This window comes from Thermobia domestica, chromosome 9, assembly GCF_964235325.1.
Source record: "Thermobia domestica chromosome 9, izTheDome1.hap1.1, whole genome shotgun sequence".
Lineage (NCBI taxonomy): Eukaryota > Metazoa > Arthropoda > Insecta > Zygentoma > Lepismatidae > Thermobia > Thermobia domestica.
In genome coordinates this window covers 95,595,340-95,667,428 of record NC_137462.1, presented here as the reverse complement: position 1 = coordinate 95,667,428, position 72,089 = coordinate 95,595,340, and the positions used below count along the sequence as shown (strand labels likewise).

Genomic DNA, 72,089 nt, shown 5'->3' with positions numbered 1-72,089 from the left:
GCATGCAGAATATAAAACGAAATGAAATCTTTGATTTTTACGTCCCACGGTTGTGCTGGCTAGGCTAAAGAAGACAGGGATGATGATAAATAAAAGAAATGATGGGATGGAGAAAGTGGGAGGAAACAGGAAATCCCGAGGAAACCCACGCACGGGGTGTTTGTCCAACATGAAGTTCACTTGGTGCGAGCTGGGATCGAACCAGGGACCCCATGCACCACAGATGAAGCCCCAGGTGTGCAAGATAGTCTAATGTTGTAACAAGGGTTGAGTAGTGTATAAGAAAGAGTAATGATAAATACGAGTTCGTTCAATTATACAAAAATAACGAACGTTATGGCTTAAAGAGCCCAAATTCTCATCGCAGCAGAAAACAACTTTTACATTAGATTTTAACCTGTAAAAATTCAATGTACCATGTTTGTTATCAACCATCCTTCAAAGATTCTGCTTTACATGGTCCGGAAGCCTTTTCTTTCGCCCAGCTAATAGTCTCTTCCTCCTAGGCTTTTTGAATAGGACTTGGTGACTTAGTGCGTATTTCTCACACAAGCAACGTGACATGCTTATCTTATACGTATTAACTTTAGGGGAAGGCGTTGTACCTATAAAACAATGTACCTTTGAACACCTGTGCTTTTCTCGAATTCAGAGCTATCTAGGTGTAGTGATTAAAATTCATTTGAAAGATTAAATTAAAAAAAGCACTACAAACGCGTTTGGCTGTTGTTTACTGAGTGTTGTGTCGAGAAATGTTCCTTTCAATTTTTTCACCCCCAAAATGCAGATTTTTTGTAATTACCTTTTGAGTTTTGTGCTCTTCGGTTTTTGCAACTTGTGATATTTATTTGTCCAAACTTGGGGCAGGATCATTGGTGAATACAGTAATATTTTTAGTTTTAACTTCTGTTCAATATTTAAGCTAGTGGAGAACTTTTTTCGTAATGGTGACCCTCTTGTACCTATGAGCATTAATGCATCGTGTACCTTTGAACGATAAATAATACTGTTTAAAGCTACACAATGTAAGTAGTTAAAACAATTGATATATTTTATGTAGGTTAGGTTAGGATATAAAGTTATTAATTATTATTTTAATTAGTTTCTATATATTCGCTTATTATATGACATAATATTAAGAGCTGTAGTATATATTGCTCAACTTTATTGTTCACAAGTTTTTGTTAGAACTTCTCTTCAATTTTTAATTTAATTGATAACATTTTAATTCTGGGGAGCTTTTTATAGCTAAACCTTTTATTGCAATTTATAACTGTTAATATTTGTGGCTTCTTTTTATATTATTGCCGCAGAAAGATTGTAATTATCATTGTTCAAAGGTACAAGAGGGTCTGTTCAATGGTACATGACCATAATGTACCTGTGAACAAAACGGATTTGTTCTTATTTTATCTTACAAAAGCTATTGTAATTATGTAACGCGTTTAAAAATCATCCTATCTGATAGCAAAGAGATGACAGTTCAAATGTGCGACAAAAATTGCGGGAAAAGTGCTGAATATTAGCACCAAAATTTCGAAGACTCTAAAATTGTTCACAGGTACAACGCCTTCCTCTACTATTTCTATAGTACTTGGTTACCTGTAGTTGCTGTGAAATAAAAGCTTCTATAGCGTCTTAATTTATCTGAGCGTATGTCTCTTTTTCTCCAAATATTTTTATCAACATTTTTGAAATCCCGCAGTTTCCGTTCTTGTATTCGCGTTAGGGATCAACTTCCACATTCATACAAAATTGGGCAGATTGAGCTCTTATTGATTTTAATGTTTTCGATATTTGTTAAGACAATAAAATGTTTTACAGTAGGATAAACTTTAGTACATAAGTAATGAGTAATACTTTTCAACAAGACAAAACTTAAAAACAGTAATCGGGGTTAATAGCTAAAAGGATAAGAAGTGCTTTCTCAACATCAGGTGCGAGCGATTTTATGTACGAATTTAGAGTTTATTCGATTCTGTTTATTAGAAAACCTTCCCTCTCTGTGAAGGTCAGCGACTTGCTTTCCTCTTCTGCAGTACTAAGTGGTGGGAGGTAGGGGAATTTCCTATCAGGTTGTCTGGAAAGACATTAGTACTTTTTTGCAAGTATTTACCTTTCAGGTTATTTTTACAATTAGAAGCATAATCTTTGTTGAAGTCCATCAATATTAAAAATTGATTATTACGTATGAAATCAACCTTCATAAACGGTATTAAATGCGGGGGTGTGCTATGTAGTTACATCCTGCCGTATAACGACGGGTTAGGTATGGAAAATATTTATTTAAATACACACGTTACAGTATAGGTTCATATAGCTTTGATGCTGAAAAGGAATCTAAACTTCCCCAAACAAATGAACTAAGAGAATAGCGTGGCATTGGTATTTTAAAAAAGAGAAAAAGAAAGAAACATGGAAGGTTGAAATAGGAAGCTTTTATATCATTGGAAGCTGTTTTTCTCAGCAACTAAAATATTCCAAGTATATTGGTAAAGGTAACATCATTTCTAATACAAAATAAAAATTTCTTTCCTAGTTGTTCTGAATACTTTCTGTTAATATAATCTGGAAATATTGAAATTTCTGTTATATTCTCATGAGATGGCATGCAAAATATTTTTCGCTATTAATGAAATGTCTTTCCTATAGAATGGATTCAAATGTTGAAACTGCTTCTGTGTTTGCAGAGAAAGAACCACATTGTATTGTTATCTTTCAGAAGAGGACAAGTTTTCACTTGTGCCCACCTCTGCAATTAATTTATCAATATCTTGTAGCTTTCTTGTGGTTGATTCTCTGACAAAATAGTGGATGTTGTTGTTCGACTGTCTTGTCGCTTCATCAGTGTCTGTAGCACTGATTATTACTTTATGGTCTGCAGTGTTTTCTTTTTGGCGAGGTACTAAGGGGGAACCTTATTAACTAACTGATCTTTTCAGCAATTCAACTTGATTGTTATCTCCCATTTAAGAAACTGAAAAAGACACTCGGACCTGCATTCAGAAAAATCTAAATATTATGTGTAATATTTTTCTAGAAAACGACCATTTTCTAGTTTCATCATCGCACCGCAGCTGTCTTGTAAACCGAAACAGAAATCACAGCTTTTATGTTGTTACTTGTATGCAGAAGGAAATAAGAAAATGTGCTGTTGAAGGTCTTCTCTTGCTGTTGAAAATCTTTCTTTCAACACAAAATGAGAAATTGTCGCCAGAATGAGAAAATGCTCTTTCAGGGAGAGATGAATGGGCAAACACTTCACAACTCGTAATCATTGAAACTCATGTTAAAGTGACCAGCTACAAAATAAACCTCGTCTCACTTATTTCGTTCTTGTCGTCGATTTTTTTTAAATGTGTGTGTGTGTCTGAAATTGTTACCTAGCTTTCCCCTTCCTTCTTTTTGTTCTGCAATATGAGACGTTATTCCCCCGAGAAGCTTCAACATACAGTTCGTGGGAATAGAAACGATATTGCGCTATTCTTTTCGTGTCTATTATCAAACCTACAGTATATTCAGAGCGATGATTCTCGTAATGTGGAGATACTAAAGGAACAGTGACTAGACTATTCGATTGGATTAATGCATTGAAATATTGAACACACGTATACAGTAAAATTGAATTGCCGAAAAGATATATATTATCTAATGTTATCAATATTATGCTATACTTACTATTACACTATTATACGAGGTAGTATAATCAGATTTGGCTGCTTTTACCCCTCAAATTTCCTCAGATACTCATTCCACAGTTTCGTCTATCCCCTGGGACAGATTTTGGACGAGCATAAAGACGATGATTAAACTCCTTCTCCGTCGCGGAGATTGAATCTAACTATTTATAGTTGACGAATATTTCATTCATACTGAATTTAATCAATATAGACCCTGTACTGTATCCAGTGGCGTATTTAGGATTTTGTTCTGGGGGGTTGTGCGCAACACGTGAATAAGCACTTTTATTTTTCTTTTTGGGTGCCGGTGAATTTTAATAAAAAATTATTTTCCTTCCTTTATTATTTGTATAATGACACTTTCAGCTATAATGAAATGAACACTTTGAGTGAGAGTGGGGAGGGGAAAGAAGTAATCGAAAGATAAGATAATATCTAAATTATCAAGAAGGAAACGCACAGGTTGAAGTATGAAATTCGGTGGCGGTACACTTTAGAAAAATAAGTAACCTATCGTTGAAAATTAAATACAGAGCCCTCGACAAGGACATGTAAGTCATTTAAAGAAAAAAGGCGAAATTTGAATGAAATACGCAAAGAATAAAACAATTATGAACAATAGAAGGTTATTAGGGTGTAATGTTATTACACTATATTTTATTAAACAACATACAACATTTTGTTCTTACATAATTTGTCACATATCATAAGCCAGCTGCTTGTGAACAGTATGGTGATTAATTCCTATATTAAGGTGAATACTTTCTTAGTTTTGGTATTACTGACGACGGACGACTTGAATTAGAACTTACAACGGTCGGAAGTATGGTATGAGAAACGAAAGAAAGTTACAACTAAGAAAAAGGAACAGAAGAGTAGAATGGATGGGGGAAAAAAGAAAAAAAAGAACGCAGTTTTCACATGGAATGAAATTTGACAAATAATGTATTATTTCTGATCAAAGAGTATAAGAAAATGGAAAATCAATGAAATTCTTAGAAATGGTAATTAGGATTTGCGGATTTGAGCCGGATAGCTTCCTAGATATGCCACTGAGTCTGTCCTATACTTTTCCAGACTAAGAACAGAAAATTGGAACCGCATAAGTAAAAATGGAACTTTGAGTGTACTTTACCCAAAATATATTTCTTAGGGTTCATCGTAATGATAGTAATATTCGTACAACTTGTAGAAACATCTTTGAACATTATTGACGTTGGAACTCTTTGTATATTCACAACTTATGAAACGGAAGTTCTCAAAAGGAGAAAATTAGGAAAATATATGGGGAAGATTATCAAAAGTGATGGTCTGGTGATTTGGCGCACTGTCAATGAAAAGGCACATGTACCGTGTTGTCGGTATTGTGGATAAAGCCATCAAATTTGTGACCATAAATACTACAAGATTTCAAGATAGAACTCCCCTTGACCATCTATATTTTTGGAAAAAATTCTGTATGATTTATACTCATAGAATCAAAGAATGTGAGGAGCAACTACTTGATGTGGGACTTCTGAAGGCGAACTTCGTCGGGTTTAGGGTATTCTTGGCTCTTTTATATCGAATTTTGGCACTTTCTTTAACGCTATACATTGAAATTACCATGTTACATCAAGTGCCAAAATGGGTTCTGGGTTGCAATGTTGCAAAAGTCAGTATTTACATGCTTCTCCTATTTTATTTTGTTTCCAGTTTTGTGACCAAGATTGGTGTCGCTTGTATTAATGTAACTGTTTTAGGGTATCTTTCCTTAGAATTCAAATATTATATGCAAGAGAAAGAAAACATAGGGGTAGTTGGAAAATTATTTTTCCAAATCTTGCAGTAAGTACATGCACTATGACATCAGTTCTTAAAATTATGGGACATCCGCAAACAAATAATAAATCTATATCCAGTGAATGTGGAAAATAAGCTTCACTTATAAGTACAGACATTCAATGTCGTATCAAGCTTTCAGACACACAGATCCATTAGTTTTAAAAAAAATCATGTGTTTGGTCATTATGAACAGAGTGACTGAAAACACAAGGAAAAGTCAATTAGGTATTTTGAGGTATTCGAAATTTGCTTATGCATATATGTGGGCAAATAAATGATGATGGGACTGACGTATACACATGTTTCTCAAACAATTATGTATATTTCTATATATATTTTGTTAACATTTAATAAATATGTTTCTTTATATAGGGTCTAAATTAAGTGACGTTACTGGTGATCAGTGAAAGCTGCTTCACTATTGCATCAACAGTCTTTAAAATGAAAACGAAAGAGGAAAAGAAAGGAGGAAAGTAAAGAAAAAAGGAATATAATAAACGGAAATCGAAGAAAGAATATGAAACAAAAGAAAGAGAGAAGAGTTAAACGAAGAATAAAGAGCAAAAGGAATCAAATGATAGAAAAGGAAAGGAGAGGAGAGAAATGGAATTAAATTATATAACCATATTGCTCAAAGAGCTTCAGAAACAATTGTCAATAGTACTTTATATTCAAGAACATCTAACGTCAGTTCCACAACTTGCTTTCCAAGTAGTGAATAGAAACACTAATACGTGAGTCAATAAACTGAAAATAATCTTAACGCGAATATTTACGAGTATGAATCGAACTGTATGCTGTCGTACCTAATTGAAAAGCTACGTAAGTAAATCTAATAAATAAATAAGATTATCTAAATACAATGTACTATCTGAAACAAATTATGCTTTATACCATAGCTAATTTTTGTGTTTTGTCTTGGGAACCACTGATTTTCATAGCAAAGGGCGTATGTAAAATGACGAAGACTTTCCGCTTTAAATCCAAGACAACATTGTGTTTGTGGTTTCTCTCGGAATTCTTCCTTCTTTTCCTACTCTCTCCACAATATTTTTTACTATCAGTTACTTTTATTAATCATCTCTTTTTCTTAGCGCCATGGGCATAATTCTGTAACTACAGACTAAGCTCCATTCAATTTTACGCTGAATATTATTATGCCTGATGTCTTGAAGTAACTTCTGATGTTCTACCCTGTGAGTAAGAAAAGATTCTTATCTTGTCTTACTTTTCGATTTGCCTTATTTAACATTAATGTTAGTGTAATTCTGTGATTGCTGGTTCTCGGTTGCATATACTTAAGAAGAGTCCGTTATTGTCAGTATTATCTCATCCTCAGTTATATTCTGAAAACGAATTTTATTTATAAATTACGATTATATATTCATTCAGACAAATCATATCCTAATAATTAAATATTTAGACTTAAGTACAAGTGAAGAAAATAACTGAAAGAATGTCATGGAATCTGATGAAGGCAAAGATATTTTCAGGTGGGCCCGACGTATGTAGAACTCATTGAAACCCAAAATGTAAATTTAAAATACCCTGTAAAATTGAATCTATCAATATTGTCAGAATCTTTCTAATATGAATGACACTAACAGCACTGGAATGATCTACTTATATAAAAAATGAATAAATAAACTCTTCCCTGAAGTCTACAATCCTTATTTATAAAGCAAGACACTACTAATCATTACAAACTACGTAACAAAGTAATTTTAGATTTGTCACCAGGAACGCACTCACTTGCTGGGTCAATCGGATCCGAATGACATACTTCACCGACAGAAAAACAAACTTAACACCAGAAAACATTGAAACAATGCTTGTGTGTTATTTACATAAGTAAATTGTGAGCACTAAAGTTATTTTTTCTATTAATATTTTCTCTCTGAGTGTTTAGTTTTTTTTCTTTAAATAGTACTTTTATTCAATGAGAATGAATTATTTTTTAAAACCTCAAATATTGTTTACTATAGTCATACATGAGCTCATGTCATGATGATTGATGAGTGGAAATTAAGGTGAAATAAAAAGTAACTAATTGTAATTGCCAGGGAAAATAGTGTTCTTACATTGAATTTTAATAACCGATTTTATCTCGCTTTACACATATTTTTATAACGAAATTACGAATTCTTATTTACTACTCTTATTTAATTCAAATTCCTCAAATTTCATACTCAAGCTGTTATAGATTACCTTCTTGAAGAGTTTCACATCTTTATCTCATTAAGAAGTACCCCTATGCTCAACATGATGTCTGTCTAATATAAATATCCTCCTGATACCTTTCCGATAAGTGTTCTACAATTTCCTGATAACAACCAGGTGGCTGATAAACCCTATCAGCTAGTTGTTACCTTCACAGGAAGTTCAATTGTCTGTTAAAAGCTAACAGCTACTTGTTAGTTGTCGTGTAATGAATCATGGACGAAATCGAAGGATTGTTGGTGCTGTCAGATGACGATGAGGAGATTGTTCAACATATAGCGAAGCCTAGAAGACCAAAAATCATCAGACAACGGATCGATCCCTTTGATAAAAGGACTGAAGAAGAGTTTTTTGTTCGATTTCGATTGGGAAAAGACAGTTGTCGTCAGCTGCATGTGGAAAATGATGACGAGATAAGAACTTAAACTCATAGGTAAGTTTTAGTTCGATTATATGCCAATTTTAGTATTGCTTCTTAGGTTGTAAGGACGAACAGCAACATTTCTATGTATATGGTACCAATGCATATGTAAGTGTAGCCTAAAGAGTGCTTATTATTTAAGATTGTTTTTGCCTTTAAGATACTGTGCCCCTAGACTATAACGTGGATAACAAAAATAACGGTAGTCCCTTTTCGCATGCCATTACAGTAGTAATCTTTCATCCACCTCCTTCAATTTAAACAAGCACACTGGAAACGTACTTAGCGTTTCAATTGTTTTCAATATCAGCATCAGAAAACCAACCAATCAAATGGTCCCTTATAAACCTTGCTTCGGGTTAACTATCTGACAGAGTATATATCAGGCACAGTACATTGTAGAACGATCTACGTGTTAAAGTAACTGAAAACTTCCTGATATCTAATTCTGATTGATAGTAATCAAAAAGAATATCAGGATATTGTAAGACTGGCCCTTACTGAGATAAAACTGACGTTAACATTTACCATAATTATTTTATATGGCATTATCACGATTACAATATACAATATATAGCACAATTAATGAAATATAACCTTAAAGTTTAGTTCAATCTTTACTTTTCATTTTTGTAAAGTAGAATTGCCCAAATAAATAGTGATAGATCACGTTGAACTGAGCGAAACAGCACGCTTCTTGGAAACAGTCATGCGTAGTTTTCGGGAAAATAAAAACACCTTTATAATGCTAAAATATATGTCCTCCATTACAAACAATATTTGACCATTTCTATTTTATCGGTAGAAATTGTTCTTTATTTAAGAACGGTATATGTTGCGATTTCCATTGTTAGCTCGGAGGGACCACGTGAGATAACGAAAAGACTATAAAAGATAATTTTTAATCGGATATTGATCTCACACACTGCACACCACGAAGGACTCTGCCCTTCAGTTGTTATATAATAGCAAGGTTTAGAACATATTGAGATCAATTGAATCACCCGCCAAGATTAATTCGATTGCTCCATGAGCTTTCTTGAAACTTCACAAATTTCTAGGTACTCAGTAGACAGTTTAAAAACTTTAATCTATGCCTTTCACTAACTTCATGATCCACGGGTCCAGCATGGTTTGTTTAAACTCTTGGCCGCCCTTACCATGTAAGTGATTCTTTAAACTTTCAAGATCATTTGTGTATAGAGCTTCCTTCTGACTAAGCCATTAAAATGCCATTAGAAACTGAGTTTACGAATTCTCTGTAACCACTAATTAGGTTTGAAAGCGTCATTCAATGAAACTTAGAGTCAAACATTGTCCGTTACACGTTCTGGTAACTTGATTACAATGTATTTACGGTATATCTAGAGACCGTAGTTTATTACTCAAATTTTAAGGATAAAATTTGCTATCGTGTACATCTTTCGTAACAATAAATGTAGTATAATATGTCGTCTCAAAAGTATTACGTCTTACGAAAAATAATCAAAGAGTATTCCCTTATACAGTTTTTCCATTCTTTGCTAGGATCGAATGATACGTGAGCTTTTATCGTATAATTCCTCGTTAAAAATGTCTCACCAAGGAAACATATAACATTGTACGACACAACAAATTAGCACAATTTTTAGACGGTAGCATTTTCATTAGTATTATCTCATAGCATGTAAGAAACAAAATACTAGAGGTGAGCCCATCATGACACCGAGATTGAAGAAAGAGGAACCGATGGCTATTGTAACTATTACAATATTGGTAACATTTCTATCTCATGTAGTTTTCCTCCATTCAGTCCGTGTTTTCCGTATAATATATATATATATATATATATATATATATATATATATATATATATGTATATATATATATATATATATATATATATATATATATATATATATATATATATATATATATATATATATATATATATATATTGCCTCCTTTTTACGCACCATGTTACAGCAATGGGGACCTAGAAATGCCATGATAAATATTACATATATTGTACTTATATCAACAAGAAATGTTATAGTGTATACAGAAACATGCTGAATGTTGTAGTATGCTATTTAACAAGTACAATAGCGATGGAAGAATGTTTGCTACGATAAACTGTAAAACACGTTCTTTTGTGTCAAACAGGACTAACAAACGATTACCCGAAACAAATGCCATACCATGATGTTGACCGTCTGACAATTTTCTTCACATTGCGCTGTAATAACATCGACTAATATATGTATGTATATTTACAGACCATTACTCATTATTATAAACATTGTCACATGAATTAAATAGACAAATATGTTTCCCTGGAAACAACAAAATCGATCTATTTCCCAATGAAAATATTAGAGTTTTTTTGTACTGTATTAAATGTGTGCCGCTCACGTAAAGTATCTTTAGATCGAATGATTATGTATCATATATTGTTCTGCTGTATTTGTAACTACTACTCTTTGTTTCTAAGCAACAAGGCTATCTCAATGTCTCGTGGTTATAGATTATTTCTTGTAAAAGTAACGTGTAAGCATATTCTTCACGTAATTTTGCATAGATTTATAACTTTCACAAACAAGTAACTTATTTCCATAGTAAATTTGTAAACAATTAATGCTTACGACTTAATTTAATGTTACCAGCAACACTTATTAGCTCCTGTTACGATACAGCGAATGGCCGATACATACTTGATAGTGCATTAATAATTAAGAAAAAAAACTTATTTTTAAAAAGAGCACTTTAATTAAATGTAATACAAAAACATATTGAAAGGAAACAAAAATCTACGAAAGTTAAGGTAGAGATAGTAAAGATCTAAAAGGACAAATTACAAAATATACAAAACCAAATAACTCATATAATAGGAAAATTTAAGAACACATAATACGATAAAAGTTAATACGAAACACCACGGAACACTCATATTATTTCAATTTCAGATATTGAAATTAGAATGTGGTCACTGCATTATCTTCTAAACTTCAGAGTTGTAGACAATCCTAAACGTTTTCTAAAATTTGATTTTTGTAACTATACTAAAAGGATATGACAGATCCTTAGTGGAATGATATAGTCTTTATAATACGGATAGCTAGTACCACTAAAGAAGAATATGTTAAATAAGAGTTTCCGATGCAAAACCAAGGTAGGATTCTTAAGTCTGGCGGTTTGCAAGCAAAGAATTATGTCAATTTCCAAAATAAGTTTTACTGCCTGATGCTTATTTTCACTTGCTCCTTCTAATCTGTTTGCCAAAGAGAGAGCGCATTCTTGGAACTAATGGCTACTGAGATTGTAACATGGGTGATGGTATTCTAGTAAAACTAACTGTGTCAGCATGTTTCTTTCTCCAAATGCTGAAATGTCATTGCACCAAAAACACAACGATGGCATACCCTGTTATTGTAGCAGACGCAATGTCACCAAAATGCCTTGCATGATGGGGTGTTTGCTAAAGATTTTCTTGAGTGTCTTAATAAAGTTATACTAGTCAATACAGATGAACACACAACGTTATGAAAGGTGAAGCTTATGGTCAAGTGAAAATAATTTTAAAAGAGTTCTGTTAGCTATTTTTGTCTTGTACATATTTTACAAAGTGTTGATAAAATCTGTATTGTCTGTAACATGGAGGACGACACGTTAGTAGAAACTAATGAAATTTAATCTACAAATGGGGAACGATTGTCTAGAAACTCACATAGCGAAGAAACGTGCTACGTATGTATTCTTTTTCACATCGAAATTTTCAGTGTATTCTCTAAGGAACTAGTTTGCCTTTTTTCACTTAAAATTCCTAAACTACAACTAGAATTAATTTTAAAATATGAAAACAAATTTTCTTCAACCAAATTAAAAATGAAGGATTGATAATGTTGGACCAAATCTCAAGTGAACAAAAGCTGAGTATACTTCTACAGGTGAAGACATAACTTTTGAATAATCGAAAGACAGATTGTTGGGGAAGTAATGTTCTAACATTCATAAATTCATAACAGAAGCTTTCATTCTCACTTTATCAAATTTAAACCAGATTCAATTAAATGAATTCAAAGTTGATTTGACATTGCTGGTTTCAAAACACAAGCAAAACTCAAAAAATAAAAGTTTGATAGATACTTAAGTAAAATATTACTGAGACAATAATCTGTCGACAGCCAATCACCAAAGCTCTAACTTCAAGGGAGACAGTCTCTCCTTCACCAAAGAACACGAACGCTATAATGCAGTATTGAACTTTACGTTCTCCTACTTACTTGAAATTCCTATGCTTATGGCTATAGAAGGAAAATAAGGTTTGTATGATATCGAATATGACGTTAAATTTTGTATAAGAATAACACTGATATAGTTTGGAACAAGTATGAGTTTTTCTTTCTTTTTGGAATAGTTTAAAACATTAAAACGAGCAATAAGGAATTTAAGAACTAAGATGATGACCTATGAAAACGTAGGAAACGCCTGTGGAAGAAGAAACAATTGCTATAACAGCTGGGACAAATTTAACAATCTAACTAAAGCTACAAACAAAAGGAAAGAGTTGACTGTTGACCAGCGTTTAACGGGAACAGAAAGCATGTCAAGAAAGAGCAGATCGACCAGGACTCTCTACGATGATATTGATTGGAGATTAAAAATAAGGTTGCATTTTTTATTCAGGTAGTAGAAGTAAAATTTTCTTTTGTGACTAGAAAGAAATCATATTTGTTATATATTTACTTATGTTTCAATATGCTTAAAGCAGTACTTAGACTTAAATCTCGTATAAAATGTTCCTAGTAAGCAAGAATGACAACTAGTCCAGTAAAGAGAGGGTTGAGAAAGAAAAATCAGTAACAAGCTGAAAATTGGTATGGAAATAGGAGAATGTGTTTTAATAACACATTAAGAGTCCCCTAAAATAACACTGTAGCTTTTCCCGCAACTTTGGAAAACGACCGCCATCTTTAGGCGACGAAAAAGAATTTATGGAAACCGTCACCCTTTACATTTATTTCTCTAGTCGTCGTTCTCATTATCACAAAGCCATGAATTAAATATTTCTGGAAAGCTGGAAAGACAGCAAATCTAAGTAAATAACATATACTCCCATCGTGCTAATTGCTAGACGCAGAGGAAGAAGAAAGCAGTTTTTTTATTGTAAAAAAGTATATTTTCAGAAATCATGGGCAGTTTGCAACACTCACAGTTAGTACACATCAACAACACAATGCCAACAGATGTTCTTGATATTTATCTGAAACATAATCAACAATGACACAAATCGCAGCAATACAACCTGAAAAAATGAAAATCGGTATTACTTTCTGATCTCTGTGCACAAAAGTGCATAAGGTGACATTCAATTCTAGTCACTTGTTATTACATAGGACCAAGAGTTATATATCATGGAAACATTAAGAAATGTGAATACGAACGAGGTAACACTTATACTAATTCAGACCAATTTGTGGAAGAAGCACAAAACCCAAATTCCGGAACAAAACGATATTTTGACAATTATCATATGTTAACAAACTTCCTCCACCGTTTTCGCTATTATAATTATTAACTTACTTTAACAATGGTGTACATTTTTCATGACACATAGTCTTACGCCACGTAAATTTAGCACCAAAACTATTTATAATCAGTATTAGAAAGTAGCGAAAATTGGTTGTGCCCTTTGCATAGAAAAATCATAATTCACACACTCAAAATCACTCTCAACTACAATAGCCACTTGAATGTAATTTTGTTTTTAAATGTCTTGTTTGTAACTAGAATGCAATTTTCCTACTACTATCAAACTTAATGTTTATATTAGGCGTTAGTATTCACTTTAAGAACATTTTTGTAACTAATCCGTTCAGACTTGTTTCATTACAAGTCATTGAAATTATCATTGTTGTTTCGTTCATCTCCATAGTCTTCATCATTAGGTTGTTCATTCATACATCTAATTCCTCGACACTGACATAAATTAGAGCAAACAATTTCTACTTTTAGACAACCTCACATACGATCGCAGCAATTTTTACAGTTACAGGATACTAAATGCATGACATTACACGGAGCGGATTCCTTGGCCATTCTTCCTGGTATAAGAATACGTTCTAATGTTTTCCATCCATATTCAATCGCTCGCGTACCATTGAGTAATACCTCGTCTCAAAGAACGTACAGTGTCAAAGAATGATTGGAAGATACCACTCTTAACGTACACACGCAAATGTAATGGCCTTTTGTATTTAATCATTGAAGACATAAGACACCTTCGTGTTCTGAATATCCTAACTCAAGCCCATCTTTTGTACGATGTAACGTGGATGATACTAAATGGTTGAAGACTCCAACTTGCCCGAATTGGTATGGATTCTCGCATCTGATGACAAGGAACAACAGCAACTACGAAACACCTCCAGCAGTGATTCTACCTTTCATTAATTCTCAGAAAACAATGATGGATGTTACATGCTCGGCGCTTATGTTTGCCAGCAAAGAATGTGCATGAAACAAGCAAGAAACATGCTTATTTACGTTCTGTCAACCTTTGTGAGTTAAAGCATTTGATATTGTAGCAGCATGTAGAAATTCTGGTGAATTACCGTTGGTGGTTGTTATACGTGGGTTTTCCACACGTTAATGTCATTATGGAAGCATTTGAATATACATAACGAAAGGTAGTGGCATTGAAGAATTTTGGTCTTCTGAGTATGCAAGTAACTCCATTCCACAGATTATATAAGCCTATTCTTATGCAAGTTCTTTGCGAGCTCATTTTCTTAACACAGATAGCAATATATATATATATATATATATATATATATATATATATATATATATATATATATATTAGACTCCACTGATGAGTTTGTGCGCCGATTGCGAGATGTTTGTACTCCTCTAATGACTGAAGAAAATATCGATGCTGATGTAGTTGTTCAATACTCAAATATAATCAAGATTGCAAATGAGCTGAAGTTATTCATGGACGCTGCTGCAGGGAAAAGCCGTACCGGTAGGTTATTTGCCTGTACTTTCAGGTTGTAGAAATTATGCGTCTTTTCATTCGTGCCAAAAGAACTGGAGATTGGAATCTTCATCTTCACTACAAACAAGAAATGTTACCATACTTATAAGCAACTGAACATATTTTGTATGCCAAATACGCACATCTGTACTTACAAGAAATGTCGCGGTTGGATCCTCATGTGTTCCAGCTATTTACACGAGTCGGTTGCTTCACTATTCGCAGTCAACATATATCTTGGAGTAGTGTATGGTCTGATATGACGATTGATGATGTTTTAATGAGAGTAATGAAGAACAGTAGTGGACTGACCAATGGGAGAGGCATGATTGAAAAGTAAAATGTACGCCATTTTTAAAGTAAATTAATAATTATAATAGCGAAAACGGTGGAGGAAGTTTGTTAACATACGATAATTATCAGTGTTGCAAATTTTAAAGAATTTATATGAAAATATCGTTTTGTTCCGGAATTTGGGTTTTGTGCTTCTTCCACAAATTGGTCTGAATTAGTATAAGTGTTACCTCGTTCGAATTCACATTTATTAATATTTTCATGATATATAACTCTTGGTCCTATGTAATAACAGAAGGTGACTAGAGCCGTGATAGTGAATGTCATCTTATGCACTTTTGTGCACAGAGGTCAGAAAGTAATAGCGATTTTCATTTTTTCAGGTTGTATTGCTGCGATTTGTGTCATTGTTGGTTATGTTTCAGATAAATATCAAGAACATCTGTTGGTATTGTTTCGTTGATGTGCACTAACTGTCAGTGTTGCAAACTGCCTATGGTTTCTGAAAATATACTTTAAAAAAAAATAAAAGCTGTTTTCTTCTTCCTCTTCTTCTAGAAATTTAGTAGAATGGGAGTATATGTTATTCACTTAGATTTGATGTCTTTCAAGCTTTTCAACCATATATAATTCATGGTTTTGTGATAATGAGATCGGCGACTAGAGAAATAAATGTAAAGGGTGACGATTTCCATAAATTTTTTGTCGTCGCCTAAAAATGGGATTTTAGGGGATTGAGGGAAAAGCTACAATTGGGATTTAGGGGATTTTTAATGTTATTCCTGACACATTCCCCTGCTTTCACACCAATTTTCAGCTTGTTACTAATTTGTTCTTTTCTTGGGAGAAAAGTTGCTGTCATTACTGGACTAAACTGGTTCATCCGATCCTTGGTAAATCATTCGTTAATTTAAAGTCCTCCGAGGATTTACTCATCCAGTTCCAAACATTTTTTCAAGTTCACTGTCCCCACACTATCCTTCAGTTCTTCGTGTAGACAAAAACTTTCTTATAATTCAGCTCTCCTCCACAATAAAATCATACGATAATATCACACAGGATATCTAAAAACACTTCTATCCAATGATGCATCTTGAAAGAAAATATTGTCATCAGAACTCTGCAATTTGCTACTCTTATATCTTAATGTCAAGAGTACAATCCTCTCCATTTCCACTAAAATGCTCTAACATTTTTTACTTATATCTAAACAAAACGTATTTTCCTTATACACCTAGTATTTTCTTAATAGAAGCCCCACTTAATAACTCCTTTCAATCTTATTGAAGTTTAAATGAAAAACTCTGTTGTGAAAAGAAATCTATGTTTTTGAAATTTTGAGTGAAGTATTAAATTAAACATTCAGCTCAGCTTATTTGCTGCAAAACGAAAATATAAATTTCCATTCAAAATTGCATAATTAAGGTAATACATTTTTAATGTCACTCATACTATAGATGGAAAGTACCATAAAAATAATTTGAATACACATACACTGTAGGTTTTAAAGTACGATATGCGAAAATTATTTACACGACGTCAGTAAAATCAACTTGTACGAGACAATAGATTTGTCTGGTATAATTGGTTATTTTTCTAGACGAATGTTTATGAAACAGCTGAAGAAAAACTCAAGCTTCATTAATTTAACATATTTTTGAAATTTATTATATGCGTTTCAACATCAGAAACATATATGGAATTATAATAGAAGTAAAATAATTTATGTCACATTATTTTGAGAAGAGATGAATTATGTTTTAAAACTCATAACATTTTAATATTTCTATTGCGAAGATTTTGCCCATCAACCACAAAAAATGTATGAGCTTATATGTTTAAAAAAAACAATATTAACTTTTATTTAAAAGACATTAATGGGTTTCTTAAGCGAGACTACTTAATGACTGACACTAATATGAAAATTATAGGATAAGAATAAGATTAGATTTAACATGCTTAATGTCTTCTTTTCGATATTAAAAATTTAGAAATGCTTCCTAATTGAATTAAAAGGTGAAAGGTATACAGACAAGAGAAAGAAAAGCTTAAAATAGATAATTCAATTTTTATGATGGAACAATGTAAAACATTTTCATGTCTAATTTTTATACGTTTTAGAAACAATCATTTCGAGAAAGTAGGAATGAAAGATAAAGAGTAAAGAAAGGAACAGAATAAACTTTTTTTCTTTTTTCTCATACAAACTACTACTTTCTTGTATTTTGTGACTATTTTAGTAGTACCGGGTGAGAAAAAAAATACAATGAAATCAAGTACACGAAATACTAATTCGTAGCTTATTCACTAAACGTGGTTCAACATTTCTTACGATTGCTTGAATTTGCTTATAATTAATATTATGTACCTTCCCTTGTTACCTCTGCATTCAGTAAAGAGCTGGAAACAAATCAGTACACAACAAATACTAATTACGTGTTACAACCTCGGCAAAGCATAACAAGAATTTTCATAAAAGCCAAAGTTTGTTATGATTATTTGTATACCATGTTGAATCCATGGACTACAGTCAAATTTGCAGGGTAGTTAAAAAAAACAGAGTTAAAAGATTATTCAAGAGATACCTGGACATGTCCTTATTTACTTTGCTCAAAGAGGGATTTTGTAATAAGAGAATACACCGAAATTCTACAGTTAAGAATTTGGTGCCACAAATTGGCATATACAGGGTGTTTCACAACCACACCGATAACGTTTTGGAGGTGATTCCTGAAAAATATAGACCAGCTTGAGTGCACAAATGCTTCCTTTCGGAGTTATAGGTTGTCAAAACCTGAAAAAATAACTTTAAAGGTTCATAACTCCAATACTATGGGGCCTACAATACTCGGGTCAAGACTTCACTTACGAAATACTATGTGTCCTCTCCAAATATCCAAGTTTCAGAATCCTGCGGTACTTCTTCAACAATTTTTATAGAGGTAGTCGGTGAGCACTTCAAATTTAATTGCCTGAAGCCAAACTCCCTCTTTAAAAATTGTTGGGTGAAAACCGCAGGATTCTGAAACATATATTTTTGCATAGCACACATACTAGTTCTTAAGTGAAGTCTTGAACGGACCACGGTAGGTCTCATAGCTTTGGAACTATGGACTTGGAAAGTCCATTTTTTCATGTTTTCGGCAGCATATAAATCCGAAAGGTAGCATATGTGCACCCTGGTTGGTCTATACTTTTTGTCTTATATTGATGTCAGGGATCACCTCCCAAACTTTGTCGTTTTATTTTGAAACACGCTGTATATTAAAGCAATATGGAATACGTTGACTAATTTACGGTAAAAAAACATTTGATAATTTGGAATTCCAGATGTTTGCTTCCTTCTTTAATAAATGCCTACTAGAAAATGAAATTCAAATAAATATTGTCTTCGCTCTGATGTTCTATTTCGTAAAAAAGAAAAGAAATATTAACATTAAATGATCCATTAAGTATTTTCCCGTTTTCTGGGTGATTCCTTCACAGAATAAGGAACAAGAAAGGATGTATAAGTGTTTACTCTTTTCTGCCAGTTATGGTTCAACTATGATATGATCACTTATATTCTCGTACTAATTCGATTTGTTTCAAGTGTAACAAATGTCAACACCATTAGTTCGTAAAATTTAAGGATATAATTGATTTGGTACATAATACAGCAACTGCAATCTTCATTATCTACGTTCTCTTTTGAATTATTTCTTTGTAATCACAAACATTCTCAATTTCAAATGGTAGAGTTTTGTACTTTGATAAGTTGACTTTAATAAATTAAAATTCAGAACAAATTTGTTGAGTGGATCGGATCATTTATCTTGATGCGTCCTTCTAACACTAATTGACAAAACACATGCACTTTTGTATCATGCAAATGTCGGCGTGGAAACGTTTTTTTTAACATACTTTGCGTTAACACTAGGTTAACAGTGCTGCTAAACCAATATAAAGTTATAAATTTTTAAAAAAAGCAATTGCACTACTTCAGCTTATTACACATTTTGAGTCTACATATCAAAAAGCTTAAAATATTATGTTTGTTGTTTATTGTTGCAAACTAAGGGTGTTACATTCAGACATGCATGAAAAATTTGGTGACTACAGCAGTAATAATTTAAATGAGACTTGCTCAGTATTGCACGTTTAAAGTACTTTAATGTCTATTACTATAAGCGTAATACGATGGACTTGAAGTGATTATGAACAATGTTATAAGGACGGATTCAAAATTTGACTTTTTCGAGAGCACTTATTTTTTTTTAAGAAAAGGTGCTTAAATAAGTAACTCATTGAATCACAGAAATGGCTTCCAATGTTTTTTTTTCTTAAAGAAATGTATGGACCTTTGATATCTCAAACCGTTCTGGAGATATGGTGAACATTTGTCCAGTTTGAAACCCTGAAAAAATTATGTAATTTCGAGAACTTGTGATTACACATGGCAAATTCGATTGTTGAAATATTGTAAAACCAAAGGAAGGAACAGTCGTTTTCAAATGTTCCCACACATACGTTATTTGATGAATTTTTACAATTTTCGTTACATTTTCTGAACGGTTTGATATATGAAATATCTATATTCTTTATATCTATTTAAAATCACCTAAGTAATTTGATGTAACAATTACATAACAATTTTACAAAGTAAATTACTTAGAAGAAAGTCACATTTCAATTTCATGTAACTTGGTTCTACTTGCTCAAAATATGTGTTATGATGATTGTAGTATCTGTATGCTGTAATACTGGACACGTTTCCCCATTCTATCACTTGCGTTATAACTGTTGTAGAACTCTTCAAAATTAGGTAGCTATTTTTTATGATTCTGTTACGTCTTAAGTTTGCAACGCTCACAATAAATGTGCTATTGTAGATTGTCATTTCTTGGGGCTCACGTCAAAAAGAAAGAGTCGATCATTAAGAAATAGACAAAAAGAAAATAATAGGAGAAATACTGTTGAGATTGATACACAACTATATAATTAGGCTATTTTTCGACATAGCCACAACGATTCTCCAGATATTTCTAGTATCGTGGCACAGGCTACATATACCCTCTATTTACACCCTCTATCAGGACGTCCTGTCACCTCAGAGCGCAGGACTCTAGAACTGATGACTTGAACAACTTACCGTGGTTGAAATGATTCGATGCAGGCGAAGAAAAAAAAATCGCTGAGGGCAAGTCGATGCTGTAAGAGTGATAATTGAACAGTTCCCATAGACAGTCTTAAATAGTCACACCACTTCGAGTAGCTGGGTGTGGACAAGCGTTGGCACGTATCAGAAGGATACCATTCCTCTCCAACGATTTTGATGCCACGTCACAGATTATTCAGTGTTAATCGATATTCATCTGATGTAATTATTCAGGTTTAGAGAACAGTTGCTATGATTTTGTGAATTGATAATATTTGAATTTCTTCTCTTTAGGAGAATCAGAGTGCTGCTATTACATATTACTTCTACTTCGACTCCCCAATGATGTACAATACCCACGTTTAATAGCGCATCCAGGTTTGTGTAAGGAAAGAGATAATTCTCCCCAGAGCCTCCCCAAAATCACAGGCAGCTGTCATTCTTTGCAGTTTATGAGCGTCTGTCAGAATGTTTGGCACACACGTAATTTGCTTTAACTCAGGTTGTTAGTCACAATTCGATGTAATGCTTTTGCAGACACTTCTGCAAACTCTTTGGCAAATTCATTTATTGTCAACCAACAATTCAATTGGACTTTCTCGTTGACGTACTACACCAGAGCATCAGTCTAAAAATTAGGACTTCTGCTACGCTCAGCGTCATGAACATTTGAACGCCCTTGCTGAAACTCTGTGCAGCATTGTCTGACTTTCCTTTTATTCATTACTGTAATTTCGAGTATGTCACACAATCCCCAATGGATGTAAGCTGCATTGTGTTCTTTGGCGTTCAGAAATCGTATAACAGATCTCAATTCACATTCGGTGGGATTCTGTGTTACGGTAGCCATTTCAGCTAACTGCTACTAGCACGTATCGTGGCGGACATAAGGCTTGGACCTGGCAACTGCTTTGAAACAAATGCAGAATATGAGAATTAAATCTGTCATATCTGTATTTTCTTGTGGAGAAGACTCAAACTTCTGAACCAAACGTCTATACCGAAGATAATTGACATATCATGATAAAAGAAACACGAAAGACGTTTTGAAATAAAGAAAAGTAACATACTACTTTCCAGGCGGAGGCAAAGAATCATTTACCTCACTAAAGACACTAAAGACGAACTATTTACCTCATAGTGATCGCCGTTCAGTGGTCAAGACGCTCGACCAGTAATCTGCGGTTTCTTGGATGGAATCTCCGTCGGGGAAGCATTTTTTCTTCCTTCTTAATTCTTCTTTTCTTACTTATTTTTTTTAGAATTTTTGGAGGCGATGACACACGTTTTATTATCTTCAGATATTTAATACTTGGATGTTTCAATACTTGAACTATCATATCTTCAGCAATAATAATGCACTAATAATAATTATTATTATTATCTCGTAGAAGATTAAAAAGCTAGGAGATAATTATCGCTCAGATCATACTATCACAAGCAGAAACGTGACATTTGGCAAGAATATTTCGGTTTCGTTTAATGTTACCTACGAGAAGAGGAATTTCTCATCTTGTATCTAAAACAAATAAACTAACATGAGAATTAACATTTTACATTCGAGACGGGATAAGGCTAACTGAAATTATTGTCTCGGTTTGGAGATGAGAATCGAGACAAGACGAAAAGTATCGTTAACATTTCTCGTATTGTCTCTATTCCCGAAATAGTGTATGTCCATTCTTCAATTAACAATTGCTCTGTAGCCTGAATCTTATAGGCTGTAGGCTATTTTGTTACTTTGTATTTCAGAACTCATTGAATTATGGTCTGTGTAGCTTTTGTAGTAAAGTTTTTATAATTACCTCTGCATATCCTAAAAATGTGTTTTACATACCTTACTGTTGAGTGATATACAATTATTTTTACTATAGTTAGTTTCCTTAAAACATACTGTAGAATATTTTCTACACTATTATTACTGAATATTTGAGACCTCAATATTACGTCCTATTAAAATGCAAATAAGAATACAGAAGTTAAAAAAATGAAAAGGAATTTCTTCGATTCCCTATAAGGATGAATTGCCTTATAAGAGATACTTTGGAAGGAAAAAAGGAAAAAAAGGTGTCAGCTCGTGGACAATATAAAAATCCAACCTTCAGATGCCTTAACAGATACTAAGTAGGATTTGTCTTCATTACGATAGACAGTAACGCCCTTTCTTTGGGTAAAAGACTTTGGATTATGTATGCGTTATATTGATATTTTTAACAAAATATACACACAAATGTAAAAAAGAACGGTTCCTATTTGCAAATATTGATTGAACAGATATATGGAACGTGTTCGAAATGGCGAACGAAAATATTATTAATATTTCTATTAAGAGTGGAGGAACGTAGAAACAATTCCACAACAAAACAAATTTTCTAACACATTTATGATTCATACGTTATTTATTTATGAATTGTTTGCTAAACACGCTAAGTTTTCAGAGAGCTAATGTTCCACCAGAGCTAGAGTGGGTCAGTGGGTAGGTTAGTCATCTGGGTCGTGTTCTCTGAGTGAGTCAGTGGGTCTTGGGGCAACAGTATGTGACCCAATGGGATCCACCACCCACTATGGCCCACTGCGACCCACCACCCACCATGACCCACTCTGACCTACTCTGCTCACTTCCGTCTAAACTACGTCTTCTGAACAGCATATTTTTTTCACCCTCGGCACTAGCCATAGAAACGAAAACTCGTTTCTGATTGGTTGCAGTTTGTGATTGTCCAAACCTTCTGGTGTATGTATTGTGTATTATAGTAGTAACAGAAGAAAATTTTCACTTTGTTGGAATTGTAGAACAACAACATTGAAGAAACAGTTGATTTTACATTGATATCATGGCAGTCGAGATGGAACAAAACGAGCCCTGCAAGGCTTCTAACCATTCTTATTACTATTATTACTACTCATCCTCTTCCTACTACTACTACTTCTTATATAGTGGAATCGTATAGCAAAACTGCACAGGTAACGAAGTAAATCACTTTTTGAGATTATTGTTCTATAAAAATAAAAAACATTTGCTTGACCCGGGTTTGAACCCACATAAAAAGCAATTATAGTTACCAGCGCATTGCACTAGTATGCTCGACCACAAAGACCGCCAGCAACAGACATTTGAATTCTGTTATATTTATGATACGTCGAAAGAAACGGATCCGCGTATTTAGCTGCTATGAGTAGGCCCCGAGCGTGATTTAAAAATATGCTTCCGAACACTGGTGAATTTGTCTACGGTTTACTTTGAAGGCCTCCATTTCCCTTTTTCATTTGTTTCTGATAACTTACCTGAGATGAGTATCTCTAAGTGATAAAAGAACTTAAGGCATTTTTGGATATTGATACTTGTAATTGTAATAATAGCAATATGACTTATACCAGTGCTTGGCTTTAGAGACACACAGTCTGTGAGTTTTTAGAGGAGTTAACTACAAAAAATACATTTTTGAATCACTGTAATATATAAATTATTATATAAAATAATTGAATGTAACTATGTGTGCCTAATTTATCACGGCCAATTGCAGACAAATTAAATGATTTTTGGTATATAGTTAGGCTTTAATCCAAACTTGGATGTTATCATATTTATTTCATTATAATACTATCATAAGGGATAGTGGGGATCGGAATTTTTGTGAAAAAATGTATCTCACAAGCAATTCAACTTACAGAACTGAAATTTAGTATTAACTCTTTATTGAAAATGAACAGAACGTCTCCTGGCATTTTTTGAACTTCTCCGTTATGGGGAGGGACGACACTTTCTAGATATGGTAAATTGATAGCCTGGTTAATCGATAGTTTCTAAAAATAATCGAAAATGATAGATATTAGTTGAGAAATAAACAATACAGTGCTTCGCATCATTTATCCACATATGCGTGCCATCCAGGTTGGTTTATTGGTCCATGTGGTTTATTTATATATAAAAAAAGAAGTTTCCTCTTCTGGAGGGAGGCGATCGCTCCGATCGCCCCCTGGAATTGCTTCTGCTTACCATGTGCTTTCTACTATAATAATTGATGAAGCTTGTTTATTATAAGGAGCGCTTAGAGCACAGGTAATCAACCCATAAAGTTGTGTGAAAAATAGACATAAAATTTGTAATGTAAGCTTCTGTACGTTGATCTACTTACCTTGATTTGGGACTTTAATAATTTAATCCGTTTTTCCACTGAAAAGTATCGATAATTCAACTAGAAAATAATTAGGCCACTACATTTTAATTGAAATTGATCGTAATTTTACCCATGACAAACACTTTACCATTTTATATCGTAAAAGTCAGATTCCTTGTTATTGTAACAGAGCGGTGCTTGAGCGATTGACCGTATTAATTCAAACTCCGATTAGTCAGAATTTCTCAACCTAGTTTTATTACAATTGTAAACTTCTTAGTGGGTGGAGAAGACGCTATGGATCATGTGTGAGACTTAATGACAATGCGTTTCGGTGGGTCAGTGGTTCACGGTGGTTGATGGGTCAGAGTGGTTCGCGGTGGTTAGTGGGTCATGGCTCAGAGTGAGTCACTCTGGGTGATGAGTCAGTGTTTCGTGGGTCAACTTTTCATAGACCCACGCCATCTCGGGCCGGTTAACGAGTTTGGTTACGGTTTAAGCTTGGAACAGATTTCTCCGTTTATTTCAGAAAACGAACTGTAATTTGGTTCAGGTTTGTTTGAAAATAGACACTATATTTCCACTTTAAAGAATATCCGTATAAATTTCGGAAAAGTTCCAAACGACGTGTAACAATTTCGTTTTAGGTTAAGGTATTATGAGTATCCCGAGAAAATCTACGAGCATGATCTTGTCTGTCTCAAGCTTACTTGCCTTGGGAACGAACAAGGTACCCACCCATCAGATAGTTTAGTAGACGGGATCTCAGTCTCGATGTATCTGTGTTCGTCTCCTTTGCGCTCAAGGTAACTGGAAATATCTGTGAACGAAAATAATCGAATGTAATAGAGATATGCTACGGAGATACTGTTGGTGAATCAGAAAAAAAAGAGTGGTCTGAGGCACCATGTTCCAGTTAATTATTCGAATTACTCTTAAGACTATTTTCTCCTTTATGTTTTACTTATTTTTTATTTCTTTCGTGTTTGTAAGTCTTTTTTATTTAAATTTGAATTCTCTGGACTATAGTATTCCATCATGACGGACGTCGGTGTTTCATCATTAATAAAATATAGGAATCGTAATATTGGAATTGGAATCGTATGCAATTTTCTATATACATGAGTGTTTCTTGATTCTTAATTGAAAGAGAAGTTTTGCTGTAGTGGTTTGAACATTCGTTTCGTAATTTAGAAGTCCGCGGTTCCATTCCCGCCGAGTAAGTTAAGAATTATTTTATAATTTACAATGTTGATATTTCTGACGTATAATAACATGAAAAGGAATCAATTTATCTTGTCCTTACTAGTCAGAGTTGAAACTACTTCCCTCACAGGGTAAATACTGACATGACGTCACAGTTTACAATCTCGACGTGTTTAGCAGACAATTCATAAATATATAAGGTATGAATCATAAATGTCTCTGAAACTTTGTTTCATTGTACAATTGTTTCTAAGTTCTTCCACTGTTACTAGAGATAATAATATTTTCGTTCGCCATATCCAACATGTTCCATATATCTGTTTAACCAAAATTTGTTAATAGGAACATTCTTTTTAATATTTGTATGTATATTTTGTTAAAATATTAATATAATGCATACATAATCCAAAGTCTTTTTCCCAAAGAAAGGGCGTTACTATGTATTGAGATGAAGACAAATTCTACTTACTTTCTGTTAAGGCATCCGAAGGTTCGATTTGCATATTGTCAAGGAGCTGACACCTTTTTCCCTTTCTTTTACTTCCGAAATATCTCTTATATGGCAATCCATCAAAATAGAGAGTCCAAAAAATTTCTCGTTGCCAATCTCGTGTATAAAAATACTGTTCCTTGGTTTATATATGGGTCTCGTAATACGTAGAAGAATAATCTAGATTGCAGTGAAAAAATATAAGTTAATGACTATGTCTTCTTGTCGATATTTGCATGGTTGAAAGTCAAACCTTTTTTATGTATTAGTTTAAACGTTACGATAACATACATACCAAGATAAACAGTCTACTTTATATATATATATACCGCTCCACAAAACTTAAGCAACTCGAAGAAAGTGGCAAAAAATAAAACAACACGATCACTGGACCAAGTATAATGCACAAACAGACGGTCCAGATGCGCAATGAAACACAAGTGAAGACGAACAATACAGTTAGGATGTACAGAGTGTTCAAAAAGTTCAGCACAACGATACCTCAACAGGCGAAGCAGAGTTGTGCTAGGGCATGGGCAGTCAACCTGGCGTGTGACCAACACGAACAGCTGTACAAGCTGGGCATCTGGCCTCCATGCTGCAAATCAGAGTGTTAATCAAGTCTTGCGGCAGATGGCTCCACTCCTCGAGGAGAGCTGTAGACATGACACGCGCCCACTAGTGTTTCCCCCATGAAACATGTTCCTGACACCGTGTGTAACGCAGACGTTTGTGCTCCACTTTCAATGGCACACACAGCACAGGACTCGTTGCATACAATCCTGCTCTATTGAGCCGCCGACGAACAGTTTCACGACTCACGCATTGTCCTGTAGCCTGAAACAACTCATTGGCCAGTTGAGAGCATGAAGCTTGTCTGTTACGTTTGGCAGAAATTGTAAGAAATCGGTCCTCGACGGCCGACGTCTTCTTCGGAAGGCCTCCTCCATGACGTCTACTGACTTCACTTCCATTTTGGAAGCGACTCCACAGCCTCGACACAAAAATTTTGTTTAGGTTGAATTTCTGCGCCACTTCCACTTGCGATCGGCCCACTTCCAACCACCCATTTATTCGCCCGCGGTCAAAGTTACTTAAATGTCGTCTACCAGCCATTGCAAGGTGTGTACTCCACACAAGAACCACTAACTCAATGCTCGGAGCCTCGGACACTACTGGGCTGTGATGTACGCCTCATGGAATAAGTTGCTCATCGCGCTCGCAACGGTGCTGCTTATGCGATAAAGTGGGTGCTCGCCTTGCCTGTGTGTCTCTGTGTATGTGCATGCCACTAACCAGTGTTGAATGGGCCCCACCCCACACGTCACTTATACCACGTTCTCTAGGATTGCTTAAGTTTTGTCTAGCAGTATATATATATTGTCTGTGTTTGTGTGTGTATGTGTGTAAATACAAAAGGCGTTCACATTGAAAATAATTTCTATCATATAAACATGGAAAAACTAGAAGTGCATGAAAAAGGTGAATTCTCTCATTTCTTTGCCTCTTGGACAAAAGATATATTAAGACCTGAAAACTATAGAGTTAAATGCAATAGCACATTCAGAATTATCATTAAAGATATCATTTATATATGGCCACTTTCAAAGGAATCAATCCCGTCAAGACGGATACTAAAGCATTTGCAAATACCATAAGCATGGTTAAATAAATTGCCTGCAATGAAGTTTTTACATCACTCGCCGAACAATTCTAACGATTAACAAAAGAAGTCAGTGGTTGACTCTGCGAACTTATATTGCAACACTCGGCAATCAAATAATCTGTTCCGTTCCAAGAAGTTGTTGAGATTATTGAAGTGGTATTGACTGATATTGTATACATTAAACGTGTTCGTTGGATGAAGAAAGGCTTCACATTGTGAGCTAGCAATATTATACAACATATTCAAGGCATGTCGGGTAATAAATACTGGATGCTTGCAGACAGATTTGCATTGTATTTCTAAGGTATCACTGTTGTAACGATCCAAAGCGAAAGTATTACATTGAAGGAAAACAACATGCTAGATAACTCCCCCTAATAGACCAACATATCAACATCATCTTTGGGTGGTGGGAGTGATTTTTGAAACTATGCTGGAAGTTGATTATTAGACACGCACTGATCCGACATTTTATGGCTGACTAGCAGATCAATATTTCAACAGATGCGACAATCCTATGGTGTTAATTTTTAAATACGTGCTTAAAATGAATTTATTCACTAGTAAATATGAATGTAATGCGCTTTTCTTGAATTAGCATTTACACAAAATAAAAATCAGCGCAAATTTTATAGCATATCCCCTGAATATGCCTCCATAACTGATGAGAATTCCTCATTCTTACTTCACAAACCACTACTTTTAAATGGCTTCGATGGTAGAAGTGTAATTTATTGAGGTTGGGAAAAAAACCGTGACAGCTCAGCTGGTCAACGACGACCTATTTAAGGTCTTAGGAATCAACTATCTTTGTATTGTCGTGCAACGTTGTCATAGTTGGGCGAAACGCACCTTGCTGGAACAATTGTCGAAATTACTCTCCGGTAGCGGATTTGCCCAACAGTACAGATGATACAAGATAAACTGATAATAAAATATTGTTCCAGTTAATATTGTCCAATGGTCCCTTCTAAACCGAATTGTCAGTACCTACAATCTGTTACCAGAAACTGTACACGTTTTTTCAAGTGAGTATACTTTCAGATCATCTATAGGTAAGCTATTTTTGTAATGTCGCTGTTGTGTTATACCATCTTGACCTCAAATTATTATTAAATTGTTATGTTATCAAATTGTTAAAATGGTTCAGTGTAAAATGGCCTTGTGCTGTATCTGAAAGCTGTTATAAATAAATAAATAAATAAATAAAAATTGTGCAATGAGCCATATTTCTAATATACAATGCTATGTAAGGAGCTGTCCCTCTTCATTTTCCTTTGCTGTTCTATGATTGGTGAACAACACCTGAATTTCTTCGAACTATAAACTTTAAAGAAGTGTATTTTCAGATGTAGTTTTGCGTCGTTCTAGATGTTATCGATATGATATAGAAATTCATTATGCTTTCGAGACCATCCTCTATGAGATGTAGTATTATCCAAATTTTATTCGGAAGCTAACTTTAAACCGGCCAGATTGTCATTATGTCAAGAGGTCTGAGGTTCTGCGATATTCCTACAGGTATAAGTTAACGAATAAGGATAGAAAACAGCTAGCTACTTTGCCTCATTCGTTGCTATACGACGTCATCATAAACAACGGTGATAGGCAAATGAACCTATCTGAATTCAATTGTGATGCAGCTTGGTGACAGTACTGCGGATAATAGATCACGTGGATGTGGGTGATTGAATAAAATAGTGGCTCTTCGGTAGGAGTGACTTCAGTTTTTTCCTTTCTCAATTGTTTCGGTTCTTTTTACATTACTGCAAGTGCAAAAGAGAAAACAAGAAACATCATTACCAACCACGCAGATAACGTATATGTAAGACCTGGTGTATCCATACATACTGCATTTGTAACAGAAAAGAAAAAATCTATAGCAATCACACCGTTGAATCCCGGAAACACACAGTACTTCTAGTGTTGAGTTGTGACGGAATAAAAGGTCTTATTTATCAACTACATTGTTACCTTCAAACAAGTTCTGGTGCTGCAATGCTTTTTTGGACTTATGCTGTTTTAAATCAGTGCAGCGCGTGCTTCTTTTCCATTTTTAAAATGGAGTTGGTCTTAACATGGCATATTTTCAAAATTGTGTCAAATTTATTTCTATAACAGAATTTTTTTCAGAACCTTGAATGACCATTTCTACTCTTGCCTGGTCGACATATGTATTCACTATTCATGTACAACATTTATGCTAGAGTTGTGGACCATGTCATATATGTATATATTTTTTCTCGTTTCATCAAACGTAAAATTTGTAAAATATATAATTGTATTACTAATGTCATTAGACATAAATCAGTTTTTTTGTACTAAGATTGGGTTAACTTGCATTCAAATCAACTATAGCAATATGCATTGTTTGGAAGACAGATCATGAATGCTTTGTAGCATAAATATTCCAAGATGAACGCTATTGTCTCTGATAATGAATTTACCATGCGAGTTCACAGTAGTAGAGTATCAAGAACGTTAGAAGAAAACGTAATACTAATTCGAAAAATGAACTCATTATTCAAGTGTGTGTTGTGACAAGAAAAAGAAACATAATCACTTTTTCCTCTTAATTGCAATTTTATAATTTATTCCGCCTAAGACAGATACGATATTGTTGATGAAAGGATACCCTCAACATTTTATATTGTGACGATATAAAATGGGTTAATTATTCCGTCAACTGTATTATTTTTTCACGTGTTATTCACTAGGCTTCATTTTTATCTGGTTCTTCATGGTTAGTATCTCAGAGAAAAGTGTTAATGTTGTAAACACTACACAGTAAATTTTCGCAATTATTTTCTCAATATCATCGATATGGTTAGTATGTGAACTCATTACGAGATTCGGATAAATTGATTCATTTTATGTTTAAATTTGAGCGAGAGGGAGATTAAAATGACTGTTACACATCATATAGTTTTGAGTTTTCTTATATCATTTTGGATATGCGGCTTAGCCTTGACGAATCCAACTCCTGAACCTAAAGAAGAAAATTGTGTGAAGGGAGCATGTAAACCGAAAGGTACAGACTTCTTTTGTACTATGTAATACAACATATTTTTAGAAACAAAAAGTAATTCATGTGTTGTAACACATATAAGTACAGTGTTCTTTATTTTGAGATTTCATGGAAACATTTAAAATTCATTTCGTATTTTAACTGATTTTTGAAGAAGAACATGTATTCATCTTTCAACTATCAGGAAAGGAAGTATTCTAAATATTGTCTATGTATAAATTGTCAACTTGAAATTGGAAATCACATTTCATAATGTCAAAGGAAATCTATGATTTATTTGAATCAATAAAATTAATTCAAGTGAGGAAAGTGTTACTAAGACAAATTTTAGAAGCAATTTGTTCAGCTGTACCAACTATCATTTATTGTTCCTGTTTACTTCAGCACAATTAAACAAAGCTTGGTGATTTTAAACATGTCAATTATGGAAGTAGCTTGGTTTTCTGTTTACACCTAAAAACAATTCTTATTTATATATTTTAATAGCAGTTTATATTTAATATGGCTGTGCGTTTTAACGCAGCATAAGAGGAAGACAAATAAGTTTAATCCATAAAAACCGGAAAGTAGCAAAAGACGTCACTGATAACTATCCCTAATAGCAACAAAGCATTCGGCCAGTTGGTGCGTGCTTGGCTTTTGACTTTCTACGCTTGCTCTTGAAATGCATGCTTTCATACAATCGGCTCTTGTCTGTTCAAGAGGCAAATTTTTATCCTTTGAAGGTATAACTTTCAAGATAGAAACAGGGTAAACTTATATTTTGTAAACACAAGTATTATAATTAGGAACTAATTTATTACGAAGATTTGTTTATCTACACTTCGTTGTATATTTACGCGGTCCGTGTGTCTGTCCACCTGTGAGACAAATAAATCTAATGGACGACTTGACGGACCAAAACCAAATTTAATCAGGATATAGAGGGTGAAAAATTATTAGTCGATTTCTCTTATAAAGACAATATCACACTATGAGTGATAGAAATGAAAAGAAATGAAATGAAGTCTTTCAGTCAAACGTTCCACTATTATGTCCTTGAGGCTAAGGAAGAAGGATGATTAAGGCAAGTGAATGATGATAAAAGAATTGGTAGAATGAGAATGTAGGAAGAAACAAGAGTACCCCCAAGAAAGCCTTTCGGACACGATGCTGTTTATCATAAACTTATTTGGTAGGGATCGAATCAGGGATCCCACACACCTGAGGTAAGCGCTGCGCTCTTGAACCACCATGACCCTGGGAGATAGAAATAAACCATTATCTGTATTTTACGTCGATCACTAAACAGCAAAACCAATAATAACTATCGAGAAGTGATTTTCTGTAATCGATTAAGCGTCCTAAGAGTACATTTTTTTTATACATTATTTACTCCCTACAGAAAATGAAAATGATAGAAGTCCACTACAACTTTTAGTTTCAATATTGATCTACATAGCTAAAAATGATAAGAGGTAGTGCGAAAAGCTTTTAAAAAATGGTTTAATGTTCTGAAAATAGGTATCGTCTCTGTTAAAACCCTATACAAACCGTAAGTTTCAGATATAAACCACTTTCAGGTTAACATTGATCCCCCCAAAATAAAAATACATAATATATACCGAGAAGTAGTTGCTTTGGTAGAAAATCAACCAGTTCCGATTTTAACGTTCATCATAATAGAGAAACAACACCAGATGATAGCAAGAAACGACTTTCTTTATCTAATTAAGCGCCACCAAAATTATACCCCAACTTCAATCTGATCTCTGTACTACGACCGGAAGATGTATAAATCTACAATTACTTCTAGTTTCACTACTCTGAGTTCTGTACTACAACGGTAGATGTGTAAATCTACTAGACTTCCAGTTCCAATATTTAGCAAATATTACTCCATACAACCTTCACGTGATATATATACGTGTTACCGTATATGACCGAAGAATTAAAGAACGTCAAACTCACAAGGGACATCACCCAATTGTCCGGCTCCGATTTCAATGAAATTTTTGTTGCTGATAGAGGACATGTATTCATTACTTGTGATGACAGAAATTTTTGCCATGGTGCATGTTTTCTATTTTTTAATAATTTTTAAGAGTTGTGATGTGGTTAATAGAGATTACTGCAGAAGTCCCTTACTACCCTTTGTAAACAGAGTGTTAATGAAAGAACAACCATGTAGATACGTATAGAGCCTAGGGAGAAGTCGTATGGTACGTATAATCTTGACGGCAGCCATCTTGAAATATGCCATTTTGAATTAAGGTCAAGTTTTTAAAATGGGAATAGGGTAATATGACACATAATTTTGGGCTGGAATTTAATCAGAAAGACAATGGTGAAGTTAGTTTTAAGATGCGCTTATTTGGTGAAAAGTTACAGGCATATTAATTGTTTATACTTACTATGTGCATAAGTCCCTTACTTCCGCTTCTAACCCGCGTATTAATGATAATAAGTGCATAAAGGTTTCGGTAATACATATTATGCCTAGAGGGAAGTGATACGATAAGGGTATCATTGACGGCAGCCATCTTGAAATCCGCCATTTTGAATTAAAGTGAAGTTTTGAAAAGTGAAAACCATAGCATGTGACATCTCATTTTCATAGTAAATTTTCCCCAAAAGCCAATGGTATGTTTATTTTTGTTCTATAGTTAACCAGTATGAATTTATGACTCTTCTAATGTGCACGAAACGTCCATTAATGATCTTTCAAATTGGCAACACTCCTACTTTTCATCGCGTTTTATGATTCCAACTGGCACTTTGCAATTGTTTCCATGGCTCATGTTTTCTAAATTTATTACATTTTTTAAGAGTTACGATTTGTCAGTTCATGAATAGTGTTGGGATAAGCATCCAGCAATCTTTCTGAATTTTGAAGACTTGCTATGTAATTATTAATTTCCTAGGCAGTGTAATTATTTATTTTAACCCAGAGTACATGAGGAACCTATGGACCTATGTGATGTAAAGAAATACAAATGAAATTATAAGAAATTGGTGTAACACGAACTCAAAATTATCATAAAATGTAGCCTACATGTTGCGCAAATGACAAACAGTATTTTTTTTTAAATAAATACAACTTTACAACTTTAAAGAAACAGCAGCAATGATAGAAAATATCAAAGAGACATAATATGTCTGTTCCCAACACACTGTTTGTACCGTGAACAAAATATGAGAATAGGTAACTTGTTTATAAACAGGTGTAACTTAATCGAGTTCCCGATCAATACTGATTATAAATCTTACAAACATGAACCATCGACAACAATCACTAGAAAACGAATGACTTTTTTGTCTGACTAGCTAAAATATTGCCATAGAAAATAAATAAATAAATAAATATACAATAAGCAAATAAATATAAAACAAAACAAAAGACCATTGATTTACACAACAATCATATTTCGTTTCCTTTTTTGAGGTGAATTTTCAACTTATTTCTCGTTTCATCTACTATCCATTACAAGCTACGTCTCCGATATTACCTGAAGGCAAAGTTGGAGTTCTTTCGTTCTGCGATGATTCATGTCAGTAAACGAGTTTTTGAAGGGCAGGTTTAGGAAATGAATAATTACATTGCTTATGAAATTAATAATTACATGACAAGTCTTCAAAAATAAGAAAGATTGCTGGATGCTTATCCCAACACTATTCATGAACTGACAAATCGTAACTCTTAAAAAATGTAATAAATTTAGAAAACATGAGCCATGGAAACAATTGCAAAGTGCCAGTTGGAATCTTAAAACATGCGGTGAAAATTAGGACTATTGCCAGTTTGAAAGATCGAATAATGGATGTTTCGTGCACATTAGAAGAGTCATAAATTCATGCTAGTTAACTATAGAACAAAAATAAACATACCATTGGCTTTTGAGGAAAATTTGCTATTAAAATGAGATGTCACATGCTATGGTTTTCACTTTTCAAAACTTCACTTTAATTCAAAATGGCGGATTTCAAGATGGCTGCCGTCAATGATACCCTTATCGTATCACTTCCCTCTAGGCATAATATGTATTACCGAAACCTTTATGCACTTATTATCATTAATACGCGGGTTAGAAGCGGAGGTAAGGGACTTATGCACATAGTAAGTATAAACAATTAATATGCCTGTAACTTTTCACCAAATCGGCACATCTTAAAACTAACTTCACCATTGTCTTCCTGATTAAATTATAGTCCAAAATTATGTATTATATTACCCTATTCCCATTTAAAAGACTTGACCTTAATTCAAAATGGCGGATTTCAAGATGGCTGCCGTCAAGATTATACGTACCATACGACTTCCCTCTAGGCTCTATACGTATCTACATGGTTGTTCTTTCATTAACACTCCGTTTACAAAGGGTAGTAAGGGACTTCTGCAGTAATCTCTATTAACCACATCACAACCTTTAAAAATTATTAAAAATTAGGAAACATGCACCATGGCAAAAATTTCTGTCATCACAAGTAATGAATACATGTCCTCTATCAGCAATAAAAATTTCATTGAAATCGGAGCCGGACAATTGGGTGATGTCCCTTGTCAGTACGACCATACATTATAAAACAAGTAATAGTAACACGTGTATATTATACAAACGAGTGATTTTTGATGTCATATATATATATATATATATATATATATATATATATATATATATATATATATATATATATATATATATATATATATATATATATATATATATATATAAGACTAGGTACGTATATGGGTAAGTTTATTCCCCCTGCGAAATGTATTGTATTACTGCACTAATTCTTATTCCTTTCTAACTTCCCGAAAGGAACTGTGAGTTATGTTCGCAAGTCCATTTTCGTTACTTACTCAGAATACATTGCTGCTAAACAGAATTTTAATGGACATAGAAAAATGTACACACTTACTTATGGTTTGGAGAAGTGTACATCAATAATAATAATGTATTTTCGTCTAATTCACTACTTTTCTCTTTTTCTTAAATCTGCCGGTACTGGTAACATTTGAACTGTTTTGCATAGTTAATATGTTCAGCATTTATATGAAGCACTTACTTACGAATTTTAAGCATATACTTATAGAAAATAAAAGCGAATTTCATGACCATTCGCTAAGCCAGTATTATGAATATTACTTAACTTTTCAATGACACCTTTAGATGATGCCACTAATTATATGCTCTCAAGTGTAAATATTTTATGTATGTAAAATTTCAATTTTTCTCTTTGCAAAAGTTTGGTCTTAATATGAGCAGTCTCATTCGTCGCTATCAACGGCAAAATAGAGCTTCCCGTTGCTAAAAATTCTGTTGTTATTAGACGCTCTCTTCTAATTTAAATAATTATATTGTATTTCTACATTGAATATTCTTGTGTCATCAAACATTTTGAGGTCATTAAATTTATTCAACTTCAACCAACATAGGGTGCATATAAACGCTAAATAAATAGATGTGGCATTAAGAAAACCCTACTATATCAAAATAACCAACTTTCAAAAGTTTAGTAAAAACCATTGAACACGTTTTCATTTATCTCAACTCTCAAATTAAAGAAATGTCTAAAGTCTACTATAGTCTATTATATAAAGTCTACTATATTAGAGCAAACAACTTGAAGTTTTAATACCGCAAAAGGAACATAGACAAAGAATTTAAATATATTATTAACATTATATGAGTAATAACTTTATTAAGAAACAATGATTAATAAATACCTCATAATTGGCTTTTATTGTATGGAGAAACATTTTGAAATTATGTAAATACCTAGGTATATCTTTGATACAAATGTTAAAAATATACAAACTTCACACTTACGGACAAATAGGTTTAAGAAAAAAGGAAAAGTGTTTCATTATACTTAAACACTTTTTTATTTTTATACGAAGATGAAAATACAAAAAGAAATCACCAACTAGATACAACTTGTTCTGGTAGTGTTTTCCCGAAAAAGATAATTGCATTTAACTTACACAATTTTGTAAAGCGATGTATATTGATAGAGAAGTACATTTTTAAGGAGGTAAGGTAAAGTCAAACTTGAACAGAAATTGAATTAATTTTTATTTAAAAAGTGCACTTTTAAGTAAGATTAAATTATTTGGTAATAAACGACTGTATATAAGGCATTTTATCTACAAGGTTTCCATATTAACATTAAGGGATATGCATAGGCGCATCCCAGGAATATTAAACCCTCACGAAGTCCCGACTTTTCCGTAAATGTCGGACAATTTTAAGGGTAATTTAATAAATTTTAATATAATTTCTGCTCATATGGAATTTAGACATCCCTCGAAAACTTCGAGTCTCTTCAGAAAAAAAAATCCTGCATACACACATCCTAAAATTTGATCCTTTTATTTATCATTGAAATACAATAACCTAGCATGCGATTAGAACAATTCACATCTTAAGCTGCAAACATCGCGATGATAGGTAATCGATAATTTATCTTAAATACTAATGAGGAATTGAAAAGAAAATCATTGACTTCTTAGGAACAAATAAGACAGTGTTATTGTATAAATTATTCGTACATTTCTTTAAATGTTCGCATTTAATCTTTCCGAATGTAGCTGAGTATAGAATTCATAGTATTTCGCATTCTCCATCTGAGTGTGATATAAGATTGAAAGATAGGAAATAGACACAAAGTGAAAATTATTCTGAAACCAAGTCAACCGCCACTGCTGTTCTCCAATCACCTTGTCCCGTGGGACGACGGACATAATACGATGATTTCTTGAAATGTGAAAGCGACTTGTCACATTCTACAACCAAATTGGAACTTCAGTCTGAACATATTTCTAAGGACTATGCTAAGACACATTCTTTGGAAATGGGAAAAATGCTGATATGGATTACCTTTACATTTAACCTGAAAATCAAAACAACCTAAAATGCAAATAAGAATAAAGATTGGATAACACAACAAAGGATTTGATTAGTATTGCATCTTGGAAAAGAAAAAGAAAATACTTTTACTCTCTTAGCGATAGGAAAAATGGCTTTGGTAAAGGCCTAGTAGGCAAAAGTCAATAATAAAAGTAAAAAACCTCACACTATTTCTGTTAAGATATAATTCAGTCCATATCTTTGAAACGATTAATTTTACCAAAAAAATATACAATTATATGAACTACAACTTTCCTAATAATTATTTTATTAGAAAACAATAATTTCCGAAATAATTTCTAGAAACTAGAAATTTCCATTCTTACCTAGCAAATGAAAATGGCACAAATCAAAGGTAATTTCCACTATATGCTAAATACATACAAATTGAAGTTTCTACAAATATCCAGCTTGTTCAGAATATTTTCGAAGTTTTGCATTATTTTTGTCTAATTATGAAAGGCTAGTACAGATAATAGAGTGCATATTTCTGGTGCTAAGAGGTGTGAGTTCCTGCTGGATGACATAATTTCCATGAGATCTGCAGAATTTATTTATTTCTCCAATCACATATTTTAATATGTGATCTTAGTTACTCACTAATGAAAGTCATATATATCTCTTCAGTTGGTGAAGTTACGACACAAAAATAATTTTAAAAACCTGAATGATCTAGCAGATAGTGCGTGACCCTTTGGTACTTCGATTCCCAGCTAGAAAGCATTAAAATTGAAATAGAGTAAACAGCGGACTTCACTTTCAACTGTAGATCCATGTCTCATATAGCCTTATTGCTGAAAAAAGGAAAATAAACTTAACAAACAACAAAGAGATCTAAGATAAATAACTGTTTGCGTAATTGGAAACATGATGGTATTCAAATGTGAATGTGAATACCTTTTATACGTAACCTTCTTTATATGTGTTAATTGAGTAACATATTAATTACACAATGAAGGGATAATAACCTAACAAAGAACCTAACATTGATCAGCATTATCAGTCAGGAACTTTGAAGTAATAGTCAAATATCAGGGGGTTACAGTATATTCTTGCTGTGATAAGATCATAATTACAAATACTGATAAATGTATCAGTATATTACTCTTGAGGCCTATTCCGGAAGAAGGGCATATAGGCATATGTGCCCATTTTCGGAAATTATTTAAAATGAACCGTCACGTTATTCTGTAGGCGCTGTGAAAATTTCATCTCTATATCTTTATTTTTGGCAGCGTAGCAATATTGTTTCTGTAAGCCTTTGCACTGGTGTTTTGGCTCACAGCTGACAGTCAGACTCTAGCAGCGGTTATTGCTGTGCTCATTTCAATATTATTAACCTACAAGCGTGGCAGTAGTTTAAAAAGGATACTGAAAAAATATCAGTGTATAAGAAGAGACATAGTAAATAAATTTGAAACGTGAAGAATCAAAAAGTAAAAGGGTTTCGTGGTGAAAAATACTTCAACTCGAGTATGAATGAAGTACCGGCTAAAACATTCTTAGTTACTCAGTGTTGTGAAAATAAACGCTATGAAAAATGTTTCTTTCATCCTCAGTACAATTCGTATGATTCCTTTATAGTGGCAAAGACAAGTCTCTTCCAGATTCGTTCCTTGCTTCGTTCATGAGTAAGTCGAAAAGCACAAAAGCAACCACAGCTCTATACATAGATGTATTGTATTAAGGATGGAGGAATGGCTACTGTGGTATGTCAGAAATTCAGACATATTGACCCTAAGCTTGTCCCTTTTGTTGGAGTGAGCGAACAAAAAGAGAAAGATGTTCGGTCCTTAACAATTACGGCGCGAAGTTCGTATATATACGGACCAAAGAATTGATTTATGTATTGCGCTCAAATCCATATGGAAACGGATTTCGTTGCACGGATATGGTCTTTGGAGATTATTTTTCACGTTTGTGCCATAATATAGCAGCTTGGTTGCATGAAACGTGGCTGGAAGTAAGTTATGTTCCGCAGTCATTTTGTGTTATTTTTATTCGTGTAGTATATTGAAACAAAACTACGCTAATTATTCAAGAAAAGACCATACTTTATTATTTTAAGAAAAATGTCGGATATTATTTCATTTGTTAATATTGTGTATCAATTTGAAAACTGTCAAGTCCTGCCGCGAGGAGGAAAAGTGTTAATGTAGTTCTTGGTAACTGAAGACAGGGACTGAATTGAATTCATATTGAATGAGTACGAACAGGACTAAATCCATAACGCATTTATTACCATGTGTAATGGTTTATATTTATTTTTTGTTACAGTAAAGACATTATTGTGATGCATTAGCAGTGTGCTATTTCCTCAACCAACAAGGATTTTCGTAAAACGGGCTCATAACATGTTATACATATATGTTTATAAATATATAAAATAGTGTATATTTTTCATTTAATAAAGCTATTTATTAGTGAAATAGATGTGTTACATTTAAAAATACTATAATAGGTATTTGCAAGCTTATGTTTTTGTTATATACTCTGATAAAATCTATAAGGATCTTTCCCCTCATTCAAGAAAACAGCCTATGTGCCCTTCTTCCGGAATAGGCCTCTTCTCACAGAAATTGCATATTCAATATTTCTTTGATACTTATAGTTGACAGATTACAAAATAAACGATTCAGCGATACTTCAATATAAAGGTAGAATTTTCAATATGATTATAATTTACCTTTTTATTGGTAATAATAAAACAATATTTTCTACAAAATATCAGTATGGTAGCAACATGTCCATCAAATAATTACATTATTAAAGCAAAGAAGCAAATCGTTTACTTACATTTTGTGAAATATTTTAATTCAACATCTTAGGATTTTGAACAATGATTGTACAAAATTTGAACGAAACAAACGTAGCACAATGAAATAAAGATCATAGTATAGTTTTATTAATTATTAAATAGATAGCTTTCTAACATTTCTAGTATAACTGTTTAAAATAGTACAGTTCCAAATTAAAGTTTAACCACATTTGCAGCATTCATATTCAAAGTGATACGACCTTTCTCTTGACTAGAATGACACTGATTGTTTTCAATAGTGGTTAAACATTAAATAATTACAGTTATCCGTCCTACTTGTAAGCGGAAATTAGTGTTAATTGTGGTGATCAATTTAATAATGTTATTTGTTTTTGTTTCAGGATGCCCGAAAAATGAAAGATACTTATTATGCGGAAAGGAATGTGAAGAAACGTGTGATAGCTCTCCAACCAATTGCACATCAAAGTGCAAATTAGGTTGCTTTTGCAAGAAAGGTTTTGTTCGCCAAGCTCCTGGCGGAAAATGTATTTTAAAGTCGGATTGTTCTTCAAAAACATCTACCAAAGTTGATGCACCTACAAAACGTTCATCAGCAAGAGATTCTTCTAAAAAAGTTTCTCACACAAGTGCTACAAGTTATCCCCCTTTAGGGCATCCTATCGCAAAGAAAGGTTTAACAAATAACACTTCTGAGAATGGTAAATATGGAAATAGTTCTTCAGTGAGTGATGCTTCTGGAAAAGGCAACTTCAAAAATAGTTCATCCAAGACTGCTTCTTCTGGAAAAGAGAAATCAGTAAATAGTTCTTCAATAAATAATATTTCTGGAAAAGGCAAATCGGAAAATATTTCTGCGAAGAATGCTTCTTCTGGAAAAGATACATCAATAAATAATTCTTCGACAAGTAGTATTTCTGAAAAAGGTAAGTCGAAAAAAAGTTCTTCAAAGGATACTTTTTCTGGGAAAGATAAATCAACAAATAATTCTTCCACAAGTAATACTACTGGAAAAAGTAAGTCGGGAAGTAATTCTTCCAAGACTGCTTCTTCTGGAAACGATAAATCAGTAAATAATTCTTCGAGAAGTGAATCTTCTGGGGGAGACAAAGCACTAAAGAGCTCATCCGCAAGCAATTCTTCTAGAAAAAGCAAATCGGAACCTACAAAAACATATTCATCTTCAACCAGGCCTTCAAGAATCAAAAGTTCTGTTAAAAATGCCTCACAGGATTCTTTTCCAATGCCAAGAAAATCATCCACATCTAGTTATTCTTCAAGACTTGATGACTTACTGAGTGACTCTGTCACAAATCTTACTACAGCAACCAGTTTTCATGTAAGTGACACGTCTACAACTAAATCGACTTTTGCAAATAGATCTTTAGAAAGCGATTCTGACAAAAGTGATACTTCCCCTAGTGATTCTTCTACAATTGACTCTTCTGCAAATAATTCGTCTACAATTGATTCCCAGAAAAGTGATTCCATTTCAAACAACGATTCTTCTACGAAAGGTTCCGCAAGAAGTAAGTTGAATTGTTGTTGAAAATCTTTACTTGTTATAACATTAGGATGGTAATAGAATAAGTTCAATGCTGTTTATTTGCCCTAGAGTCTAATAAAACAATGTCTGCTATACAGATTTCGAATTACCAAAGGTAAATGTGGTAAATATTCATGTCCACTCATGAGCTGTACAGAGATCATTGTTTTATGTTAAATATAAATTGGGTGAATATAAAGTAAACCAAATTGTTTTTGAGGAGGAGTTTCGATGTCTACAGACAAAATTGAGTGGATAATATCAAAAAACATACTAAATGAGTTTTCGGTCGATTTTCATGATTTGATATTTAATGATTTTTAACACACCACTTGGTCAAACAATCTTTCGATGTAGATACGACGTTGCAATATATAATACTCAAAATTTATTTGAGCATGAAAAGAGAAGTATGTTTTAAATATAGATATGCACTCAAACTCAATTATAACATTGTTGTCCGAGCTCCTTTTGAAATCATTCATTTTTTTTTTTTTTTGGCAAGTATTCTTTTGTAAGCAGCTTCTAATATTTCTCAGTCTCTACTGTAATATAAGTACTGGCTTTTGTGCCTTTATAGCGACCATTTCGGATCTGTAATCCAATAGCTCATTTAAAATATTCGAGATAATATTTCTTTAAAATCTTGGTTATTTTCGTTTTGTTAGCTAAAATATACAGGTAATGCAAATAAAAGTTTCGACATGAATCTCTGTAGACATATACAAAATCAGATAAAAATATTTTAATCATTATTGAATAAAAAAATATTTATGGAAATGTTCAGAGTTTGAATGTAGTATAAATTGACAAGATAAGGATGTACGAACGGTAAATGTTCTGTATCAATAATGTGCTTCTAATATAGTTATTCACTTTCCTATTACACTTTATTATTTAGATATCCACACTTTTCACAATTTCTTAATAGTGTGAGGTGGTGGGAGTAATATAGCTCTTATAGTTCTTAAATTAATTTATTCTTCCGAAGATAATGAAATATTTGTTTACGAAAAATCATGTTGAAAGATTTGCCTATGTTCTCTTATACTCGCTAAATTTAGATTTTCAATTACTTGTCTGAATATAAAAGAAATAGATGATAATATGTTTTCAATATTACTATTACTGTGTACTAATAATTGTTATTATAAAAGGGAAACCACCTGCCTTTATTTGAAAGTGTGTAGCGATTTTGATGAACATGAACATTTTTGCTGCTAATTATCAAGTAAAAGACCTATTAAATTAAACAATGTTGCAACTACTTATACAAAGTTCGCAAGTACTTATTGCATGAAAGCATAATGTAATTTATTAGCTAGCCAATATGAGCATAATATATAGATTACAGACAATTGTTACCATTTACTATTGGACATTTTCCATAAGTAGAAGCTTTGCTTTGTATATACTTAAACGAAAACGAACTATTTGTTAAGAAAACAATATAATCACATTAAAACGTATGTACATTGTACCAGTGAATAGGTGGACCTAGACCTCAAACACTATCATTTGAACTTTTCCTGGGACTGGAGTTGTAGAATTTTTGAAATTTTGTGTATTTTGGTAGTTGTACCATAGCATGGAGGTACTTGATCTTTTCTATATGTCAGTAGATAGTACGTAGTAAATACTTTTATTTAGTATTCAATATGACCCTACGATACTCACGATATAGGGGTAAAACAACAAAATGTTTCAAGCGTGAAACCTATATCTCCAGGGTCGAGGGAATTCTATATTCAAAATCGCGAATACATTTGAGAGTTACTGCAATTGTGTACGTACAGACGATCTTTGGGGAAAGACACACAATTTCAATCGTATTGTAGGATATAAAGTTTTTATATATTCACGAAACACAGTCAGAACCACATTGCAGCAGAATAACGTGACATCGATTTGAAAAACCGCAATGAAATTTCGAAATGTGATTCATTGCCACAGAATCAGTGTTGTTCTCCGAGATTCAAGGGAAAAATACGATTCATCTGGAGTAAAGCTGGTTTCGATGCTGGTGCGGTGTATAAATTCTTGGTACCGAAGAAACACTGTTTCAACTGGAGTGGTGATGACGACTATGTATTGTTTGAAGCACCACAATTCATCATATGTGGCCGGTGCGAGAGTAGCTCGTACTTTAAACACTTTTACTGTGATTTCTATTAGGATGAAGATATAAATGAATACATGGAATATTTGCATAACTGAACATTTCACTCTTTGCGATTTGATTGAATACTGTTGAAATAACAGTCACTTGATACAAGCTGTGAAACGTGAAGTGAAACAAGTTACGCAAATATGGAAGAGTATGGAACATACATACATGTGTATTATTGACGAAAGGACTCTATTTGTTAGAGCATAAAATACAAATATCGTATAGTATATTTGAAATTCTGTATCTTCAGGGTCACCAAATCAATCAGTACGTAGGCAATTGTGGTACCTCTTAAACGTATTCGCGATTTTGAATGTATAGCACTTAAGATCAGAGATATATAGTTTCCACACTTGAATCATTTTGTTGTTTTACGCCTATATCGGACCAAAGTGATATCTATAAATGCGTTAAAACCAGAATAACTAAAAATTTTAAAATCCTATAAGGTCTATTTACCCACTCATTTTGATCGCGATATTCTTGGAACATCTGTTCCTTCCCTTCTTAGTTTTACAAGCACCAATCGATCCCTCAGCATTCCAGTTTGGATACAATTTGTGTCACATTGTCCCTCGTTGATATTGCGATATCATTCTCCACCTTAATGCCAGCAGAATAGAATATTGAGTAATTTCCAAGACTATTTCACCATTTCCCTAACAATTGCATTTCACTTAAATAGAATTTGTTATTAAACGCGATTATAACGTATAGTGTATAACTAGTCGAAGGCTTAGAGAGAATAACAACAATCATCACAAATAATAATAATAATAATAATAATAATAATAATAATAATAATAATAATAACAATTGTAGCAACAGTAAAATGTTTGTGAATAAGCAGCCATTCCAACAATTAAGTTCCTTGTAAAGTGAAGTATGACTATATATACTTTATTTTTTTACCTATTTTTTTCCTAGTTTAATCAACACAAGATATTTCAAAGCTTCTTAAACGATTGTGAGCTGATTCTGCCATTAAACATCAGCAAAATATTATGTCTAGAAGGTTTTCGAAACCATATTGGAAGTGACTTTATATCTAAGTTCTGATTACACTGTTCAACAAATTTTGATCGAAAATATGTAAATTCTTTGAAATGGCGATTTTTACATTCATTTAAGCATAATATGAAAGGAAATGATAATAGAAGAATTTTCTTAGCTCAGGTTGTGAAAAAAGAACGCCCTTGTACAACAGTAGCTGTATATATATATATATATATATATATATATATATATATATATATATATATATATATAAATGTATTAATATTTATAGAACATTTAAGCAAAATCCTTGTAAAAAAACCTACATTTCACTTTTTTTTTATCTATTTCACTGTGATGTGATAAGCTGGGAAGTTAAGAAGTACCCTAACCTATAGCTTTCTATACCCTTGTACTTCCCTTTTCAAAATTGCGCAAATACCACTTTCACAGCAATACAGAAAATAAAGTAACCGTGGTCAAGTTAAACATTAACAATTCCGTAATAAAAGTCAGTATTAACATCAAAACATGAAAAATATGTACAAATACCTTTTTGTGCAAGAACTACACTCCAATGTAGACAAAAGTTTCAAGTGATCCATTGTACGGGATTATGTTTATTTTATTTTGAGCGTCTTCGCTTGGCTTACCTTTGTAGGTTACATCTGAAGCATCCCTTGCAATAGTCCAACAGTAGTCAGCCAATATGTTAGAACTCCACTTTCCCTCATATCTCTTCTCCATGGCTGCAATATTTTGATGGAAACGCTCACCATGTTCGTCACTTACTGCTCCACAATCTCCGGGAAAGAAGTCTAGATGTGAATGAAGAAAGTGGAGTTTCAGAGACATATTGCAACCAAGATTTTCGTAGCACAATAACAACTTTGCTACCAGTTGTTTGTAATTTGTTGCTCGGTGTCTTCCCAAGAACTGTGAACAAACACTTTTTAAGCTTTCCCACGCAGCTTTCTCCTCACCTTGGGGAATTTCGTCGAACTTGTGATCTTTGAATAGTTGCCTAATCTGTGGCCCTATGAAAACTCCCTCTTTAACTTTGGCAACACTTAATCGAGGGAATTGTCCTCTTAGGTACTTATAGGCCTCATCCTCTTTGATCATGCTCTTAACAAAATTTTTCACAAGACCTAATTTAATATGTAGAGGGGGAAGCAAAATTCGGTTACGATGTACCAGTGGTTCATGCTGCACATTTTTCACTCCCGGCTGAAGAGTTTCTCTGGTACTCCAATCACTCTTGCGGTAATGAGATAAACGATCTCTACTGTCCCATTCACATATAAAGCAGCAATACTTTGTATACCCTAACTGCATACCTAGCAACAGTGCTATTACTTTAAGGTCACCACAAATGAGCCACTGAAAATCGTAATATTTAATGGCTTGAAGTAAACGTTTCAAGTTTTCATAAGATTCCTTCATATGAACTGCGTAACCTACAGGAATTGAAGGAAGTTCATTTCCAATATGCAAAAGCACTGCCTTTAAAATCACCTTGGACGAATCTATAAAGAGCCTCCACTTCGTAGGTTCGTAATTAATTTTAAGTGTCCTCATGACACCATTTACATCTGTACATGCCACAAGTGTGTCTTCCATAGTAAAAAATGAAGTGAACATCTTCTCCCTATTCCGATACACTGAAATATTTACGTTTTCCTGCAATAAATTCCATTGCTTTAAGCGTGACGCTAAAATTTCGGCTTTCCTTTTCGAGAGGTCCAAGTCTCTGATTAGATCACTTAGTTCCTCTTGAGTAAGTCTATGTGGTTCACATGGAGGTCTTTTACAACAAACGTAGGGTCCTTCGAAGCACTTGATTCAGGAGCTTCAACTTCTTGATCATCATCAGAAAAAAGATCGTATTCTTTAGGTGGGTCAGGAACAGGTAATCCTTTTCCATGTGGAACAGGGCGCATTGCAGAAGGAATGTTAGGATAGATCAAGGCCCGCTTCTTCTTCGTGGACATTCCCTTCTTGACGGAAGGAACCATACGAAAATAACAGTCTCTGATGTGGTCGCTTGGCTACCTCCAAATCATGGGCACTGCAAAAGACATTGAGCGCCTCTTCGCATTAATCCAATTTCTTAGCTTGCTGGCACAAGTGTTACACACAATGTGGGGTACCCAAGATTTATCTTGGTCTCCAATTTTACAACCAAAGTAATATTAATAGGCTTTTCTTATTAGTGGTGGTATAGTCTGCTTTTGTGAGGAAAATGTCACTTCCCCACACACGTAGCAGAAGCTATCCGCACTGTATACACAATTTCGCGGCATTTTTGTTTATTGAAATCCTCAAAATGTCACTTGAAATAGTTCCGACAACTATTTAAAAATATACATTCGAAATACCAGTATTTTTGCGTACTTGTAGTTGTATTTTTATGTCCTGCAATACACAAACGTCACACCCAAAAGGCTGAAAACTGCACTAAAACTGTCTTTTCTAAAAATAGCAGAACACTACTGAGATAAGGAACACAATGAAACCAAGCGTTCATATAGTTTCTCCAGTGTTGCCGGATCAGTGTAACATTTTACCCCAAAGAAGCGAATATATTTATTTTTAAAGCGTTATTATTAGATATGCCTGTAAAACGAAAAGTAGAGCTAATATTCGAAAATAACTTTCAAATTCGTGATCAGCACCACAAAATCAATAAGAATTAGCTGATTTTGTTCAATTTTCATTTTCGTAGTTGAACAGTGTTATCGAAGAATTACATTTTACACTATACATCAGAACAAGTAAGACAGTTACCTCCCGCTAAGAGGCTTGAGAACAAGACTTTAAGACACAACGCTAAACTAGGAACACAGGCAGCCAAAAGGCTTGAACGGATTTTAAGGAACGTCATAATACTATATCACTACACTACCTATTGATGCATCAGAAATGCTCCTGCCTAACTCACGAGTCATTAGTAGTCATGTCAAACATTTGCTCGCAGATAACAGCGCCCTCTTGCTGAACAACATTTTGTTTGGAAATATCGTTAACAAAATTCGTACTTGATCTACTCTGTAGTATCCACTTCGAAACTAAAGGACTGCTGAACGAGCATATTTTCTTGTTGATATTAGTTGCTAAAAAATCAAGATTCTTTGTTTCTTCGTATAATGATTGCTGCAGTGTCCCTAAATGTTTTAATTAAATTCAAGCACAATTTTAAAATTATTTTCAGATTATGACAGGAAAAGGAGAAACGGTGGTGACTAAAAATAATATTCACTTCGAGTACCAAACTGTTTTCAGTGTTTCATAGCTTTCCATGCTGAGAAAAAAATTCTGAATTGTTGACTATCCATTCATTCACAGTGATGTATTTACGTTCTTCTAAGGGCTATACCATTGAACGTAACCAAACTGAAGGTTAAACTGAAGGTATTTCTTTAAAATACCTAGGAGAGTTTTCGTTTCTTTCCTTTTAGTCTTGAAAGAAATGTTTAGCGATTTTTATTCAGAAGAGAATTTGTCACGAATGATCTTAAATAGTTTGTTTATACTTGAGAAATCTATGTGTTAATAATGTGGTGTACGTCATTTGTCAGGAAAAGAATCCAGATTTTATCATTAGATTTTTTTAAAACCAGAAATGACCCATGCGATTTTGTTCACACAGTTCCGTAATGACTGCCGCATAACATGATTTAATTTTAAGAAATTGGAGTGAGAAAGTTTAGTGCGCATGTTTGTTTTTTCCTCAGAAGTTCTATTCACCATCATCTTTGAAGTTATATTTAATGTAGTCGTCAAAGACTACTGCAGTCACGACGCACTGCGAGATTTAAATTCAGAAACGAAGACTACTTCAACTTTCCTTGAATACTTTTATGAAGTAGAATCATGCTCCAAATGTTATTAAATGAATTTAGAAACACTTGAAAGTAAGCTATCTAGGAAAAAAAGACTTTTTATTCAAGTATCAAAATGTGTGGATATAATACAGTTAACAATGTTACACAATGTTTGAATAGACAATTTTTTTTTATTATTTATAAACTAAAAATGTGTATTTTATTAATGTGACTTACACATGTTAACAATGTTTTCTGTTGCAGATTCCGCGGAAGAATCAGATATCTATGAATGAATTAATTAATTCGCTGAATCCTTCAAGTACATCAAGTGTTCAAGTGATAGTTCTACAGTGTATTGGTTGAAATGTTAAAATGACTGATAATATATCAATTATAATAAATACAAATATATTTATATCAATGGTTCTTGATTTTGTTACATATAGTCTAATGTTATTTTTTTCAAGTCTTTTCTTCAAAATATATTTTGTTTATTCATTTATGTTTCTACCTTTTACTGTATCAGAACGTACTCAATTTATCGAATTACCTAAATTTGTTACTGCATTGTAGATTGGAAAAAGTACACAAATATCTAGAGATGACATGATTAAGAAGTTTCAATATCTACAAACCGTAGAGGAACATATAAATTGTCCTATCCTCGGAGAAATTACCATACACGTCATTGTATATACCATACATACTAACTAACTAACTAACTCACTCTATGGCCTATGAAACCCGGAGGTCCAATACCGCGTTCACAAAAGCTTTCCAATGACTCCTGTCGTTAGCCAATTGGATCCAGTTTCTACTTTGTATTCCTATTTCTGCGAGATCCAGCTTAATATTGTCCTCCCATCAGCACCTAATGGTCGTTTTCCGGTTGATTTTCCAGTTAAGATTTTGGAAGCGTTCCTAGTTTTTTCCATTCTGGCCACATGACCTGTCCACTTGAGTCTCCTAGATTTAATGACCCTAACAATGTTGAGTAAACCGTATAAATTATGTAGCTCTTCGTTATGAAGTTTCCACCATTCCCCATTCCCATTTCCCATGGATCCAAATATTCGTCTCAGGATTTTGTTCTCAAATACTTTTAGTCTATGTTCTTCCTTTCAAGTAAGAGACCATATTTCGCAACCATACAGAATATCAGGCACGATTATCGTTTTATATATTTTAAGCTTCAAATTCCTCGACAGAATTCGCGACAACTATATATTTTGAACTGAATAATAATAACACGAATTCCCTGCTTTTAGTCTACATTTAATTTCTTCGTGAATATGGTTTTCGTTTTTTTAAATATTGATACATACATATACATACCATACAATCTATTGGTAATAATAACTACAAAATGGCACACGTATTAAATCTATAAGGTAATGAAAGTTCACACATTGTCGATACAACGAACTAAGACAACTAAGTGAATAAAAGTGAGTGTTGAGGTAGTTGTAAGTTCAAAAATATTTTGAATGTATGTAGTTGTGGGCTAAGGAAACCAAAAAGTGGGAAGGCTCAACGTTTCTTCATAATATTGTGTTAAGAGCGCACTATGAGGCAGTAGTTCAGGAAATTTAAAAAATCATATTTAATTACTTTAGAAGATTGGAAATGAAAACTGGTCTTCCTTTCACCCAGATTCCAAATATGAGCACAAAATTAGTATACAACATTGGTGTAATTAGAAGGTAACTTAGTTAGTCTGATTCTCTGTCCTAGAACATATATTGTGTTGAACATTTCACACTTTTTAAACTGAATGGGTAAGTGCAATGCAAGGTTCCCCATACCCACTCCTTTGTTACCTTATTTCTCAAACGTATCTCCTGGCTAGACGTTTTGTGGTTAGAGAGAATCCAGTAGGATACTCGATAGATTTCGTTTCCATATCTCTCTACTTAACAAACCAAAATTTCAATAACATTTAGTTGCATTTCTAGGCTACTTAGATACTAACATTGAATCACGTTTTTTGTAGAATCACATGAAACGTGTCCTTTCAGTAATAATATATCATTATTCCATCATAGGTGATTTATACTTTAATATAATAAATATCAACGATAATCTTACTTTTATAATAGTATTATTGCTCTTCCTGGCAAAAAAGTAAGGCTTCTAGGAAACATAACTTCAAATAAATTCTTCGGTCCTCGTACGAAATGAGATAACGAAACAAATACTATGAAAAATAGGTTCCTATTGGCCATCTTTATAATATTTCTTTATATCATTATTTGCATATTTATTTTTAGTTCTAGAAACAGATTTACTTGCAGTAGGTTCTCCTAAAATTTGCTTAACAACAATTATAGATAATACAACTTAACAGAAAATACATTACGAAGGTAAGTTTGTAGCACCTTCTGAGAGAATGGTTGTTTTTAGGTTCGTGTTTTGCGAACAGGAAATAATCATATCAACAACAAAATCTACTAATTAATACAGTTGCTTCCAATTTAGGTTTACTTATATTCTATTCTATTCTAACATAAAATAAGTTTATTGTAATAAAGGTTTTAATATTGATATTACAAATAAATATTTTGTTTTACATTATTCTTTCTTGAATTTCTCAGCTCTCTTAGAAACAAAGATAGGTTTTCCTCTGTACCTCGTATACTGAAGATGGACACAGTGAATTCATATTACAGAAAACATCACAATATTTTCAAGTATACATTATTGACTATTTAAATTTTGTTGAGCTTTCTATTCATTGCTCCTTGTATGAAACGCATGCCTTGGTAATATATGAATCAGAAGTGAAACAATAAACAAAACACATAATCAGATGATTAGTTATTGAAGTAAGTTTGTTGTCATAATATTGTCTTTGCGGTATTTCTTGCTTATTAAAGAACAACAACTTTTCTAGACTTAAAATATAAAGCATACAGGAATTTGCAACTTCAAAATTACCGAATTTTCACTTACAGTAGCCGTACTGTATTTTAACGTCATACCGTACATTCAAGGAAATTGTCCTATAAATTCGTTACTTATCCTGCAGTTTCCATCCCTGAAGCTTTTATCAAGCACAGACATTAGGCAAAGAAACATGTGTAATGTATTTAGTGAACAGTTGCTATAGAAAATTTAAACTTGTCATATTGTGTACACAATATCGTTTCTAATTCCTACTAGGCTTACATTCGTTCTAAGTGCTGATAGTTTGAAAGTAAGTGTATTTTTATATTTCATTTTTAAAGCTATGCAATGGTGTACATGATTGAAATAATGGTCTAGACTAGAAATCTGCGTTACAAATACGGTTGAACTTAGTAACAGCAACATCAGTTCTTGTGACACTTCGTTTATTCCATCAAAAGTTCAATGTGACTAACTAATTTCTCAAAACAAACTATTTTTTATTATGTTTAGCACGAAATTAAGAAATGGAAACAACTCGCATATGGTACCATGACATTTAATATTTATAATATGGGCTTGTTTGAGTGGTCAAATACTTACCCATTCCCAACTTTCGATATGTGATACTGATATTATACAGAACAACTCAATTGCAGTTATATGCTTTAATACCTATTAATACCTATGCATTAATAAATGCTTTAATACTATTTCTAAGGACCCTTTCGGATTTGTTGCAATAAAGATAACCTCTATATAATTAACTTCTGTAACATTCTGCTTCAATAACTTAAGTGACCTGCCACTTTGTGTGGTTTCGTTTACTTATGCGTAAAATATTCATTGAAATCACATACGCTCATATTATACTCTTATTTAATTTTATTATCGTATGTTGTTATTATTTTATCTCTTTGGAAGTGTGGTCGCGTCGTACAAAGAAGGGTTTTGGTTGAAGATCCTTTACCTGCTATCCTGAGTATGTTTCTCCAGGATTCCCCCCCTGTCTTACAATTTGAGTACCAGAATTTTACGTACCATATAAATTAGACGCTGGGCGATACCTTGGAACGTCATTTACCATACTTATCCTAAGCTGAGCCATCGTGAAAAATGACCACAAAAATTGTTTTTAAAAAGTGGACAAAAGGCAAATGACAATAATATTAATTTAGTCCTCTCCACAAACCAATCCTGCAAACACCCTTTATTGTATGGTAGCTTTACAAACAATTTATTTTGTTAATGAAACTAAGGACAAAAAGAAATTGTATTTTGTCCATTCATATGTGATACCTCTCAAGAATTTTCATAGGAATGAGATACCGATGAAATGAAATTCAATATATTCATCTGACCTCCGAACTCTGGTATTGATGAAGAAAATGCAGAGTAGCAAAGACGAAACCATGTTTAGTCTTTGCATGGTAGTCTTTGTAAGCTTGAAGATCTGGAATACACAAACTCAGTGTAGCTAAAAGAGAAAAAGCAACAAGAATGGTAGAGATTCGAACCTAGGACCACCAGCAAAAGAATCCTGTTCAATAGCCCCTATCTAGCAAGCGATTAGCTTTTATAAGTTATAAATTTGCATGCAAATGATACCATTAATGTCCAATCAATGTATTGCTCTTTTTCTCTTCAAAAACGTAACATCTTTACGACGATTCGTTTCATTTTCCATTAGAGCTTCGAAGGAGATGATTTGTGTTTGAGTATAGGATCTTTTGTCTCCTGTAACTGACAGTTCTAGCAAATAGAACTAAATTCACATGCAGTAAAAAAGCTCGTACAGCCTTCAAAAATATTCCTAAAAGTGGGAAAGTGCATAATGCACCCTGGACGGTGGCGTAACTAAATCTAATCTTATGTAACTCTAATTTATAGTAGTGTTCCGTATTTGTTTAGACGTCTATTCTTTTATAAGTTCACTTATGGTGCATGGAGTACTTGGTTCGATCCCAGCTTGCGCCGAATGAACTTTATTATAAACAAACACCGTATGCATGAGTTTTCTCGAGTTTCTCCCGTTTTCTCCCACTTTTTTCATTCCACGATTTCATTCATTTCTCACCATTACTGTCTCCATTGCGTAGTCAGCATAAACGTTGGACGTAAAACTGAAATATTTTATTTCGTTTTACTTCTATAACTGTATCTCATTTTTCCTATGACGAGAGCAATATCTAAGCGAGTATTCAGCAAATTAAACAATTAATACGTATATTCATAGCGCAATAGTGTAGATGAAGTTTAGCTCTTTGGCAATCTTCAGCATGGAAAACAAAAAAGATAATACATTGATATTGAAAAAGTAGTTAACGAATTCCTCTCCTAAAAAGATCACCAGTACAGTTGTTTTTTAGATAGTAATTTATAATTATACTTACATTGGTTGAAGTTCCTCCATAGTTGTCGGGTGAGACACTGAAAATATCCTTACCAAGAAGTAAAGGTGACATGTAAAAGTAGTACAATACGGACGATATTATTGGCGAGTTAGTGTGCAAAGATGAATAGTGACACTGTGGATGCTGCGTAAGTTTAAATTAAGCCTTGGTTGGTATGTAGTTGACAATGGGAGGCTGACAGGAAAAAAGAATCGAAAATATCCTATGTTTGTGTCGAATAGATAGTTTTCGGGATCACTGATATAAAAGATGATATTTGAATGTGGATATGTCCAAGGTTGGCCCTATTGACATGAGGTCATAGGGAGAACCAGTGAAGACTTCAGAACAGTTCCGTTTTGGTGCGTTTCAACACAAGGAGAGTGGAAAGTGATACTGAACATATACTGATATAAGATTCGTAATTATCGGAGATATGACTTCTGGGGAAATGTCATTGCTCCAGGGAGCCATTACTAACTGACCACTCCCGAAAATCGACACTCCCTTGCAGGGGCTCAGACAGGAATTTATTTCAGCGATCGAAAGCTTGACAGTAATTTATTTCAGCGATTGAGGGCATATTTTACTAAAAGGTCTATCATCCTCTCCAAAATTAGATATAATTTACAGAAAGGTAGTGATTTCGTGGGGGCAGGAGCTCTGGATTGCCAAGGCCTGCATCCTGTGTATGTCCGTGCTGCTCTGAATTGTCATAAGCTCCTCTTCAAATGTGAGAAACAAAATGTAAACAATAACATAGAATACAATAGAAAATGTTATTATAACTAAGAAATTCAAAGTAATCATAAAATAAAGTTGAAGGACAAGTTTTTAAAACAATCATACTTGAAAGTAAAATATACTTTTAAAATAATTTTGCATTTTTGCAGGGCTATAAACAGGTGAGGAGTGCCATGTAATAACAAATATCATATTTGAAAATAATTTCGAATTAAACTAGCTGTGGCTACATTACTCCCAATTGAACTTGTGCAATGCACAGTATGAGCGTAGCTCAAAAAATAATAATCAATAAGAATGGTCTTGATTTGAAGCTCGGACCATCCACGTAGGAGTAACTTACATTAACCATTAACCTAACAGACACTTACGCACAGGGTCTAAAACTACTTTAGCAGATGGTTTTAACAAATTGTACCTTAACTAACACAATAATAAGACATTTTTCTGCTTTAAAAAGTGTCCTGAACAAGGCGGAGTTCATTATGCACTTTGTAACTAAGTTACGAGAGGTTTACGTTCTATCTGAACGGTGCATCCACCGAGCCAACTTTTGGAATATCCCATTAAGTTAGCTTTCAACGTAGCTAAACGAAACATATGTGAACGAGTACATAGAGTTCTCCGTAGCGTAATTGAGAAAGGCATGTTTCAATAAATAGAAGTTTCGTTGTTCGAAACCCGTATCGGAAGCTGCAGATTTTTTTAAAATTCTTAATTCCTCAGTTCTCAAGATCTTTTGTCTCCCTTCGTAATCATCTGATGATCCAGAAAGAGTTCTCTACCTTAATTCGACAACTGCCTAATGTGATCCTCACAGTTCGAAACCTTCCCTTCTTCTGTTTCACAAAATCAAGATTTTTCGTCATAATACGAATGCTGTCCGATCTTTTCCCCCAATTCTATATCTGTGTCATCCCTCTCTGTCTTCATACTTGAATCTCTCTCTTTCTCTCTCTCTCTCTCTCTCTCTCTCTCTCTCTCTCAATGTCGCCCAGGAGCTCATATGGCTTGAGATCATACTCTTGAAACCAAATGGATGCCCTTTAGCAATGTGGTATCGTAATTCTATAGGCTTGTTGCTAAAAACGATGTATTTTAGATTTTATTCGGGGTGGGGGGGAAATTCTCCGTCGACACAAGATTTTCACTTTTTATTAGTTTATTATTATACACTTGATAAAACACTACGTATTTATGAAGCTCAAGGAGGAGGAATTACACCTTCCTGTCCTGCCGAAATGACCCCCTGGAAGCTTTGCTTGCAATTATTGAAAAGAAATGGAATGAATAATCGAATAATACTCATTTCTGTCAGTAGATATTTTAGAACTCTGTGCGTGCATTATAGACTTTAGGAAGCACAAAAGCTACTGCCATTATTGGCAATTTCCATAAATTTCTTATGGAGCATCTTACTAGCTTACAGTCTTTAAAGAAGTGAAACAATGAAACTAAATGTATTTTTGAATCTCTGGGGGCATTGTTTGACTTTCTTTTAAAATTTAGGCTCTTAAAAATATTTCAGAAAAAAAACGAATGAAAAAGAGCTAATCGATTCTGACATGTATTTCTGGATGCATAAGAACACGGGGCAAGAGTGTGTTATTAATTTGGACTTAGAATTTTTGCAACGATTCCCATGCCGCGAACTGTACATCCATTTTAACTTTTCGCACATGCTTTTATGTTTTATTAACTCATGTGGAATGCATTGTTGTTAGGTTAATAGTTCACGCTAAATTAACGCCATCAGTCACAGATCCATCAGTCACGCTAAATTAACGATTAATTTATTGTCACAGAGCAATTGCCACTAATGGAAGTTTTTATATCCCTATAGAAATATCACCAGAGTCCGTAGCCATAGTGCATTCATCGTATTGTCTCGTTTCATCTAAACCAGGAAAGTTGAAGGATAACCACAATTGCCTTTAGATAACCCTCAAACACGAGTCAACCTGACAGTAGTGATATAATAGGAGTCATTTTAAAATGTGTCAATTAACGTATTTGTATATTATTGTTATAATTCCATATTTTGGGTAACGGGTGATGTGGTCGTCTGACTTCTATAAAAATCGGCGTCTGCTTGATACGTGATAGAAGAAACTAGCTACGAACATTAAAAAATGAGTGACTTACAACCAGGAGATAGAAGAAAACAATGCGTAAGAGCGACAAGAATGTAATAATTATGAGTACTAGGCATCCAGACGTGAAACTCTGGTAATAAGAAAATAAGAAAAAAAATTTGAAATGGTATTTGTTATAAGTTATACAGCGTAGATATTGTGGATCATACGGTAAAGGAGACATCGTAAAAATTGACGCTGGCCTGTATACACGTTATGTAACGTATTTGCTCTTTCCTTCATAAATTCTTGGGTTTTTCATAAACTTGCGACCAATAGCAACATTGCATATACGTATTTTCTACTACAATTTGAAGACGAAATTGTGGAGAAATAGATTGAATCAAGGCTGCAAATGCATGGCCTGCAACGTGTATACTACTGTGAACATTGTACGTGTGAACACTGTACTGCTACTGTTCTACCAGAAGAAGATGGGAGATGTGAGGGGCATAAGCGATGCAAGAAAAAAGAAGAATTCACCAGAAACAAAACTAGTCGTAAGTGTTATGACTGAAAAGGGTCTGCATGTAAGCAGTGTATTTTTTGATATTTTCTGATTGTAACGTCAAAAAAAAAAAAGTAATGTAAACAAAGGCCTATAGAAGATAATGTCTGTGAAAGTGTGCGTGTAAGTAAATGTGTGGTCTCAAATTGTTTAAGGCTTTGTATCACAGTTTTAGAATTCATATTTTGGTAATTTCAGGACTTTCTAGTTCCTACTTAGGGATATGAAAATTTCCATTAAGATCCATATTATAAAATAATTACAATTTAAAAAGTAAATAGCGGTTAATGTACCTATCTTTGTCATAGGAGAAATGGGTTTGATTCCGGTTGGAAGTTTATACAGTTCGGATTTCGTGTTAAGGTGCTGGTCCACGTCTCATATAGCCTTGCTCCTGAAAGGGACGATAAACTAAAAATCAAGTCACCTAAAAAATAAATCATAGTGTAAAGAACATTTTGGTCAAATTGAGTCGCACAGTTTTATATTATATAAACAAATAGCACCAAAATGTTTACTGAATCATCTCAAAAAATAAGTTGACGGAAAGAAACTCTTGTACTTTAGCAAAAATTTCATATGCCATTTTTGATCAAACTGTAGTTTAAGGGAGCACATTGCTTCGGTTCTAGTGTAAATATATTTGAATTTGGTTGAAGAACAATTTTTTAGTGTTGAAATATTGACCGAAACATAATTCTTGTGGCCAAGTGGTTAGCTCATAAGCTTTATGCATGCGTCGTTCCGTGTTCCAAATCCAATTGTGACGATTGTCTCAGACAGAAACCCAATAAGTTGCTATGGTCTCAATTTAACCAATAAGCCCTGCCTCATATAGCGTCGATGTCAGAAAGCGACGTTGAGTTCAAATCAGCCAACTCGCCACAGATTACACCAATGGATTTTGATGGGGTAAATATTAAGTAGGAGCACAGGTTATCTTTCAGAAACTACTTAGACAGCGAAAAAGAATTTGATTTTAATTTCGCTTTTTTCTTTCCAATCACCCAATGAAATATTTCACACCAATCTCTATTCTTTGTGAGCAAGTGTTTCCTGGAAGCAGACACATACTTGCTGAGAAACTGAAAAAAATATCTTTTCAGAAAAGGAAGAACTGTATGTTCTTGTATACTTTGTTTACATTCCACCTAAATATAGTATAACCTACAGTACAGTATATGGACTCTACTATAAATTGAGTTCATATATCACGTGTAGGGCCTATAAATTGCTGATCTCAGAAAATAATCTTTATTTGTAATTAGTTCGTTGTCGATAATGGAAACACGCTAATTTAAGAAAAAACTTATTTTAATCAATTTATGAATGTTTAAATATAGTCTCGAATGATATTGATGCTTATTAATTAAAGATTGAGAAATACTAGTAGTGTGTTGCTATCACTTCGCGAAGGTAGGGAGAAACAAACAGCACGTGAACTTACATTTTCATACTAGATTCTCTTGTATTAACATGCATGAACGTTTATTATTTTTTTATGCCTTCTAATATTTTCTTTTCTTATGCCCTCGCTATGTGCATGCATTTCAAGGATAGATGGCACACATACGTGATGTTAAACTATCGTTTATGTTTTCTTTTCCCACTGTGGTGTATAGTGTAATCTTCTGCATACGTATGCAGCAGTAAAAACAACACTAACTGATTCAGTCAGAGAGATGGAGATTTTACAATTTAGTCTTTTTGACCATGGGACACAATACAATGCAGAATGATTCAACTGAAGAATTGATTTGTATATGGAATGAATCATAATTCCCGTGCTTCTGTATATACTAATTCATAAATCATCTGGTTTAGCTCTAGTTGTTACAAACAAATGATATCTTGGAAAAATGAAATGAAATCTTTAAGTTTTACGTCCCGAATGATATCTTGGAATCTTATATAAATGTGATATCTGTAATTTTACATTTGTCAAGTAAAAGTATAAATTAACATTATTAAATATATAAAAAAATATTACAGTAATATGAGCATAAGTGAGAAATATAAACAAAGGACTATTTATACAAATATTAATAATAGTAGATGACTTGAAATCAGTGAATAGGATTCAACTATAAAAATGATTCCTTTTTTTCATTTGGATGTAACTATAATAGCTCATCGTAAGCCTTTAAATATATCTTCGTTCCATATTAAACGTACCTCTTGGATAACAACAACATTCAAACATGTCGTTTCTTGTTTAGCAGAAGTTACAGGCTTTTACAGTAATGAATAGGTAAAGATTAAGCATAACGATTCGATTTTCGAAACAAAATCTTATAGGTATAAAATATTTATTCAGGTGTTTATATGGAAAAGCATTCATGTTACAAAAACTTGAAAATGAGTTTATTGTCGGATAAATAATAAGAACACATGCCTCCGGAGTAGTAAAACCAATAAGATGGCAGAAAAAAATAGTTTAGTAAAAGTATTTACACTTCTCCAAAAGTATCGTTAGCGGTAAACAACATTTTCTCTTGTTTAAAATATTTTTTCTGTGAGTTAGCTCTTTCCGATGTGAACACTCATTTTTCAAACAAAGGGTAACTTTGAAGGTATTCTTTACTTAGACGCCAATCGTCCCTACTTCATCCGTAAACGACCAAACAGCGTCCAAAGCGTAATATATTATTACGCATCTGTAATACAATGCTAACCGTTAGCATTTAGTAAACTACTGAAATGTATTTTTCTCATTAGTCTTTTCGTACTTCCCTGTTCACCGTCCATAACACCAAGGGAGCCCATGTTGTGGTTTCCAAGGGGGGAAGTATAAGCGACGTTTCAAAAATAGTTTCAAATTTTGCTGTAACTAATGTAAGAATTCTATTGGATTTACGATATTCTGAAGTAAAATTTCCTCTAGGGGGCGAGCACCCAACCTTGCCCCCCTGATGCGTGCCCTTGCATATAACGCTTCCAAATTTGGATGAACCTATGCGCAGTGTCTTGCTTTACTCTGCTATGAACAGAAAAAGAGGCAATTTAACTACTAGTGACAATCTACCATAGATTTTTGCCAGTTCGTTGTACTTGTCTTCCTTTGCTTTCATGCCCCGTCCTTTACGTTGTTATTGTCTGTATGTTCTATTTGTTAAATGCTCATTTTTTTGCATAGCAACAAGTTTCATACAAAATTTCGAAGTGTATTTTACTTCTCCATTTGTAAATATATTCTTCCACTAACGTGCGTTTTTCAAGCACAAATAGCACAACTATATAAATATATTTCAACTATATAAATAGCACTATATAAATATGCCATTTCAACTGGTTCAGTCGTTTTCTCCTGAATATGTGAAATGCAAATTCGAAAATATTATAAAAATTGACCCTCAATCATATTACAAGCGACATGGGTATACATCCGTCGAGTCATTTAAATAAGGATATACCGAGATTAATCAGATAAGTTGAAAGTCTCGTGAAATAATATAATCTTGGAATGCAATTTGAATCTTTACACACTTTGTGATGGATATTTTAACCAAAATTTAAGGTCAAAACCTTGCTTGAGTCCAGTGTAATGATCAGAATTCATTTCAAATGCTTTAGAAGTTGTTCTAGGAAGAAGGAACGGCAACATTTATCTTGATATGATTTAGATAATCATTTTCATTTATTTAGGTACGATTGCAAGAATATTACATATCTGTACGTAGTTAGTGAACGAAAGGCAAGTTAATAACATTGTAAGAAAATTGATGTTAGAATGTATGAATGAGACTGAGAATTCTTAATACGATAAATAAATAGGTAGACTAAATGTAGGCCTACTTTTAGTAAATTTAAATTGCTACATATTTACGTTTTTTTAAGAATGGTGTAAAGATACAAAAATTATAATCAACTGTAATAATCTGAAATGCATAATCTTACAAGACCGACATTTTTCAACGCCCTTGCAACAATCTTAACAACTGCCCTAGTATTCTTTCTGTGTGTAATTAATATAGTTGCGCCCAATGAAATTCATTATCATATTGGATAATAATACAACTAAACCAGTATGAAGCACTGATATCAGTTATGTTAAGAAGAAAGTTCCTTCCCCTCACAGTCCACAAACTGGAAAACTCACATATGCTATCAAAGTGGATGAAACAACATTGTCATTTCTAATGTAATTATGTCGTTCATAAAGATTCATAAAGATTCAATTTCGTCTCATAAAGATTTAATTTCGTTTTCAAAAAGGTTTAATTATTTCTATTGGACGATCTCGTCTTGTGTCGTTTCTTCAGCAACACTACTTTCTGCACACAATAACACACATATGAGTAAATAGTATGTGTATCAGTTTTCAGTATTATCGCGTTTCGTTCACTCGTCATGCATTTCAATTAAAAGATCATATAGTTGTAGCATTTCTACTATCGTATAGGTTGTGTTTTAAATATCCTAATCAACTATTGTGTAATTGCTGCTCGTAAAATTTTCACCAAGGTTTCATTATTTCTCTCTGTTAAGGGGGAAGTTTGGATCACAAATTCTTTATAAGTGAGATTAGGAGGTTAAGGAAGAATCGTACTTAGTCTTGAAGCAAGTAGTAGAAGCCAGAACATTTCTATTAAAACTGACAAAAACGAAATCAGCTTTCACACCATTTCAACAGTCAAATGAAAGAAGCCGGGAAAATATGGTTTTGCGGATTTAGGGGAAAATACCAAGACATTAGTTTAAGATCTCCAGAACCGACATCTAGAACTCGTATTTATGGATTCAATAAAGAAAGTGTTAGTAATTTGTTTTACTTGTTACAGACAGTGTGTAAGGAACATCTATTTACTGCTGGTAATATCTACAACTGCGGTAAAATAGGTATGAAAAAGTACACATGCCGTCGAAAGTGCTGGGTAAGAAGGAGAAGAAACAATTGGATGGTATTACTATTGCCGAGAGGGGTAGAAATGTGACTGTGTAGCGTCAATCCGTTTAGTTATGTTCTACCGACAGTTATTTTTCGCATAAAAGGCGGTAGCAAATAATATTAGAGAAAGTCCTTGAAGGTTCGATCCTCTTAGTAGTAAGAGCTAATGGTTAATTGCATATTTACTCTTTACATACATCAAGAATTTCGCTAGTCATGTCCGATTGTCATAACAAAATTCTGTACTTCCATTGTGAATGGATATACCTTTCACATTTCACAATATATTAGATTTTGATCCGTAAAATGTAATCGTCCATCTTAGCTTCGCTTAATGTGCTCTTAAAATGTAGCCACTGGATGTATCCATATTCGTCTTTCTGGAGTTGATCTACAACAAGGCTGTTCAAATGTGCCTACACCAGCATCCTGAAATTCAGCTTTTGAATATTTGTGTTTATACCTCTGATCATGATTCTCTAAAAACGCAGCTAGAGGTTACCCGTCTCGTAGTTTCCCATCTCCAAAATTATACAGGTAGTATCTTGGAGACACACTGTAAATCACGTGGTCTAATGAAACACCCCAAAGTACTCTTTTCAGGTATGATGTAGCACCTATGAGGTGTTTTTGTGAACAAAACACCCTTAGGTGTTACGTATATAGTCTTTCGGTGTTAACATTCCACACACAGGTGCAAGGCAAGCATAAGATCTTAATTTACACTCTTTGAAAAGGGTGTAAGGTAAGTAGGCTAGGGAGTAAACGATTACGTAGAGGTGTAAACTGCTCAATCAGAAACTTCACACTAGTCGTTTTATTACTCTGGTCAAGGTATACAAATATAGTATACTTTTCAAATGTAAATATTTTTAACGGTGGTCTTTAAATGAAATATATGACAAGTCTAAATAATAGAGGACAGTGTAAAAACATTAGTATTAATAGTTGATTCATGTAGTGGCGAAAACTGACGTAATGATTTGAATTACTTAAATGGTTTGCGCATTTCATACCCTCTTTTGGAAAGAAATACAACATTACAGATAAAGTATAGCATATCATAATGTTAGTTTCATTACGATTAACATTTTTATTATTTAAGATTGTAACCAGTTAAGAAACGTTTAAGAACGTTATATTGATGTAACCCATGCATGTATCATTCAAAGCTCTAATAGAACGTTGTTATATTTAATTCGCAAAGCTTGGAACACGAGATGCTCTATTCTCTGCTACAGTGTTCAACCTTCAGCACAACGACTACAATGGGATGGTTCTAGATTACTCTTAAACAAACAGTTTCATACATGACTTTGCTTGGCATTACTGCGAAATAACATTTCCGTAACATTGAGTAGAACATTGCCAAAACTCAGATAGCAAAAATGACAGACTTGTGATGCAAGTCTGCAAGTTTGATGAAAACTTCCTAGTTGACGCTCTTCGAATTTGCAGCACGCCTGAAGTCCAAGTGTATGGTAACTTTGCAAAGCAAGTTTCTGCAAGTGGTTTACTTGCACAGGAAGCCTACTGCAAGTTTCCACTTGCACTGCAAGTGTACAGCAAGTTTGTAGTAAGTCTTCTGCAAGTATATACTTGCATTGTATTGCATGCCTTATACAAACCGAGCATTTACTGTATACGAACAGTCACACGTATATTTTTCTCAACAACTTTGTCAAACAATACACGTTTAAAATATAATTTATTTCTACATTCTGGATACTTACGTAATTATCTTAATTATCCACTTGTTTTAATGTTTCACACACTTCGCACCTACTACAAATAACGGCCTTGCGGGGAGATTTCTAAGATTAGACTTTTGTGCCACCTGTTGGTATAAACTAGAACTGACACACTTGCTACAAAGTTGCAGCAAACCTCCGAGGCAAGTAAAATCTAGCAAGTGAAAATCAAATTACATTTGCGGGTAACTCTTTCAGAACGCCTGCAGCAGGTGTACAGTGCACGGAAAGTCTATCAAGTTAAAATTAAATATAGTGAAAGACTTGCTGCAAACCAACATTCTATTAGGGAGGTAGGCCTACTGATTTCAGGGAGCAAGTTTAGTAGGCAAGGTTCTAGAACACAGGTCCCCCTTCCTGTAATAAAGACAAAAAACAACGTGCCCTGCGGGGTTCTAACCCGCCATCACTCGGTAACGCTCGCTCGACAATGCTATGTGAATTAAATATTTAACTTTGGTACAGGAAAAAACTAACCTATATGGGGGACCAGTGTTCTAGAACCTTCCCAGTTCGGCATCATCAGCCCCCTTTGTGAACACAACATAACTTACTTATGTGTTAATTTATAGCTAAGAGTTTGTATTTTTCTCGTCTTCTGTGTTTTTCTGCGTCGATAAAGGCAGTGTGAGGATACATAACACTGAGAGCACGATCGAATGATCGAGAGATGTATTTATATCACCCCGTTGGTGGGCCGCCTAGTTTTTGCACGAAAAATTAGACTAAAATTACGAAAAAATTTTAAAAAAGTAGGTTAACTGAGATAAGGTTAGGTTTAGTTAAATTACGTTAGGCAAATTAAGATTAGGTTAGAATGTGTTTTGGTATCTATCGTGGATCGTCCCATCAACTTCGGAACTTGACCCTTGCACTGGTGCAAGGGCTGTGAGAATTCCATAGAAGGTAGATGGAACTGCAACAAATTGAATATCTGACAAGAAGGGGAGTGAGAGATTACTTCCACTAAGTTGCAGTACGGTTTCTGGCGGTGGGCGCTGCTGTTGTCTTTACCTCCAGTTCCCTGGCAAGCACGGTGGGACAGGGGAGCATAGAGCTTCTCTCTGTAGTGTATCCAACTCTTTTTGAAAGTTGGAGTTCACATGTTATAAGTAGCCTTATCTGTTTGCGCTTAATAAAGAATGCCATAAATTATATAGTTGATATTGAATCCACGAATGGTTCACCATTCCTGCAGTAATGCAGAGCATTGTGGATAATAACATATGTATGGAAATTACCAATATAAAAACAAAGTAACACTACGTAAGTGAGTTTCTATCATGTATTAAGCAGGTGCGGATTTACTTTTGACGCACCACTCGAAATAGTTGTTGAATTATAATTCTTTCACTAATTTCCTTCTTATTGTCTCCTAAAAGATTTGCGCTGGGCGACATTAAAATATCTAACTTTGCATAGATAAAATACAAGGGGGTCACCAAAGATATATATATATATATATATATATATATATATATATATATATTTGTTTTGCTGGCGAACGCCTGGAATTCTGGAACTTTGGAAGCAAAGGAAACGGGTTTGTCCTCGAACTTTTGCTGCTGACGGATTTTTTGTAATAATTTAATATCAACGTTATAACCGTTGCTAGCTCAAAATAGCTGCACTGCTGAAAGATGATTTTTCCCAAATTTGAATTACTTTCCTTGCCACTGAATGAGCTAGCACTTTAGCAAAAGGGTTCTTCTGAGATGCTGCTTCCCATTTCGTGTTCTCTCTTTCCCACAAGAATTGCTTAAGAACATCAGCGATTGTTGGAAGCTGACTTAAAGTAAATTAGGCAGGGGATGCAATGACACTATGGACAAAGTTCCTTACACTCAAACGTGGCTTTTTTAACTGTCCTCTTTACGGACACTAGATAGTTTAATCACCGAAACAAATTTTGAACAGTTAGACACATTTGTCAACGCAAGATATCAAGGAACTTGACGCAACATTGGAATGACGAACTGACACATTCAATGACTGCCGACAAGCACAAGTAGGACGCAATCCAAAAACGCACACAAATGCACACGTATTTTCACTTAAACACAATCAGCAACGTAAACAGTTTCCACATCAAACACCACTTTTTCTGCCTAGAAAGCAACGCAAAATTACTCCTAATCTCATCTGCAGACACACTGAGTCACTTTTTTCTTTTCTTTCGATGCTACTCACTTTTAATTTTACGACAAACTCGCTTTTGGGCGACTTTATTCTATGCAATGCAGGTGTTTTATCGAAATGAGTTTTATCTACAAAAATAATCACTTATTTTTTTTCGCGCTACGAACATAAGCTAGACAACTACCGCTATGTATCTTATTTGATAACATTTATCCTACTTTATAGTATACATTCTTTTAAAAATTGATTGCCCCATTTCTACCTAATTGCTGGTGGAACCTGAAGGACTTGACTGATCAAGCTGATTTTTTTTTCACGTAACCTATGTACATTTCTAAGAAAAATAACTACTAAGGGTAAAATGTTTTCGTAAAAGTAAATATGTATAATTTGTTCTTTAAAAAATGTATTTCTTAACAAATCTTTAAACTTTTAGGCCGTTAGTGGCACCTAAAGAAATTAACTAATCGGCGTGCGATTTTCTATATGATATATAGAGACCATTTCGCAAAAAAGAAAAAAAAATCGTTAAGGGTAAGCTGATTTAAAAAAAAAAGTGGTAATTCGATGCACCCTACTAAACATCTGTCTTCTCTAGCATAAACAGCATAACCATGGGACTTTAAACTAAAGAATTTTCATTTTTTCCATAAATGTTAATCCTTTGTTGGAAAAGGAGGTGAAAAGGGATTTTTTCTTCATTTTTTAAAGGGCTATGGGATTGGATAGTTAGCCTTTCGGGATTGATTAGTAAAATCTGATTACAGTTAATCTTTCTTTTAGGATTATTTTTGAAATCCAGCATTTTGGTAAATGTGCAATAAACGTATTGATAGAACATCAGTGTATGGGTAGTGTAAGCTTAAGTATAATTGCTTCAGCACATAATAAACCACAATTTCTTTCAGATTCTAGGTCTCAGGTGAAAAGAATTAATTCTACTGTTTTCACACTCTATATAATTTTGAAACTTGGGAACCTAGTGTTATCTTTGTGTCTGTAATACGTATTTATTAGTCGGTTGACTTTAGAGGACTGAGTTTAACCTGTAAGCACAGGTTGCCTATAGTTCAAACATATCAGACGTACGATCGTCTTTAATAAAACCTGACTCTCCCCCTCCTCTACCTGAAACGCCCTGTATTGTTAGCCACCTATGAAATTCAAAGACAAAGGCAATCGTCTTCAACCAGTTGTATTTTTATTTCAAGTCTAAATATTAAAATGTGCTTCGTATGGTTGTAAACGGTTCGGTGGTTCTTTTTTTGTTAATCCTAAATTTAGGTACCTAACATTGGCACTCACCCTCTTCATGAATTGATGTAAGAAGCGTCCGCGTGATATTCGCCCAATTGTTTCATCACCTGTATCTTTGAGCCATGAGGTAATAGTGGAAGCCAAACTTCGTTCTTCTGAAACTAAACTTATGCAAGTGATTTTGTTACTGAAATATATATTCACTCTAAAACAATGAAGGAATAAGTCTCGAGTATCAACGTTAAACTCCATGCAAAATTGAGTTAGATAAATATCAACACAGTTTTAATTGAAATATATATGGCTACTCCAAGAAATCTGAAATTGCTTGGAAAGCTACGGGAGATGCTGGGACAAAAGTTCTTACCTCGATAGATTGTATTTTCCTTTTTAATGATGATACACTTTGTTTCTGTTTCAGATTTAGAGGAGTGGCCACAGACTTCAACGACAACTGTGTTGACATTTTGATCTTCCGCCAGAGACAGGAGACAGTACCTAGATACCGGAAACTAGTTAATTGTTCTACGATTTTCCCTATGATTTTAAAATAGCCGCAGTTACCTTTAGTGTCAGTTACCATTGCCGTAGCTTTTCGCTTTTTTCTTCATCCTATAGTCTTCACAGCTCTTCCTCAAATTCTTTAACATTGCAGCAGTTTTGATTTTAGATTCCGGAAAACTTGTTCCATCTTCTTTTTTCTAACAATACATTGCAAACGATATAATAATTGGCCTCCTCTTGCCGTTTCAAAATTTTATAGTTGAACCTTGCCTGGGACTCTCCGTGGAATCCTGGGGCAATTTTGTCACCTCGAAACGTGGTACGAGTACTTTTCAAATAAAGAAATGCGTATTTTCTCGTTTTCATATCTGTTCTACTGTTTTCCATTTTCAGAGATGGTGACGGATTTCATGCCCACTCTGTATATTTAAGCACAGTTAGCCTTGGCTTCTCTCTGAAATAATTAGCATTTAAGCAAGCAGATTCATATAGTTTGATATCGATTTTTTTTTGTTTAGACTTAACACCAATATTTAACCGCGGGTTTGGAAAGAAAGGAAGTTACTGTTTGAAATACCATCTGATCCCGGTTTACAGCCTAGAAATTTTGTAGTTCACTGGGTTTCTAACCCGGAAGCCCCTGACGAAAAGGCGAAAATTAGATACAATCAACGTAGACAGACTTTCAGATATAGAGAAATCTCACCCTAAAATTTACACGATTTGATACCCTTTATATTTAAATTTAGTTTTTGGTATACACCATTTAGAAAAGCTGAAACCAGTCGTGGCTAACTTCTTAGGACTACGGGGCAACGTAGTGCACATTTCGAAATTCGAGGCCCGCATCCCTGTATCAGTTTATAGCGTACTTTTTATTTAGTTCATCAAATAAATAACAGAATCGCTTTTGATTGCGGTGGTGGAACAAACTATTTGCAGCGGTGCTACGTTTTCTTTGGAAATTAAGAAGAAAAGCCGTGTAGGTTTTCCGAAAACCCGTGAAAAATAGAAACTATACCCAGGTTAAAATACCTTGTTGATCTCAGCAAGAATTCAAGCTGTATTTATTATGGATCAGACATGCTGGAAAAGTTTACTGTATTATGCTGGTCCAGCATATATTTAAACCTGTGTAGTTAATAAAACGACAAATGCTAAATCTTTAAAATTGTCAGAGATACTAAAACTTTTAAATGCCTCATAACAAATTAATACTTATGCAGGGTTCCCACTGGTTAGGGAAGTCAGGGAAAATGACTTGAAATCATGGAAAGTCAGGGAAATTTTATAAAATGTATGATTTCTAACATTAATCGTACACCAATTTCAGCTTTGCCGACCATAAATGTATGTATGAGCAATTGATTACTATTTGACTCTATAGAGTAAGTGCTCTCATATATAAATATTCACCGCTTTTTATTCCTTATTTATATATCGTCATCCGACACTTGTCATGAAAGTCAGGGAATTTCCTTCCAAATGTCTGGGAAGGTCAGGGAGAACTAGTACTACTTATTAGAAGTACTATTTAGGCAGAATAGAAGTGCGGCTTATTAAATTACTTAAGAAGACATATATCTGTTATTTTGTTGGCCACTCCGATACTGCCATTTTGTTTTCTGTTCTATGTACATCGTCTATATTTCTAAAGTTCAAAGAATTTCTCGATAGCTTCGAGAATTTTGTTTGTTTTCTCTTTTCAATGTAAGTACTATTTTTTTACCTATATTTTAACCTGTTCTAGTTAAGAAACGTGTGTTTCGAAACTGTGCGGTATGTGCCAAAAGGACTCCTCTGAAAGAACTTGACGAACCGGCAGTACATTTCATTGGTTTGTCATCTCTCTGGGTAATTCCTTGCGCAGTCATCACACAGTTTTAAAACGTATTTTTAAAATAAAACATTCATGATTTAGTAAGTGATTTGCTAAGCTGCACTTACTTCTACGTTGGATAATATTTGAAATATAGGCCTCTGAAATTCATTTGCCACGCTTTTGGTAGCCTATGTCTCTGAAACGTAGATTTTGTCCGAAGTTCAAGAATACTTTTTCTGTTTTGACATGCGTATCTAACATTCGTTTTTGTATACATATTAATCTAACACCCAGTATACACCTGAACACTTGTAAATTATGGCCCTGAATAGTCAGAAAATTTTCGGTCGCCACAAATGTAGGAATCCTTGCATATTTCCTTATGGGTCACTAATATATTTCTTATATAATTCTTTATGCTCCAAATTGTAATTGTTGTATCTTTGTCAAATGTGAACAATTTGTAGGTGCTTAACATAATAGATTTTTTTAAATACTGTATTTATATATAAATTGTAATACAGGACATATTATACTACAGCAATTTCAATATTTATCTATAATCTGTATTCCATGTATGTAATGTTTAGTTAAGTGAATTAAACGAAATACATTTATGTACAACAAAAGTTTTTTCTTGATTTTATTAAAGTGTACAACCTGTAGAATAGTAAATGATGCTCGTTCATTTTATGTATTTTCACTTGTAATCAAGACTTTGTCAAACTGTAATGGAATATGGTCCCACCGAAGTGTACCAAATCACCTTTCAAGTGTTTCCTCTTCTCGCAGGTGCATGCTGGTTGCATAACGTTACTTGCAGTGTCTTGTGTTGATCTGTAAATTGCTTTACATTTATTTCACCTTTGATGGGAGCATATTCCATTAAACGTTTCACGCGGAAGCATTTAAGCCCTAAGGTGTAACATAGAGTTTACACCCTAACCCTAATTTTATACCCTAAGGTGTAACTAGGGTGGAACAAGAACAAATTGTTTCACCCTAAGGTTTAATGTTACAATTTCCTTTTCAGTTACACCTTTCAACTTGTCAATTACACCTCAAAGGTGCCAGCATTTAGTTTCCACCTCAGGGTGTAAGTAAAGGCAGAGAGGTTACTCTCCAGAGGTGTTTGTTTACACCCAAGGGGTGATAGTTTGGCGGCAAAATTTGCAGATTCGTTACACTTATAAAGTGTTACGTAGCACCTTACAAGTTTTAGTTAACACTTTTGGTGCAACTTTACACCTCGTAGATGTAATTGTGCAAACTCGATACTGTACACCTTTGGGGTGTAACAAATCACCGGGTGAAAACTTTACACCCTTCCCTTACACCTTGAGGTGGAACCTAAATGCTGCCACATTTTTGGTGTAAAGTTACACCTTTTTGATTCACAGTGCAGGAATATCTATTTTATCAAACTTTTGCTACACTGAGAAAAAATGTATGTGTCGTACGTAAAATCGTATGTTACATTTGTAAATCCTGTATCTTTAGACTTAACGCACAGCAAACTTATAACTGAAAACGCATGTTTTATAATACTTTCTGTATAAGTGTTCCATCTGCACGTACTTTCCGTATGCAACAATGTAGGCGGTCAGCATCTGACATACAAATGATCGCATATAACATGTACCTGACGAAGGTAACATACATATATGTATGTACTATAAAGAAGACTGTTAGATATTCGATATCTTGCAACGGCATGATGTAGCATCTAAGGGCTGTGCTATGCACGTA

The 72,089-nt window shown here is 33.7% G+C and overlaps 1 protein-coding gene across 1 annotated transcript; it reads left to right on the top strand.

Annotated features, from left to right (window-relative positions):
* The first annotated feature begins 30,843 nt into the window (after positions 1-30,843).
* Positions 30,844-51,657, top strand: LOC145660943 (uncharacterized). The gene is made up of 3 exons (XM_081726384.1): positions 30,844-31,105; positions 41,155-42,300; positions 51,584-51,657. Exons 1-3 carry the CDS (start codon positions 30,979-30,981, stop codon positions 51,655-51,657), a joined length of 1,347 nt encoding a protein of 448 aa, XP_081582510.1. The 5' UTR covers positions 30,844-30,978.
* Positions 51,658-72,089: the final 20,432 nt, after the last annotated feature.

What these genes read in the sequence shown, in the direction of transcription:
- LOC145660943 (XM_081726384.1), top strand. Translation starts at nt 30,979, where the DNA reads ATGACTGTTACACATCATATAGTTTTGAGTTTTCTTATATCATTTTGG. An exon ending in GGGAGCATGTAAACCGAAAG is followed by an intron (nt 31,106 to 41,154) that starts GTACAGACTTCT and finishes TTTTTGTTTCAG; the next exon opens with GATGCCCGAAAAATGAAAGA. An exon ending in TACGAAAGGTTCCGCAAGAA is followed by an intron (nt 42,301 to 51,583) that starts GTAAGTTGAATT and finishes ATTTATTTTTAG; the next exon opens with TTCTAGAAACAGATTTACTT.